This window comes from Simochromis diagramma, unplaced genomic scaffold, assembly GCF_900408965.1.
Source record: "Simochromis diagramma unplaced genomic scaffold, fSimDia1.1 OVJJ01000753.1, whole genome shotgun sequence".
Classification (NCBI taxonomy): Eukaryota; Metazoa; Chordata; class Actinopteri; order Cichliformes; family Cichlidae; genus Simochromis; species Simochromis diagramma.
In genome coordinates, this window is record NW_024387523.1 from 11,364,719 (window position 1) to 11,436,807 (window position 72,089).

At 40.1% G+C, this 72,089-nt stretch overlaps 1 protein-coding gene across 1 annotated transcript; it reads left to right on the forward strand.

The window, feature by feature from the left end:
- The first annotated feature begins 6,394 nt into the window (after positions 1–6,394).
- On the forward strand, positions 6,395–31,921 carry triqk (triple QxxK/R motif containing). The gene is made up of 4 exons (XM_040021105.1): positions 6,395–6,563; positions 12,034–12,108; positions 22,503–22,588; positions 30,119–31,921. Exons 2-4 carry the CDS (start codon positions 12,048–12,050, stop codon positions 30,224–30,226), a joined length of 255 nt encoding a protein of 84 aa, XP_039877039.1. The 5' UTR covers positions 6,395–6,563; positions 12,034–12,047; the 3' UTR covers positions 30,227–31,921.
- The last annotated feature ends 40,168 nt before the right edge of the window (positions 31,922–72,089 follow it).

Consider the following 72,089-nt stretch of genomic DNA (forward strand, 5'->3'; position numbering starts at 1 on the left):
CTTCCCCACTGTCTTTGTTAAATATGCTCAGTTGCAGTGCGACTGGCACGGCACCAATGATCCATGCCTGTTCCACATTCATCTTTGCTGCTCACTCTGTGTACAGAACGCCGCAAATTACAGCCCTGGTGGATTCACGCTGCTCTAATCCTCAGCAAAACTGCGAGGGGTTATGAGGGGAACCCTGCCAGTTACCTTGGGGGGCGAATGATCTCTCTGACCTACCCCTACTAACCCCAGTGGCCGTACTGCAATGGGAAAAGATCTATCTCTCCTTATTATTACTCGCACCTCCCACCAGTGGCACAGAAGATGAATCATACCTGTCAATCCTTATCCCTGGTGCAGGGAGGCCATGTTTGTTTATATTGATCGGCAGCATATGTGGCACAGCTGTTGCTGGAGGAGGCTGATGCTGGCAGAGGTTTGTTCACGCTTTCCCTTGGCAACAGTACAGTTGGCAGGCAAGAGAGCAAACAGTGCGCACTCGACTAATCAATACAAACAATGAAGCAGCAAATCAAGAATGATGTTGGAGCAGACAGAACTGAGGGAGCGAATATAGCTTTTAATTATTTGAGGCTCAGAGATTATTTTGTGTTGGGATCTGTTAAGATTTATTTTCCTAATGCGTAATGCCTTCATGTTATTATTGCCATTAAAGATAGGCCCTGGGGGCCAGTTCAAAAGGTTCACTGTGCCGTTCTCAGCTGAATCCTACTGATACACAACTACTACTAAAATTAAGTCATACAGTTTGTTGATAATACAAGCTCAACACCAACACACCGGTAAGTTACCGCAGGTCAAGCTGCAATCCTGGCAACTATGATGTCAGTGAGGGTGTAGGGCACTAATTTTTGAAGCACACAGGCTCCACCCCTGCAATTCTTTAGCCCAATTTAACTTTGCAAAAAAAACGCAAAAACAAAAAGAAGTGAAAAGCTATTTTGAGCTCCAAGACTCCACCTGTCCTATAACTGTTCTCTCCTGCTTTGTTTGTATACTTATGTAATTGTTGAGCATCTGTCTATGCGTGTCATTGTACATATGCCTTCGTTGTAAATGGTAGATTGACTGGTTCCTATATAGAGCCTTTCTTCTCCATTTTGAGCACTCAAAGCAGTGCGAGTACAAGCACATCTGTGCCAACAGGAATGTACCCTGTCTTCTTTTTCATGAAATAGCAAAATCCACTATTTTGCTAAAAGTGTCTGCCCAGTTCACATGTTCTGGGATCAACCTTGTCCCTCTCTGCATGTAGGATTTTAACAATGCATGCATTTCAACATTAGGTGTATTTGGATAGATGCTGCACATTGCAAGTTGGACCTGGTTTATGTTTATGAGCTTCCATTCTGAAGAAACACTCCAGAATATATATAATATGACTATTGTGATGTTACTGGAGACATTTAAGCTTTATCATTATGGGATTTTATCCCTGTGTAGATTTGTCTATATATAATAGTAAGCATGCAAGAAATAGTGGCGCACAAAATGTGGTTCATTGTCAGTGTGTGGGACATTTAGAATCATATGAATGTGTGAAATTGTAAGTGCAAGTGTAGGCAAATTACTCAAGGTGCAGCATCTGGCAATGATTAGTGACCATTAATTGGTGTTAACTGGTGCTACTAGTGTTTATAGAGTTGAAGGATAATTAGCTGGAGGTCAACTCACGGCTGAAATTAACATGTCAGAACTCTGCAGCTGTCTTACGACAACTAGGCAAGGTAGTATTAGAGTCCACCACATTTTATTGAGAGGGCAGTGTAGGATTGTGAGGATGGATGAGTTAGTGTTTTTCTTTTCCTTTTTTTGCAGTTAATTTCTTAAGCGAATCATTTACTCCGTGTTTCTGGATGTGTGTGTTTTTGGACCGAATTGTTAAAAAAAAAAAAAAAAAGACGAAAGAAAAAACCAGAGTATTTATGCATCTTCGCTGGTGGTGGACCCAAAGTGACAAAAATTATGTACCTCAAGAATAGCTCTCAGCAGGACCTTGACTTGACTTGCCAGAGTAAACAGTGAAAAGAAACAAGCCGAGTCAGCCAGTCTGCAGTGGGACCACTGGGAGACCTCGCAGAGATCCAACTGCAGCACCTGTACAAACACCAGAGCTAAAACTCAGTGCAGGCAGTTACCACACACACACAAGCATTGTATATTACACAACGCTCTCCAATCTGCATTTGTTGTGAATATTTGATGCCTCATCTATACCCTAAAGAGCATTTGTTTACCATAACATTCACTACGTCACATGTGTCGCCCTTGACAACCACTTGAATTGAAAACAAAAATTCAAATTGTTGAATTCATGAATAAAGCTAATTGTTAACATCAATGTCAAAGTGATTTACTGAAATCCAGATATTACACTGATACATAGAAACCATGGAGAAACCACCAAAGAGCACCTGCCAGACCAACCATCAGATCCATGCAGAACCACCTTCCCTCTTTCTAAGCTGAAGAAGAAACTCCTTTCATGAAAAAGGAGGTCCCATTTTTGCTTTGTATAATGAAAAGCTCATATCCCTTCTACTAATGAGCAATCTAAATTTCCCAACTATCTCGCTTTGCATGGTACATAGTGGATTTAGCCTGCTGTTTGATTCATTTATTTGTTAAGAAATTTTTAAACAATGGCCTATGATGAACTTGCAGCCCCTCCATGTTTCATTCAGCCTCTGGCCCAGGATAGGGTCAGGTTCAGGAAGAAAATGAACTGGTAATTGGATTAACATTGACTTTAGCTTGTACTAAAACATCTGATAACTGGAAGGAGAGCGTTCTTAGCATATATAGTTAGCGTAACTTGTTCTGTACCTCATCCAGTTCCTTATGGAAATCTTACTGATGATCCATGAGGTTAATCTGGCAAAGATATTTTGCTGAATGCCCTTCCTGGTTGCAAAAGGACAACAAGGGCTCGTAGAGCAATGTGGCTGGGTTATCTAGTTAGCATAGCTATGAGCTACGTGTCATAAATGTTAATTTTATATTGATTGTTACTGACACAGTTTACAATGAGAATTCATTTGCATGCATGTGTGCCCAGTCGCGACATACCCAGACCCTCCTCACACAAGTGGATAACTCCCAGTCATCAGACTCCGATACCGGATAATGACTGGAGCAAAACGGAGCTAAATCCACCTCACGATAACTTATCTTTCTAGGTCTGTTAGTTTTTTTTTTCTTATACCAGGCCTTGCATTTCATAAACCCAAAATTCATTTTGCTCTGTATCGGTGCTGATACAGTTTTCCCGTCAATGAGAGGGAACTCTGTGGCTGAGAGATAGAGAGGGGAGAGAATTCACCGCACACTGCAGACATTGCGGGAAAACTGAGATAAGAATATTAAACAGGGGAAAGAATTGTGTCTTCTCCGAACCAATAACGTGACTGAAGATGGAAATGAAAGGCGAACACTAAACTTCAATCTATAAGAATTCATGTGACATATTTTAGAGGGCACCGTGTGTTTCTGAATATTTCTGGATTGAATTATTAAAACACTGTTTTGTGGAAATCTCTTTCAGTTCAATTTTGCATCCTCTTGAGTTAATCTGATAAAACAAAACCCTGAGCATTACATTGGTCTCATGTTGCAGTTAAAATATGACCAAATTCTGACAGCACGACTGTAGCTGCTGCCACCACCCACATCTATAAACTAAGAAAGCTCATTACAGCATTAAATGTTGCCAAATGCATTTTTTAAACATCTGAGAGACACTGATAAATAACAGGAATTGTTGGTGTGTCTGCAGATTCACAAGGAATTAATTTCTTAATCTCACATGCCTCAGAATTGATAGTGTACATTCTGAAAGAGATTGTGGCTAATATTCAAAGAATCTGCTTCACACGGTGTGACATTTTTATTATTATACAGTGTGTAGGGGCCCTAAGCCCTTTTTGATAAGAGGTCTAATATCTCCAATTAACAGCATTTTACAGGTGGATTATTTTCCATGTCAATACGAATGCCTTTTTGTTGACTGCTAACCATTAAATTTGCTTTAAAACATTTAAAGTAAGACCTTAAAATATAGACAGACCACTCTACTGTTTACGACTGACAGTCAGAAATTAATCAGTCCCCCTGATGATGACTGCAAATTGCCTAAGATTATGTTGACACGTCTTCATTGCTGCATGTAAAAGAGGCGATGGCAGCAGATCTGCCATTTAGCCTGCCAGTAGCCCCAGGGGATTCTTCTTCTCTTGCATTCTTTTTAATGTCTGGCAATTAAAGGCCGTATAACTGCCGGAGAGGAGGAGAGATGAAGAGGGAGGAATCGAGGGTGGGGTGTAAAAGAGTGAGGTTCAAAGAGAGACAGGCAGCGAGAGGCAAAAAAGAGAAACGAGAAACAGAGGCAGGTGCACATAAATAGATCTAAGTGCAAACAAACAAACTACAAAGCAGATGATCATATTAGGAAAACGGCCGAGGCTTAACTCTATTTCATGCCGCCTCTGCAGCGCGGTCACTTTGCAGACATTTGTACAGCTGAAACTCAATTTCATTTAACAAGTCTTCAATCACTGGTGAAATATTTCACCTCTCTGTAACAGATCCTGAGGGAAATCCTCTCATCTCCTTTCAAGAGTTATCCATACATTTCCGTGTACAGGCCACACGCTGAAGCTGTTCATCAGGCAAATCCATCCTACCTAGTTTTCATTCTCAGCAGCAGTAGATGCTAATGCTTTCCATATCTATCAGAGTGACAGGCACAGCACGTTGGTTTGTTTCACTCAACGGGAGAAATTAATCACACACATTTAGAATAACAAGAGAACATTTGAGCTCTGCATTAACTGCACTCATGCTGCTTTTGATGGCCATATTAAAACAATAGTTTCAGGCTTCTTATTGAGGCTATTTGTTAACAGGTCTAACATTTTTGGCAAATATGCATGACTTTATGTATTTACAGCATATGGTCTGAAATCAAAGTACTTGCCTTAGATAGTTCACATAACTTCAGTTTTATTTTTAGAAAAGCATTTTCCATGAACATACATGGAAAATATCCTGTTTCCTCAGCAATATTGCTCCTCATAAAAAGAAAATACCATCACTGACAAATGCCACTCAAACGATTGTTTCTCAATCAAGGGGCAGTGTTTAAGTGCTCCCTATGAATGGCAGCTTCATGTGAAGTAAAGCGTAATACAGACACATTATAGACAGATTACATCTATTAGTTACTGCTGTGCTGCATGCAAATGGCATGCCCATGGGAGAGCAGAAAATCATTTTAAACTTCAATAAGTTACAAGCGGTGGCAAGTCTACCCATAATCTGCACTAAGCCCCAGGCAGCAATGAGGCTGAATGCAATTAGGGGGAAATAAAACTCTACACAGTAAACAAGGAAAAACTGTTAAAAACAAAGACTGATAAAAGAGAAGTGAACATGGTGGAGTAAGATTGCCTCATCTTTGATGAGGTTGGCTGTTGCTTCCTTTAATTGTGACAGAACAGAGCTATTGTTTTCCACAATGATCACAATGGCATTGGTAATATTCTGCAAGAATAACTTAAGGACAACAAATTAAATGAACATGACTATTTAATTAACACAGCACATGTCTTTGTTACTTTAAATAACATTTAACTGTTTGGGATAACCAAGGGTGAACGCATCCTTGCATGTGATGTGCAGACAGGTCTGTGTGATCATCTTATTTTGCAGTGATGGAAGATTCTGAACCCTGGCTCCTATTTCTCAGTGTACGTCTTATCAAAACTGATTAGAGCATTCTCAGTGACCTTTTTGGTTTTAAAGTAAAAGAAACAATATTGTGAAGTTGTCCGCATTTCTTGTATGTAATAATCTGAGTATTTTATGTGGCTCCATAGTGTAGTGGTTTACACACATGTCTAACAGGCAAAAGCTCCCCAGTTCTGTCCCAGAAGGAGAGATAAATCTCTTTGGGAGTATCATAAAAATCTGCTCGTTTTTCATTTAATGTAAAACATTAAAAAAATCGTTATATTTGTACATTATTACTCATGTTTTAATTAGCAAATAGTTCTCGTAGTTTTTGCTACCTGATATTATTGACAGTTTAGTCCATAATGATGTAGCACTGTTATAAAGTCATATGCCTGATGGGCTATTTTTGTGTTTTGTGCATAGCAGCAACATCTAAAACTGTTTTTTTCTGAAACACTGAAGAAATAAATACCATTTTGGTGACCCTGGTTAAAAAGTTTTGAGGAGAAAAGGATCCGCTTGGGAGTGTCCGGCTATCAACCCGTCACATGCTACTCCAGTGTTTTTGTCTTAGCGTCCCACCCGGCGCCCCACTATTGGTCAAAACGAAAGATACTCTTGTTTCATTGGATGAAAAGGCTGCCTGTCATCGACGTTGCCGAGCAAAACAGGAACTGTCCGCGGAAGAAGTGATGTGTTGGCATTTCGGAGAAATTTAGATCAAAGTCCAATAAATAAAATTGGTGAAATCGGTCGTCCTGCGGGTTCACGTAAAGCAGCCGTGCATATCGTAAACTTCTTCTCGTCGACGCGTTCACAGTGTAAGTATCGCCGTCAGTGCAATGAATGAACACTGCTTCTTGCACGTCTCTACTTACTGCGGTGTTTTGGAGTCTTTACACACACATTAAAGGGCTTTCAGAAACATTAAATGGGTGTTCTGTTAATAGTCAAGACTTACTGGGGATTTTGACGTTGTTGAGAAATAGAAGGATATAATAAATGTCAACAAGCATCAAGCATTGTTGCGCAAGCATATCATAAATCTGCCTTTTTACATTTGACCTTATTTTTGTTTACGCTGTTGATGTCAGTGAGGGGAGAATAAACTGAAGAAACAAAGTTGACCTATCAGTTCCAGCAAACATAAAAACATTCAGACTAAATAATCATGGTTTTGCTTTGTCTGAATGGATACTGGTGGTAAAGACTTTCAATGATTTCTTTCCAAACACATACAGCTTAGAAAATAGCTGCTAATCTGTGAAAATATTTAACTTTGAAGTGCTGAATTTTATCAACATTTATTTATTTGTTTTTGTGAGGCACTGGGGCCCTATTTAGCATGACCCTTTGCTAACACTATTTGTACATTCACGTGCATTTAGACTGGTCACATTTTCCAGATTGGGAAGTTGTTCTTCTGACTTTGCTTCGTTCATGTGCTTGGGAGTCAGACTGTGGCACCAGCATGAATGGTACAAAGAAAAGATGTTAATTTGAAGTTTACCGAGAATACATAATTTTTCAGACTAATCTGGGTCACCTGGAGCAACTTGAGCTTAATATGCAATGCTATACTCCGGTATGCTTTGCTAATATGAGGTTTTTCTTTTGCCTTCAGAGTTGCCTAAATCATCTGAAGCATAGATTCAACAAGTTACTGAAAACATTCCTCAGAGGTTTTGTCATCTTCCTGTTCCACCACATTGCAAAGGCACTTTTTGGAATTGAGATAATTGGAGCACAGTGAAGTCATTATTATATTCAAGGAACCAGTTTGAGATGATGTGAGCTTTGTGACATGGTGTGTTATTCTGCTGGAAGCAGCCATCAGAAGACTGGTGCACTGTAGTCATAAAGGAACGGACAGCAGCAACAACTTAGGAAAGTTTGTGGTGTTTAATTGAGGCTCAGTTGGTATTAAGGCACCGAAAGTGTGCCAAGAAAATATCCTCCACATCATTTCACCACCACTATCAAAGCCTGAGCAAATTGTAGCCTCACTTTCTTAGCTGACACCTAGGGGCACCTGGTGTGGTCCTCTGCGGACGATCTGATATCCTCGTGTTGGTGTTGTTGCAATGTTGAACCTGGAACAACATTTATTATGATGATGTGGGAACAACACCGACACGAGGATATCAGATCATCTGTCTTCTGCTGCTGTTGCCCTTCTGCTTTCACTACATGTTGCGTGTCTGGAGACGCTCTTCTGCATCTATTGCTTGCAATAAGTAGCTATTTGAATTACGTTGCCTTCCTATCAGCTCACTGGAGTCTAGCCATTCTCCTGTCACCAGAGAGCTGGATATTTCCTTTTTCAGACCTTTATCTGTAAACCCTAAAGAAACCCTTTTTCTTCACATTTGCTGTACTTTTGCACTTGGAAACAATTTCTCCAGATTGACATCACCATATAATTACTCAATGAATCCTACAGCACATTGACATTAATGATTTTCTGGCTCTTTCACAAATTCCTTCACCTGCTAGAGCCTACGGTTGTGAATCATCTTAAATGCTAAATTTACAGACAGGCTGGTATACTTATTTAAACATTATGAGGGCAATGTGAGCAAGATAAAGACAAATCTTTTGTACAGATACTTAATACAACCGTTTGTTTCTTTTGGTTCAGTTCATATGTACTCATTTGTAAGCATTTTCTTGAATGACACTCGTCTAACCTGTGCATGGCAAGTAAAACCTTGACTTGTAGTTTTTACTCTACTGGGGTTGAAGACTGTCTTTCAGGGAAATGGCTGTTGTAAAATGCTTTAGTTTCAAAAAAATAAAAAAAATTATAAAAAATCCAGATTTACTTCAGGTTTCTAGTAAAGTGAGATTACAGTTAACACTGTTAATGACAGGAATGTATTATTCGCCTTGTCATCTATGACTATAAGGTGAAAAAATGGACAGGGATGTATTATAGTATCAACTCCAACAATGCACCTGTCACTAGCTGCAGCATGCTGCTTTGCTATGTTCCACTGATGCAGATGCAAAATATACTCAAATGTATCTGTTCAAACGTTGATGACTCCAATTTAGGTATATTATTGTGATGCTAATGAATAATACTGCATAGCAGTAGCTCTGAGAGCCTCCAACTGTTAACATTTTATTTTCATTTGGACAGGTTCCTCTCCTCCTTTTGTCTTTCTCTGACTTGCTTTTATTTGCTGACTCTGGTTTCCAGCTGCTGGAGAACAATAGCTGTGCATACATCCTTGTTCTATGCTGCCACTAAGAGTGTTTGAAATGTAGCTGAAAACAGTGTTTTTAATGTAAGGTAAAATTCTGGTTTCCCAAGGCAGCTGCAGTCTCCCCTGAGAAGGTATCAGTCAGCACAGGCAGCCAGCCACGCTCCTTGAACATGCTAATTCAGTCTCTCTCCTCTATTCCCCAGCTGCAGCTCTAGATTCTCCACCACTCTTGTTCCTCTTGGATACACATAGATACTTTTTCCTATTCACCTAACTCTTCCTCTTATGTGCACACCTGCATACAAATGTTTCTTTTTACCACACTTGAACATTTTCTTTCTTTCTCTTTTTTTTTTTTTTTTATTATTATAATCATTTATTGTTAGAGTAGCAGGATTTGGTAGCTGGTATTATGTGTCTAATGTGGGTAGTTGTAAATCTTTTCACCTCAAATCTTTTGCCCAGAGAACAGGACGGACATTTCTGTATCATCAGCAACCACACGTACGTGTCCCTAGATTCACTCTTACTTTTCCCACTATTTTAAACAAAGGGCTACAATATTGATTGATGCAGTGTGTTGTGAGAGAGTCTGTCTGGAATTTAGAGCAGGAGAAACAAGCGTTTTGGATTGATGCAACAAACAGGCAGTCCTAAGTTTTGTAAAGAAAAGCATTACGTGGGCTTAGATGCTGGCTTCATATTCATTTCTCTTATTTAGATTATCTTTTGGCCATAAGGCATTTTTTAAAAAAAAATCAACAGTTATAGTAGATCAAAGACATTATAATGGTATTTTTATATAGGATAAAACCCCAGTAACACATCTAATGGCATCTGTAATCTTCCAACTTTGTATTGTAATATTCCAACTTTATATAGCCAATTAAATTAATTTAATTTGATTGTAGTGTAGTTCTTGTCACTTGAATGTATACCATTTAAATTTATATGCCAGTAGTGTACTTTTTGTAATTGACACACATTTGTATTCATTTGATTATTTATTTATTTATTAGTTATTTGTGTTAAACATCATAAAATCTTTCAAGTATTGTTTTATTGTTTTTATTATAGGTGCACAGAAAAACAACCTTGCCATCTCCAAATACCATAACCAGTGAATGGTTACGGTTAAAATACTTGATATACTTAAACTAGCTTCTATAATCAACTAAATTGGGTTTAAAATTAATTAATCAAAATCAAGACTCAGTTTTTTTCAGGCTTAAACATTATGGGACAAGCAAACATAATTATAAAGAGAATCCTTTGTGTGGTACCCATGAGGGTCACCTGTCTTGAGAAGCTTTGCGAGGCAAGCCTTTACCCCAGCCACCATTAGTTTCTGCTTCTTTGTGGGTGTTTCTGCCTTTAGTTTTGTCTTTATTAAGTACCTTAATCTGTTTCACAGACTAAGCCGACAAAATTCAAGTCAGGTAACTTACTCTGCCGTTTTAAAGCTCTGACTTCAAACGCATCACAAAAGCAACATTCTCCAGCTGGACTGTAAAATGCTATCCCACCAGGTTTGGAGCAAGAAATCTCATATCATTGAATTTAAGTGTTTTCCTTTGCATGTCTGGCCTGTGGATCTCAGATATCATCACTTCCGTCAACGTTTCCTCATCCACAGCCATTTTTCTTTCTGTTTTCACGTTTATCTGAACTTTCTTCCTCCTGAGTTGCACCAGTGGTCTTGAGTTCATTTACATTCATGAATGAGTCCCTTGATTGCAGATGCTGACAATGATACACTTACCTCTATGAGAGTGCTCTTGACTTGGTTAGATGTTGTGAAGTGGTTCTTTTTCCACCAAAGAAAGGAATCTCATATCATCACATCATCATGTCTGGCCCTTTAGTGTTGCTTTGTTGTTGTGTTGATTTGCCTTGTCCTAAAGTTTCTAGTTCCGCTGACACATCTGGTTTTCTGATCAATATTTTTGGACGTCATATTGAGACCTACAGCTACAGAATGCCAATTCAACACTTTCATTTGTCATGAAATAACATAACACACCTGACCATGAAACTGCTTATTGATTAGATTTTTTCATTTCACTGCAAAATAAAAGGACTCTGTTAAAAATGGCTGATTATACCTAAATGGTTAATGGGGAATTTTTCTTCATTAAACTTCTTGATTGGCAGCTATTCTTCACTCACATCTTGTTTGCTTTATTTTAGTCCATTGAGGTGACGTACAGAACCAAAAGAGTCTCACAATAGTTCAGGAATTCTCTAGTGATGGGAGTGATATTTAGCCTTTTGTTCAGCACGCCACTTCCTGTATGGACGCCTCTTTACACAGGTGAAACGGAAAATGACTTACTTATTATGACTCTATATGTTTATAGGGATGTCTTTTACTGTGTAATCTGCAAGTGCAATTTACTGACTACAACAGCCAACTGTCTAATCATTATCTGGCATGTTACCAGTGCCCCTTGTTCTATTATATTTCTTAAACTTGAAGAAGGTTCATTTATTGAAACAAGCCAAATAGAAGAGAGAACCATATCAAATCAAACCGTGCAGCACTTTTGTTTTCTTATTCATAAGTCTTCTTCCTTTGACCAGTACGTCTTTGCTATCCCTGCTGTGCAGTGCTTTTATGTTCATATTTATTCCATACCCCAAGTGTAGTCACTCACTTGTACAATTACATCCTAAGGATACTATTTATATTATTCATAGCTCTCTGTCTTTATATCTTACCTCTGAGCTGTCAATGTAATCAAAGAGAACTCATGGTGTGAAGGAAAATGGTGCTAGGCTAAATGAGATGGGTAGGAAGTGCACATACCGAGAGCGTAACACCCATGGTAGGTGGTGAGAATTAATTTAATTACGTGTAGCAGATGTATGTGAAAGATAAACCATCTGCCTGATCAAAATTGACTACTTTGTGCGGTATATGTGATTGTGTATTAACTTGAATCCTTCCTGCAGATTTCATAAATTATCCCCAGCTACAGAAGGAGTGGAGCTGCAGTATAGTTGCAAACAATCGTGAGTAATGTGGAGACTTAACTGTGAAATTGTCTCAATGTTTTTTATTCTCATTTTCTGTCAGGTTGAGGACGGAGGATGGGGAAGAAAGATGCCAGTGCAACCAAATTACCGGTTGATCAATACAGAAAGCAGATTGGTGAGTCATCTGTACTGCTGCTCGGCAACAGCAAATCAATCAAATGTAATTAAATGAAATAACGCACAAGGTGTATTTGGGGAAAAAAAATAAAAATAAAAACTGGTCCATAAAAAGCTTTATGTTCGAAGTTCGTCTCATCTCTTATTTTAAGGTAGTGTTCTCAGGCAGTCATTTTTTGTTTTTTCAACATTCATCTGATTGCGTGTTGTGAATTGGTCCCCTAGTGAGATAGTCAAAGCAGACTTGTATAGTAACAAAGAAATTTTAGAGAAACCAATCTTAAACAGCTTAAAGCCCATAAGTTTTAGGCTTGAACCCACTGGCATCAACACAACCTGCAACTTTGTCTGCTTCCTGAAAATTAAAATCTAGCCCCTTTGAGAAATGCATTCAACATTCCACTGATCACTGAAAACTATCCATAGTTGTACAAGAAGAGGAACTTGAGTGGTTTTTGAATTTTGTGGACCTGTTCTGAAAACTTTTAGTTATTGCTAGTTGACCTGACATGTTTGAACTGTGTGGAAATCATACACAGTGCAAAACATAGATCTAGCATCTAGGTCTAAAAAGAGAAGCAAATGCAACAGTGCTTTATACATGCGCTACTTCTACTGGGGGCCAAAAAGACTTCTAATCCAATAGAAATCTATTGGAAAACTGCTCTCAGACCTGATCTCATAAACATTTTACAGGTGATTTTATGCAGTTGTGATTGACAAGAGTGCTTTGTAGCCCAATCCACCCCTTGGTCATCACATTCGTTTTTAAAATGCCAAGACTATAGCAGCTAAAAAGCTTCATAATAAGACTTCATTAACCGATGGGTGATGTTATGATCGCTGTATCTATCTTCATACTGTCTATGGTGAAAACTCATCCAACAAACTGTTTTTCTCCATTGTCATAAATTCTCTATAGCAGCGTATATAACATATGGCTGATAGTTTCAGCAAAATTCTACCAATATATTAACTAATAATTAAAACAAGGCTACTGGTAATTATTTTGTGATGCTTTTTTGGTAGTTTGTATTTATCTACTTGTGGTCGAATTCCATTTGAGACATAATCCTCACTGATTGGTTGATTGTGCCAGTGTAGGAATGCACACGTAATTAATGCTGCATTATAAAAAATCAAGCTGACATTCCACATTTAAGAAATCACATATAATAATAATAATAATAATATGTTACTGGGAAGTATTTGGTGGCCGTTCTCACATTTGTCAGTGTAGGATTATGCATCATCTCTTTGCACAGCGTTGGAAGTGTGTCTGGTTTGCACTAGAGTAAAAAGAAAATTCAACCAAATTCACAGCCATTATGCAAACTGTGCAAATAATTCCACTTGGTCATGAAAAAGCAGCGTCTCAGGTGACAGTGAATATGTTGCTTAAAGACCATCTTGTCAGAAGCTGTTTTGTCAGGTTTATTGGCTTTCTAATCATGTAGTATTTACTTCCCCCTTCATTCCCCTGTCTTCACAAAGGGCCAACTAAGGCAATATGATTGGAATCAATCAAAGGCTCAGCCAACTTTAGCGTGCCAGCTGTGGTTTCTTAAAGATCAGTGCACCTATCATATCTTTTTGTTTTTGTTTTTCTCGTGTAGAGCAAAGCCAAAAGGTCGCCAGTGGCAAAGCTGGATAATTGTGGGCAGCTGACAGACTTGGATACAAAGGGAAGCTCTGTTGGCTTTGCAGGCTTAAAGGTTTTACTTTAAATCCCGGGACTCCCATTTTGTTAACATGAAATGTGACACAGTAGTCTTGTAAGACACAAAAGTCATGCAAATGAACTTTTCATGAAAGATCTGGTTTTAGCCTTGAAGAATTGACATCTAATGACTGATGATTTGTCCTTTTACAAGGTGGTAGAGTGATGGCACAGTGCAGTTACAAAACTAACACGATGTCTGAGATTTATTTGGATCTCCATGACTGTGGGAATCTAAAAATCTGATGCTACAGTACATTCAAGGAAAGAATATTTAACTTGGTGACTTGAATCCCAGTCCAAGAGATGTGGCAACAACATCTGGCTACACAAATGTGCATGTCCTTTTCTTGCGTTCTTTTGTTTAGTTAGTAGTTAAATACGATTACTTCAATAGATACACATTGATAGTACCAGGTTGGACCCCTTTTGTCTTCAGATTTTGGCATGATTGTATCACACAATTACTGCGGATCTGTTACACAGTTGCTGTAGAGCTGCACATCCAAGATGGTATTCTGGGGTTCCCCCCCAAACTCAAAGGTACTCTGTTGGCTTGAGATCTGGTGACTACGGAGGCTGTTTGAGTACCATTTTTGTTATGTTCTGAGCTTTGTCACATTGAGTGTTATACTGCTGGATGTAGCCACCAGAAGATAGGGGCACTGTGGTCACAAAGGGATAAATGTGGTAACCAACAGTAGGCAGGCTGTGGTGTTTAAATTCTGCCAAATTGGTGCTAAAGTGACCAGAATGAGCCAGAAGTATTCCCACACCATTAAACCACCACCCTCAGCCTAGACCAGTGGTGTCAAACTCAAATACACAGTGGGCCAAAATTCAAATTTGGAACAAAGTCGCGGGCTAACATTAATATTTATTGAAAAAAAAAATCTTCCTCCAGATGTGAGAATGAATCTTTTCTTATGGACTCAAACAAGTTTTTCTTAAAAAACTGAATATGGAACAAGCAAAGCTTGATACTAAACAATATATATATATATATATATATAATAAATAAGCTGTATAATACCAGTAGGTCAGCTCTAATAGTAATTTGGTATGGCTTCGCGGGCCAAATGTATTTAGGCTACGGGCCAAATTTGGCCCGCGGGCCAGAGTTTGACACCTATGGCCTAGACCATTACTAGAAGCCAGGATAAATCTCTTTTATGTTGTTTGTACCAAATTTTGATCCTACCATTCAAAGTGGCAGCAGACTCATCAGACCAGGCAATGTTTTTACAGTTTTTGTTGTTGTCCAATGTTTGTGAGCCTGTGTGAATAATACCCTCACTTTCCTGTTCTAAGCTGGGAGGATGCTGGATCCCGTGCCAGCTGTCTTAAGGCGAGACACAGGTTACACCCTGGACAGATCGTCAGTCTGTCGCAGGGCTAACGCATAGACATAGACAACCATTCGCACTCACATTCATACCCGCATTCACACTTATGGGCAATTTCAAGTTTCCAGTGGACCTATCCCCACTAACTGCATGTCTTTGGACTGTGGGAGGAAGTCAGAGTACATGGAGATGCTATATATTTATTTAAAAAGCTGTAAACTACGGTGACGTTACTGTGACAGTAATGGCATTGTTCTAAACACCTTCATTCCAGCTTTAAGTACAGGTTATTTCTTTTGCCTGTGGTGATTCACATCCTCACATTTTTTCCACGTTTTGTATTTTCTGGCGTTAATTTTGTGTTAACAGGACTCGTGGTGCTCTCATGAGTTTTAAAGCAAAATGTTTGGTCGGTTCATATTTCCATTTCTAAAGTTATGTCACGTTTATCCTTCTTTCTTTTTGTTATTATTGTTAAAGAAAAAAGATGGCACTGTAAGTCCAATTGTGTTTTTTATTTTATTTTATTTTCCTCAGGCATGTGAAAGCTTTTTACACCACCAGCTTATAAAGGAGAGGGATTGCTGTTGTATATGTTTTCATACTGGGACAGAAGAATAGAATTATTTAGCCTGAAGATATCCCTTAACTGTCTGCCATTATGCAAAACCTGATAGGTTCAACAAATGAGAGACAGACATAACATAACAAGCTCATCTCCCGCCGTCACATCCTCTCCCACGAGTCCATTTTTTTTTTTTCCTTTCCCCCATTTAGTGTTTTCTTTCTGAGCACATCTTATCACTTCAGAAATGTGTAACACACTTTGGTCCCATCTCTCCCGCCGCCTTCCTCCAACCCCTCAATTTCTACCATTTTCCTTCTGTTTGAAAAGGACGGCCATCAGGCAATTTCACTGAACCACTGTTTAACAGCAAAGGTGAAAAACAGAGCGTGGGGGGAAAAGATGGAGAAAAATGAAGTCTTGAAATGGAGCATGGGGCTTGTTCTCCTCAGAGCTGGAATGGGCCACACATGGTAATTTGAAATCGTAATAGGTAGCTTATTCATGGCACATCGGCGGTAGTCCAGGCTGGTTGTTGAGCTGTACCATCATCTCTGCTGGAGTGCTTTTGTCATGGCAGATGGCCATCAAATAGCTACTGTTGACACTCTCTTTTTTAATAACATTATTAAACCTGTTGTAATTGAATGCCCTTAGGATAGATAAAGCTGTAGCATTCTTACATGTAAGTACAAGTGTTCAGTCACAATGATCCTTAATGCTTGTTGAAAACTAGGGAAAATTGTCCACATAGATAAAGACACCCACAATTTTAAATACAAAATGTCAAGCTGGAAGCCAATAGCTTTACAAGTTACCATTTTACATGCAAATAAAAGATAACACCCATGATATACTGCTTCTTACAGGTGAAATACTTCACTCCTATCTGTAGATAGGACAGCGCAGTAGATCGACAAGGTGTACCAGTTATCTCTTGGCGTTATATCATGGATAATCTCCCTTTATTATTTATTATTTATTATTTCGCTTCCTTTCTCTTCCAGTAAGCGAAAAAGGGCTCAGTATACCCCAAGAGTCTGGCATCAGTTCTCAGGTTCTACCACTCATCCTGGCAGATGTCAGCGATCCGCACCATGTGGTCACTGACTATATGGCTGCAATGCCAGATAGACGCGGAAGCAAAGCATGAAAACTGTCAAACACGCTGTCGGTGTGTTTCCCGAATTGTCCCAGGGCACTCAGAAACTACTAGACAGGGCTGTCTGTCAAAATTACTCTGCCTGTGTTGGATGCAGTATGTGGGACGGTTAGTCCCCATAAACACAAACAGTCACCCACAGAAATCTCCAGGCATTTTAGTTTATTTTAGTTTTTTCCTCTGAACATACTCATGTCCCTGTTTGTGGTCATTTTGGCTTAGCGATAGCTGTGTGCTGTAGGCAGTAAATGATTTTACATATATTGGCTTTAAAGCAACCTGGTGTTATATCATCTATCAGTTTAATAATGAATTGGTGGTTACTTCAGAGCTGCCCTTGTTTTGGGTCATATAGCTACATCCATTAAAGTCATGCTCACATTCACACCAGTGGCCAGTTTCAGGATTGAAAGTTGGACTGTGAGATGAAGCTGGGATATGCTGAGACCTGAACACCCACACAACACAGGGAGAACATGCAAAATCCTCAGAAAAACACCCAGCCAGTGCATTCAAACCCAGGACCTTCTTATTGTGAAGCAGCAACATTAACCACTGTACCACTGTGCTCAGTTTCCTGTTCTCAGCTGACAAGAGTGACTATTGCTGTCTGCTGCTATAGCCCATCTGCTTCAAGGTTTGGCATGTTGTCCGGTCAGAGATTCTCTTCTGCAAATCATTGTTTTAGTGAGTGGTAATTTAAATTAATATTGCCCTCCTATCAGCTTAAAGCACTCTTTCCATTCTCCTCTCACCTCTGGCATCTACAGGGCATTTTTACCCAGAGAGCTGCTGCTTAGTGCATATTTTCTCTTTTTTGGACCATTCTTTGTAATCCTTAGGGATGGTTGACTAGGAAAACCCCAGTAGATCAGCAGTTTCTGAAACACTCTGACCCGCCCATCTGGCACTAATGACCATGCCAAAGTCACTTACATCACATTTCTTCCCCATTCTGATGCTCAGTTTGAACTTCAGCAGGTTGTTTTGACCATGTCTACATGTCTAAACTTGTTGCCATGCTACTGACCGATGGGTAATTCGTGTTAACAAGCAGGTGAACAGGTGTACCTAGTCGTGCTTGCAATTAAACTGAATATTGCTGCAAGTTTTTCAGTAGTCATCCTCATGCCTGTCTACTAAATGAGTACAGTGGTACTGTAAGTCCATATGTGTGCTCTGAACCATATTCTTATACTTTAAGTCTGTTTTTTCCTTTGCGTTGGCTTTTTTGCTGTGCTCTGTCTGACACAGGCAGAAGTTTGGAGCTGCTGCCGCTTTGCTAATGTGCTTCTTGCTCATGGTTTATCCTCCTAGGACCTGCCGTCCACATATGTGGACATCACATTTTGGGTTATTTAGACCAAAATACTCACTTTTGCTCTACATGGGCCTGATATCCACTTACGAGGACTTTATACTGCTACTGTTCTATCAAAATTTTAAATGAATATCCTCATTTGTGGCTCTCATTTTTCTTAAAAAAAAATTAGGTAAAAAAAAAAATCTGGTAATTCTTTGTTTTTACATTCATCGGGCCCCAATATGGCCAAATATCAAAAAGAAATTAAACATCCATGTCGTGGAAGAGTTTGGGTCTTAGGAGGTTAAATGAAGACATGGCATTAGATGAACTGTGGGGTATACTGGGTTCATAATGGAGCTCGTTGCAATGGTATAGTACTTGATTTTTAATACTTTCTGACACTGGAATAAATTTAGATATGACTGAGAATAATATATATTTTGTTTTTTGTTTTTATATATAGGAGGATGCATGACTCGAATAAAAGCAGCTGAACTATACTAGTTCATGATAGGCTTTCATTTCTCAGTTGCTCCAAAGTAGGAAATAATTTATTCACAAAATGATCCCCATGTTTCTCATTCTATTCCATTTCTAAATAACAAAGGAGGTAAGGGGAAGTTGAACAGAGCAAGAGACTTTTTTTTTTTATAAAGGTCACGTAGATAGTTGGGGACCACCTATTGCAGTGTGCTCCAATAGTGGCTCAAGGTTTGCTTACATAGGCTTAGAATGTCTCCCCCCCCCCAACACCCATATACAATACTTAAATAAATGGAGTATGTACTTAGTTAATTATATGAAAGACTTAAGGTGGTCTCACCAGTTGTGAACAATTCAGTCTTGAACTTGCAACCAGAAATCTAAAAGTAGACATGGTTGTCTAAGGGTTTGTTGCATATAAAAGGAGATGAATTGAATCTACTCACTAGAGGCTTGACGTAAATGAACATCCTGCCGTTGCACACCTGTTACAAATGTGGCTGTGCAGTTTCGATTTGGTTACTACCTTCATTGTGATAGTGGGGAAAAATGATCTCCTTGCAAAGAGAAAGTGTCAGCAATCAAATTGCTATTCTAAGCAAAGAGGGGTATTATTAGCATCACATCATGACTGGAGTGAAGGTTTCAAATGGCTCTCAAATGCTTTGCGAAAACTCAGTCAGCCCTATTCCGAACATTACCAGGGAGACTGAAAGAAAAACCATATGATCACGAGGTTCAGGGCATCGAGCTTTGTTAGAAACAGCTGCATTTTCTAAATAAAGAACACGTTATTTCAGTCTGTAGCAGGAAGACTATCTCATCAGAGGATGGGTAGTGTCTCCAAACCGCTTCACAGAAAGGAGGAAACAAAAGCAAACACTTGGCATGGCTTAAGACATCAAAATGTTTGTGTGGACAACTGAAGAATTTAACGATGACTTAAACTTTAAGATTCACAGCAGTAACAGAAAGGTGTGAGACGATAATCAGCCTAGAGACTGTCAGTGCAGCGTGTCAACACAGTGTAATGGCAGATAGCTTGAACTAAACACCTACACCAAAACAAGTAGCAACCCACTGTTCAGAGGCACGTAACATCCTTTGAGCTACATCCTTGCGATGATGCTCGAAGACCAAGGAGTGCTGAATATCGTAGTAAACTATTCGGGGCATTGTCTCCATTTTTGATAACATGTCTCATCTTTATGCAGACTTGTGGAGTTCAGCTTGAGCGCTGTCATTAATGCAAACGGCGATTACTGAATAAGATATTCATGAAATTAAATTTTTTTTTATCACAACTAAAAATTTCACCAAAATTGTTAAGCTCATTTTGCCAGCTGTAATACAGGATGTTCGAATTGGATCTGTATTTGTTTTCTAAAATAGAAGCATTTAGGAGGCTCAGGCTGTTGGATTCCATTGTATGCATTAGAAACTTAAAATAAATAGTAAAGTTTCTTATCATCACTCACCACTCTTCTATCTTCATTTTAATGGCCAATTTGTATGACACAAATCACATACCTCCCCTCTCTTTCCCTTGAGTGCACAATCACATGTGACTAATTTTAGCTAATACCCCCTACCTGTCTCATTATGCTAAACAGAATAATGGCTCAAGATAAAAACTAATTTCACAGCCGTCTTCATCAGACTCCATTTATAGGTAACCTGATGACAAACAAGCAAGAAGAATCTGAACTTTGCTTTAAGCGGTGGGGGGGAGAAGGCCACTTTCACTTTTCCTCTCTGTCTCTTCGGCGATGACTTCAGTGAAAGGCACGATCAGGGAAGCCATCCCAGCAGGTGCCCTAGGCCATTTTACAGGGGTTAATGTTCCTCTGAGACGTGTCATTGTTGTTGCTGTACAGGAGAACAGTGATGGCTTTTCAGGGTGGCAGGCTGAGGCAGGGAGGGATGGGAGGATTGCTTGTAGCTCAATGCAGGTAGATAATTGGTGACAGAAAATGTCTCCGGCGCTGGTGAAGCAGTGGAAACGGTGATGACAAATAGGAGTACTCATAAGCCTAGTGCAATATCATCAGGCACGCGCGTGTAGATTGTGCAGGCTCCAAACCCACACAAACAAACCACAAGAGAAAGCTGCTGGTGTACCTCCTGTAGCTACAGGAGGTATACCAGTGTAACACAGCAGCATTAGAATACCATATACACACACTGAGGTGATTCTCTAGCATATACACTACTCTACATATTACCTTGCTTGGTGGATTTGGCCTCAGTTAAGTACTAATTGTTACCAGATGGTTATGTCTTCAACCAATATATATATCTAGCATTGAAATTTAAACCCCGTCCATGCTCACATCATGCCATTTACAGTGTGAAAATCTTTGCAACGGTTATGTGAATAGTGAGCAACCTGAGGTGCCCTCCAATCAAATTTTCCCCTCTCCACTTTCTGACAAGTGGAGGAGACATTCAGTGCCCCCCGTAATGAATTCCCACTAGCTCGCTGTTTGCTCCTGGCAACACACTCCCCATTTCTATTAGCCCTCCACAGAGTCAGTGGGAGGTGAACGAAGGGTTCAGGACCAGGAGGAATGGAGGAGGGGGGGGATAAAAGAGAGCGCGGAGAGATGGGAAGTGAATATCAGATCTTGGAAAAAAGATGCAGGGGGAGCAAGATTATTGAAAAGCAGGTGAAATGCTTAACATAAGGCTAATGGTCATTTCCTCTTTTCCTCTGTGACTGGGCCGTAAGAGTGACACCTTATTGAGTGGAAATCAGCTCTACACACACACGCACACGCACCTACACCTGTTTTCCCACTAGCTTATTTCAGCTTTTCCCTCTCAAACCCTCTCCAAAATACATCTTCCAGTCTCTCTTCCTATTCGCTATTGTAAACAAGGATTAATTGGAAGAGGAAAAACCACCAGGCTGACTTGGTCTCAGTCTGTACTATGTAACATCCCTGTTTTTCTAATGAAGTACAATCAAGTTTAAATCATGAAAACTTCATAGTTAACTTCAAGCACCACACTCATCTTACCATTAATCAAATCTAGATTTAACCATAAGTTTGAAGAAAGAATAGTTTTTTTTTAAAAAAAAAAAGAGGAAATTGCACAACTTGAACACACACACACACACACACACACACACACACACACACACACTGTTCAGCAAGCTGTTGCCTTTCCACCCTATTGTTAGCAAAGTTCCTTTTCCTGCTGTGTGTTGTTTCTAATTAGACCAAGACAACCAGCTGACACACACACACACACACACACACACACACACACACACACACACACACACACACATACTTTTTGCCGGGTGGCCAGTTTGCCCACAGGACTCACCCTTGAGAATTTAGCCTACGGGAAGTCAAGTAAGCACAGGTGAACCGCGTGTTTTGTAGACTGCGTGAGGCGTGTATATGTTTATTTGAGAAATTTCAGTAGTGCACAATTTATTTCTCACTTTCTCACCACCCATTTTTGAGCACATGAATACATAGAGAGAAACTCACATTTAACTGTTATATTTCCATTCAGCAACCTCCCTATTCTGTAGAATAAAGACCAGAGTACAACCAGCATTTATGAATTATATAAAAACCATTTGGTCACTACAAATACAAAATGGTGAGTGCAGTCACCTTAAGCCAGATTCCTCACAATGTTCCCAGAGTAATACACTTCTACACAAAAACTCTCTGGTCTCTTTGGTTGTTTGGCAACAGTAAATGAAACCTGTCACTCAATATCAGTCAATCTTGGTCATTTATTTGTGTACTTCATTTAATTTCTTTTTATCTATTTCATGTGTTTTAGGTAAGCAAGACTACAAAAAGACAAAGTCGGTTTTGAAAGCAACACGGCTGAAAGCTGAAGCGAAGAAGAATTCCTCTGGATTCAGGGTGAGACTTGGTTTCTGTTTAGGACTACTGCAGCCTTTATCTATATGTATTCTACAGTTTGTATATATGTATATCCACACTTAAATGTCTGTCCTGGTACAATTGTGGTTCTGCTTATCTATGTACAAGATCTGCTAGCCAACTTTTCCCATGCTCCTTTTTGTATTAAGTTTTTATATTTATATTATTTATTCCAGACTCTTCACACTGTCTTATTGAAAGAAGTTACTCTAGGTCTTCAGGGAATATAATGATCCATACTAGATCTTCACATAATTATGTGCTGTTCTATTCTTTTAAGATCCCTGCTGCTTTGCTAAAGAAGGTATGCTAGTGTCCTTCATAGATTGTGTGTAAAATAGTGCTTTTCTTTAACAAAAAGAGGAGATATAAAACACAAAGGTGGTCTTATCCTTTCAATGGCAAAGGAGGGGCAACAGGAAGGTGGGTGAAAAGAGGAAAATACAGTATGCAGATGAAAGAAGATGAAATGGATAGAGCAGGTAATGCTAAAGTAAAAGGAGGTCAAGAGATTTGGAGCCAATGACGGGCAAGGCTGAGACGTGTAGAGAGGAGGGAACATGGATCTATTGGCCAAAGGATGCTGAAGATGGAACAAGAAGAAAAGAGGAAGACCAAAAAGAACATTTTGGGATATGAGTGGCCCTGCAGAGGGTTGGTGTGACAGAAGAGGATGCTAGCATCAGGGCGAGATGGAGGCAGATGATCTGCTGTGGCGCCCCCTAAAGGGAGCAGCCAAGAGAAGAAGATGATTGAAATCACAGATTCCCTGAGAGGAACTTTTATAACTTTATTTTTTAGTGAAACTCAATTGAAAGACGTCATTACAGTAACATTCAGTATTAGTCCTTGAACACTTATTGTCCTTTGTTACACTGACAAGTTCTGCTTACAGGACATTAAAAGCCAAAATGTTTCACTTCCTGATTAAGCCTCAGTTGCTACGAAGTGAGCAGAGATGAACAAATCACAATGAGGATTAAACACTGGGTGAAATGGTCAGGTTTTAAAATATGCATCTCTTAGACATGCAGGGCCTCATTAAACACGTCTTTAATCCAATTAGATTAGTCCATATCTTGAAATATTGATATTGGTCATGAATAATTCATGTTTTTCATGCCCAAGATGAGTGGAATTTTCAGAGGTTGGATTAAAAATACCTCTGGGACGAGGATATTAAACTGTCTTAGACCTCTTGGCCCCGAGTTCGATTGAAATTCAGCCCAAATGTAATGGATATTTGGTCACGCTTGCTTTCCCATCAGGTCCTTTTAGCGTGATATGAAGTTGAAGAAGTGATTTTTACACAGCTCTCTGATGACAGTAGAAAGCCTCCCTCACTCTCTCTCTCTCTCTCTCTGAACCTTTGGTTGACAGCAAAGATTTGGCTGGAATTTTTAGGGCTGGTTTGGATGTTGGGGCATGTTGTCTGCTTCTCTTCTCTTCTCTTCTCTTCTCTTCTCTTCTCCATATTCCTGGTTGAGATGCTGCTCTCAGATGCAGCTGGCACCTCAGAAGGGCCAACAGACATGCGGGCACAGAGAATCTGACAGCTGCCAGGGCAGGCTGTCTCGGGGCTGTCCTGGTAACGGGGCAGTCTGGATGAGTTGGCAGAGAGAAAGGATGGAGACACTGTGGAGGAGAAAGTGAGAGAAGGAGAACTTCTGTTCCCACCATAGTGCTGAGTTGTCTGGGTTGCTTTTTAAAAAAAAAAAAAAAAAAAAAAAAGGAAAAACAACCCAAAAACCAGCCACCTGCTGTATCCATGCAGGTCCTTATACACAGGTTGAGTCACAGTGTGTTTACGGAAGTAACGACTTGTTGCCAGAACACAAGTCTTTGGCTCTTCCAAAGAGTGGATGGTATGTGGTAATGACAGCAGAGAGGGAGAAACTGGCAGGAAGTGCGGTCTGCAGCCTCTCCTCAGGTTGCCTAGAGAAGAAGCAGCGCCTTCAAAGTAGCTCCAGCACATTATCTTGCAGCAGAGGAAACGAGCCTGCTGCCTTGTCTAATTGGCACACTAGCCTTCTGTTCAGTTCTGCACTGTTTTCCCTCAGTCTTATTTAGCCGCTGAGCCTAGGAAGTTGTGGTAGAGTGGGTGGGGTGGGGTTTCTTATGGAATTGGCAGAGGATGGAGACGACAGATAATGATGGGTATCTTCCATCTGTCATTTGTGAATGTGTGCTGTGTGGCGAGCGAGATCCTATAGATCCACAAGTATTAGTTTTTTGGACATTTTTGCCTCTTTGTGACAGGAGCAGGTGGGTCAGGACGCAGGTGAGGATTTGAACCATGGATACAGCTTCATATCTTGAGTTGTTTTAGAGTGTTTTTGAAATTACATCCTATTTTTCTATACAGTATTTGGCATTTCTTATGTTCGTACAACTATAACTCACGTCAAGAAGCTCCAACTTTTGTTTTAACGGGGCAGATTCGAGTAACTGAAGCAGTAATTAGTGAAATGCCCGAATCAGTGCTGTTAGAGAAAAGCTCAAGGTTGTGTTGGGAGCTTTGTGGCCTTTTGTTCTATTTAATGGTGCTGCTGTTTATTTCTAACATGACAGTGGCATATTCGAGCTTTTAAACTTTAAACTTGTTTCCATTTCAGCATGGGGATGTAATAGCAGAGATGTTGTAATCAATTTACTCTTTGGCCAAATTAAAGTGAAATTTATTCATAGTTACCATATCTGCCTTTTTTTTTTTTTTTTTTTTTTTTAAAGCAAATAAGCACCAAGTATAAAACATCATTATTTTCCTGCATCGCTGAATTGAATGCATGTGATGTAGTCTGCTGCAACGTCACTGCACGGCTTCGTTCAGTCATGTTAGCAACTTGTGGCTCACCATTTTACATAAATAAAACATATTCCCTCTGCTGAACATCTGCATCACACTCAGAGCACATTGTCAGAAAAAGGATGGGTGAAAGTGTGACGCTTGCAGCCCTTTTTTAAACCACAGCTCTGAACTACATCCAGAGCAGCTTATGTGTGCAACACCATGAGTTACCATGGCAATCTGGAAGAGAGAGCTACCTTTGTGACCTTTAAAACTGGCTTTAGGCTCAGCATCCTTCACTAACCTTAACTCTGTAGCTTTCCACCCCTCTGGACCCTTGGACGCTGTGGTAAGCATCTATTTTTATTTATTTTTTTTTGTTTGTTTTGTTTTGTTTTTACTCTAATAGATGACGTGATTAAATTCAGCAAAATTATCAATAGATTTGCAGCTTTGCAACAGAGTGAATGTGGTCTGAAGGCAGGAGAATCTATTCTGGTAGTGATGGAGAATCGATTGCTCAACAAAGGAAACTAATATATTTACAAAAATTAACTAGAAATTTCAATGTAATCGGTCAGAAAACGTAACACTTTAATGGTTGATTGTTTGTTGCTGTGGCTGGTATGGATGAGACCTGCTTACTAACTGTGCTCCAAATGCACCGACGGTTGTGTGGCTCTCACAAGCTGCCACCCACATACAGCCCCAGACACACCGACTCTAACCTGCTTAGCACATGGGAACATACAAACAGACGTACACACACGTGTACGTGCACAAACAAACCCAGGAGGAGAATAAAAGTCGGACCAGATGAGGGGATGTCTGCTGAGCTATGGCTTGTCGCCAGGGTGACGGGGACTAGGCTCCCAGCATGCCGAGTGTGCTGCAGCTGCCGCCAGTGCTGAGAGAACCACACGATGAAGATGATGATGTGTTTGGGCCCCATCCAGAGGTCTCCATCAAAATGTGGGCAGAGAGGCTGAGTGTTAGTGTCTGAGTGTGTGTGTGTGTGTGTGTGTGTGTGTGTGTGTATGGAGGGGAGCACATAAATGTATTTGTGAAACAAGGCAAGAGTCAACGCAGTGGGCTACTCTTCTCGAAAACAATGATCTCAATCAAATGCAGGTGCTTTCTCCAACTCGAGTGTTTTCACTGAAACCCCTCCAGCTTGTTTTTATAGACAAGTCACTGTAACCAGCTGTTCTCTTTATCTCTGAAACCTGATGCAAAGAAGGGGGAGAAACCTGAATTGTAATTTTTTTTGTGTGTGTCTCCAGCAATTCAATAAAATGCTTACCTATGTCAGAAACACAATGTTTTCTTTGTGATATTCTCGACAGAATTACAAACGCTTCTCTTTGTTGTGCTTCTTTTTCTTTTTTTTTCAAACTGCCACAGAACACACGAAAAAGCAGAAAACAATCAAGCCTCGGTGATTTGATAACAGTTCTCTTTTCTCCGAGGCCTAAGCAAAATAGAAAAGTAAATCAAGCGGTGGAAGCCTGGCGGTTAATATATGAAACTAAAGTGCATGAAATTTAAAAGTTTTCCAATTAAGCTAGGACTTTAAGCTGTTTGGAGGCTGCTGGGATTCAGATAAATGTGGGCTGAGGCTAATGAAGACCAATGCTGCTGATGACTAGGCACTACAACATGTACACAGATAGCTGTGGATGCTGTGACGCCTTTTAATTGTCACCCCCATCGCCTTCGTCAGAGAGGAATTATTATTAGCCCCCCACCACCCCTCATTTGTGCCGAGCTTTATCTCTCACTTGTTTTCTATTTCATTCTCACTCCCTTTTTTTTATTATTTATTTATTTTTCTATCATTTTCTCTCTGCAGTTTGGCTCATTGACTGATTTTTGTAGTCTGCCATGTGTGTATGTGCAGTATAAGGGAATCGTTGAACTGATGTTTTATCAGATTGTCATATAGTTTTGTTGTTTCAATTTTTTAAAAGTGTCTTTTAGGATGACTAAGCTTATCTTATTTTCTTTTTTAGTGCTTTATGCCCGTCTCTAACCTTGCATCAGCCTCTTTCATGAACAGGTGGATTTTGTTAAATTTAGTTTTCCCTGAAGTCTTTTTATAAATCTATAAATGGAAAACTGAATTTATTAACATTTGCAAAGATTTAAGGGTTTTTTTGTAACACTTGCCACGTCACCTTTGTTGTTGTGGCCCAGTTTGTAATTTAAAACTCATTTCCACACTCAAATATTTCTTTTTGAATAACCTCCAATCAGACTGTACTCTGTGCTCTTTTAAAGCTCTCCAAGCTCTCCAGTGTTGATTAGAAAGTTTGCTGCTAATGAGTTCTCTTGATAAAGAATAACTGGCATTGTTCAATACTCTGAGTGCCCCTAATGAAACTCCAGCTGATGAAGATTGTAATCGTGTGAGCACCACATAATGAACAAGCGCTCCTAATTCCCATTTTCAAGTTGAATACCACTCCTTTGGAAAGCCTCAATTTGTTTGACAATTAACCAATAGAAAATCTAAAAAAAAAAAAAAAAAAATAGGCCATTTTGTAGAAGAAAGTTTAACTTATCAGTAAAAATGGAGGGAGGAAAAAAGTGAAAGTGGAGCCTGACTGCAAATAGATTTTTATTTATTTATTTTTTTTAAATACTGCAGCCACTTGGTACCCGGCTTCTGAAATGTGATGCTGCAATGTGGTTTTTTTTTGTTGTTTTTTTTTTCTTTTTTTCCATAGATGTTGCTTCAATTTTACCTACCAGCACCTAATTATTACATATTGTGCCTGGTACTCTTTGCACCTCCATAAGTGTGAGTGAGTGAGTGAGAGAGAGAGAGAGAGAGGCAAAATGTGATCTTTGGTGGAAGAAATGGTAAAGGGGCTGTATTTGTATAGCGCTTTACTAGTCCCTAAGGACCCCAAAGCGCTTTACGCATTCAGTCATCCACCCATTCACACACTGGTGATGGCAAGCTACATTGTAGCCACAGCTGCCCTGGGGCGCACTGACAGAGGCGAGGCTGCCGGACACTGGCGCCACCGGGCCCTCTGACCACCACCAGTAGGCAACGGGTGAAATGTCTTGCCCAAGGACACAACGACCGAGACTGTCGGAGCCGGGGCTTGAACCGGCAACCTTCTGATTACAAAACGAACTGCCAACTCTTGAGCCACGGTCGCCCCAGTAGGGCGATAAGTAATTTAGTTTGAGTTTGTTTAACAGAAAAAAAATTTGTACTTATGAGTATATATCCCATTGGTATGTTATTGGGTCTTTCATCAATTGATGCAGTCTCATAAACTTACAGTTAATCCATTGAAAATTCATAGGAGTGAGTGGCACAGTGTTGCCCAGTTATCTTGAATACAGTGGCTGAGATGGATGGACACCGCAGTTCTGCCTAATCGTGTTTTATGTATGTGGCTAGAAACTGGCCACAAGCATAGTACACTTTATATGGTACTTTAAAAATCACATATAAGCTTCTTTTTTTTTTTTTTTTTTTTTTTTTTTAAAAAACTGTATATGACCATTCAACTCTTTCTCATTATCTCTTTCTCCTCCTCCATCAGTCCTTTCTCTCCTCCCTCATTTCTAACTCCTCTCCTGAATTGAAGTCAGGTCTTTAACCCATGCAAAAGTGAATAAACATGCGTATTTAGTCCTGATATTGACAGTGACAGTTACTGTCAGCAGATTAGACATGAGACCCTCCCGTCACAGGACAGCTGACGAGCTGTCAACAACGACAACAACTGATTACAAGCTAATAGTTTGATTAGTTGAGGTAAAGAGTTTGTCCTAAAAAAATGTGGTTTTTTTCCATATTGTCCAGCCCTAATCATCAGTCCCCTAAACCAAGTTTTGTTTTAAGTTGTGATCATATATAAAATAGTTACTTATTATTTTACGAGTTATTATGTATTCTTAAGTTTTTCTAGCTCGATTGCTTAAATACTGGAGTAAAATGTACATTGTAATAAAAATACATAGTGGATTGGATTTTTTATTTTTTTTTATAAAGTAAGTAGTGTTTCACATTAGTGGTATTACCTAATTATGAGAAGTGATTTCTATTGGTACAGTTCTTTTACGATTTCAAATGTTTTTATAGAAATATTTTGTTAGCATATTTTCTGCAGGGCTAGCGTGTCCACACCGTGTATAACAACACAAAATTCAAATTTAAAAAATAAAAGAAGAAGCTGTTTGACACTGTTAATGTGAAGCTGTGGAGGATTTTCAACTGCTTCCAGTTTACGTTTCTGGTTTAAATATGAAAACAGATACAAATTCATATATTATTATGACATACACAGATGATGATAATAGCTTTGTTTGCTCCTCTGTAGCAATTTTTTTCCCTCCCAGTTTAATATCTGAAACTAAAATGTAATTGCTGTAGTTAGATTTGCCCTTTTATGCACATCAGTAGAACTGTGAGCGAGAGTTTAAATATTTATTTTGTGGTTTTCAAAACAAGCAAAGAAAACAACAAATCTTTATTCACATGCGGTGAATTTAGATGAAAAGAAAGGCATTAGAGACTTGGCAAATACAGACATAACACAAATAAATAAGCACAACAATTATGAAACACTGCAATGACATTCAAACAAAGCAGACATTCATGAGTGTAAAGACAGACTCGGGATTTGGGCAGAAAAATAAATAAATGCTCACAAGAACATTTTGAATATATTTTTAAACCTTTGCTTTCTCCTCAGGATGCGTTCCTGGTCATCGCGGCAATCCTGTTCTTCGTGCTCTGCGTGTACGCCTTCTTCTACCTTAACCTGAGCACCGAGATTAACCTGGACGTGGACGTGGATTAATAGGAGGTGGACAGTGGACCGAATACTTGGCTTCTCTGCTTTATGCACATGGGCGAATTGGTTAACGCAAACTACCGTTTAGTTTCGTAGTTTTTTGGGGGCTTTTGTTCGGGTTTTTTCCCCACATTTCGTTGGTGACGTGCAGACTGTGAACACACTATGAAAAGACACATTACTGCATATCACACAAGTTTCAGGGGTTTTTTTTAAGATAAAGGTTTTGGAATTGATCAAACACAGAAATATTTCTCTTAATCTTTCTTTCTGCAATGAATTTTTTCAATCTAATGAATCCCCAATGTAAAACTTTTTTTTTTTTTTTTTTAAATGTGGTGAATTTAAGCCAACTAGAGTAAAGTATTTAAACGACGGTGACCTCCTGCTTGACATCTACCTTCTGTAAAGAAAGTTAGCATCCTTTTACACAACTGATCCGACCCACAGTGGAGACTAAGCTTCGTTAGTCATATTCAGCAGAGTCACGTCCCACTGTTTTCACCGCTAATAGAAAAATGTAAATCTCCCGCCGAAGCTCTCGTCACATCGAGACAAACACTCGCCTCACATTCCAGTGCACAAACCTCTCCTCCTGGATATCTGGAGATCACAAAGTGTGAGATTAGAATCCACAAAGCCCTTGTCCTGATTGAACTTGTGTGCAGAATACAGAATAACACGTTGCCCGACTTACGTTGTGGAGGCAGACATCCTCAGGGTAAGCACACAAATATGATTGGGTTCATCAGATTGAATGTAAATTGTGGAGATAATTAATGGCTGACGTGACACGAGCCTGCGTCTTTTTTCCTTATAAAAAACAACAACACTATTTTCATTCCATCTTGTGTGCATTGTATTCTGTAAAATGTGATATGTCTGTATAGAAAGGGGTATGAAGGACTGTCAATGCTTCTTTTTTCTACTGCTTCACTCTTTGTGCCCGAGGCCTGCACGCTGCAATCATTTCAGTTCAAGTGCTTCCACTGTTTGAGAGATCATTTGTTAGCAGAAGCACAGAGTCAGTAGCTTTTTATTATCTTCATATAAGTTTAATGGAATTCTTTTGGTTTAAAATTGTATTTTTCTGATTTTTTTGCGCAGAAAGAGCAATACTGTCATCTATAAGGTTTTTATAGAAAATGAAGTTTTGCATAATGCATACAAGACCAATACCAAATACATATCAGTGCTTTAAGTTTATTCCAGCATGTTTGTATTTCAGAAACCCTCTGGGGAGGGACGAGTCATGTCTGCTGCTGATATGATTCCTGAAATGTGAGATAGATTTTGAGCTTTCAGTTTTTGCCTTTTCTCCCATGACCTTCTGACCTCTAGTAAAAGACCACATGTCAAAGAAACCATTATGATGAGCATGCACCCGCGCCCTCACTCGGAGGCTTTTATCTCGCCTTGATACGTCCGAGCTCCCTCCCCCAACACCATGAGCCTCCCACATGTGTAACAATAGATAGCCGGGTCTAATAGACCTTCATACATGACACCTGTTATCTGAAAGGTCACCATTACCAACTACAAGAGCCTTGACATCAGCACAATAGAAAGGATCTCGCTGCCCAACCCGTGTATTCAGACCTGTGTTTGGAAAGATCTTTTTTCATAACAGTATGGTGGTTTGTTCTGTTGTCGAGTACATCTGTTAAATAAACATCTTAAAGTGTGCTTTTTTTAAATGAATCAATCGTGTGATTCTTTGTGACATGAATTATCTTTCTGCTTTTGTTGGAGTTTTTCGTATGTAATTTTAGGGTGTAATATGTTTATCGACGATATCCGTGATATATTAACCACAATCTTTAAAAAACAAATGATATCATGTGGAAATACAAGAGCTATTACCATAGCATGAATGATCACTATCCTTTGTTATCTTATTGTATGCATTTGTACATTTACGGTTACAGACTATTTCATAAATAAAATTTCACATTTCTACCTACCATCAATGTCACCTCCTACCTACACAACAAAAAGCGGTGGTATATAAGGTTAAGTACAGACCACCCCAGAGGCTTTTATTGCTGTAGGAAGGTGATTGTAATTGCATTTATTAATTTAAATAAGATCAAAATAACAGCTGATCAGACAGTGTGTACTTTAGATGAATCATATGCATTAGAACCAGTGATGTTTTATATTTCTTATCTCCAGAGGTTTATATTCAGCTGTTAAATGTATGTGTAGTCATTACTTTGAGTCTTAAAAGTTAATGAATAAAAAAATCCTAGCGTCGATTTACTTTTATGGAGTAAAAGCTGCCATTATTTCTTTTTAGATTGGTTTAATTCCCAGCTATAAACAACAGTGTTCTCTCCGTAATGGGTTATTAAATTGTATTGACTATGTGTGGAGTGCTCTTCTGGTCATGTCAAGGCTATTTGCATGCCACTGGATTGAACCGCGGAGGCAGTGAGAGATGCTACAGTATAATGGCGAGAGAACAGCAGCAAAAGGACATGACTGTGACATCCGTGTCATGTGACGTGTCACTCCTAATCGAGGGTGTTCACTGAGTTGTGCTTGCACAGGAAATTAATCAGGCATTAGGGCTTTATGAGCATTTAACATGACCTTTCCAGCTTTCCACGGGAGTTGAAACCACTGAAATTTTTACCTACCATCCTGTGACAAATGAGCTCGACGCTTCGTGCCCAAACTCTGCTCATTAGTCATGTACGGTATGTCACCAAGAGTAATTATACTTAGCCTGAAACTCACATTTGCACCAACACACACATGCGTACTTGCACATGTAATTTGCTGTGCTTTCCCACACTTGAGGCAATGCAAACCTTATCATACATGCATGGCTGTTTACTGAGACATGAATCATAATTATGACTACTGGTGAACCAGACACCCCGCATTCGCAGCACGCTAGATTTGGCGTGCACGGTATTTGCTTTTGACATAAACAAACACGTGCATTTTGTCACATTTTCTGACGTCGTGTGAACATAAATGCACCTTGACCTCCATGTATTTTCTGTTTAGTCTCTAAAATACCTCTGTTTTAATGCGTTTTGTGTGTATGTGAATATGGCCATACAGAGAGCTTCTGCAGCTGCCTTTCCCCAGAGTTTGTGTATGTGTGTGTAACATTTTCAGTATTCAGCACCCTGCCTGTGGCCATGCTCCAGTGGAGCGCTCAGTTTCTCTGACGGACCAGTGAGAAGTGAGAAGGGTCAGTCCCACCAGAAGCTCATTTAGTCCCTATCTCTTTCACACACAGACACACGGTCTCTCTACAAGTCACTCTGACAGAGAGGCTCATCACTCTCACTCTCTCTCTCACACATGCGTTTGCGTGCAAACACACACACACACTGCTGCGCTCCCATTAGGGAGATGTAGTGAGAAGACAGGACTGATGATGCATGTCACAAAGTACTACTGCTAATCTTTCCCTTCTTTCTCTCTTCCCACTTTTCCCCCTTCCCTCCCCCTGTCATTGTTTTGCTTTAATACTTCACATGTCCCTCTGCTTCTGCACTTCTGCTAAAAAGACAAATATTTGTAGGTCATGCAATGACAGAAACTTTACTGTGTGCATCCAAGGTCACTGTGACAGAATATATAAAAGTGTATGCAGTGAATCTTTTCATTTTTGACTCATTTAGTAGCTTTTCTGCATTAGTCCTTGAGAAATGGTATGATGCAATACATATTATATGTAAGTTTGTTATTCAGAGATATACATTGTTCTTCATGCAAGTATTTGTCCTATAAATCATCATCCTACATCGCTAACACCCAGCTGAAATGCAGGTGTCTGCCTCAGTTCAGACTTTAATGTAAAAACAAACATGCCCATGCTGAACTTGACAGTAATACTTTTGGTGTTTAATTCTCAGTCGACCTCAATTGTCTGCGTGTCTGATATGAATGCATTAGCAGGATTGTGCTGTGCGGTGGATTAGAACCTCCCCCATGCTTTGTGAGGTGTGTGGTAATGCCAGACTTAGGGGATTCTGCTGCAAATCACATCCTCCCATCGTCCTCTTAATCCCTGATTCGCTGCCTAATGACACAGAGACTGAAGAACTCAGCGGGAGATCAGAGAAAGGCAGGGAGGGCAGGGAGAAAGTGAAAAGTTGCAAAGACTCAAAAGTAGTTTGATGTCTGAGTGAGGCTGTGCACAGAGCGCCGTGGTTGATTCTTACTGACTGATATGTGTGTGTACAAGTTTTGGCTTTTGGAGCGCATGTGTTTACAACTGCTCCATCTATAATCAGTGTGTCATAAGCGGATAGGACAGGTGCTCAACAGGTGTGCTCTCTGATACCAATCCCTCTCCATTTGCTTGTCGGTCCCTCCATGTTTGCACGCACTCATTGTGTTGTTCGTAGAGGAACACCTGGGCTCTGCTGCACCTGGGCTTGTTGCCCAGTCCTCTGTCTGACAGCACACACACACACACACACACACACTGGAACACAGCCAGTTCCTGTTACTGGCTTAAGCAGGAAGCAGCAGCTGACATCCTATCCTTCAGTTCCTAAGAGACTCAACACCCTGAGTAAACCATCCAACTCGGACCCACTTGAGACTGATTTACCTGAGAATCAGGCCTCTTGTACACACCAGTTAAAATGGGAAAGGAGCACACTGAGGACTCTGTTAGCACATTAAGCTAATAACTAGTGGGTACTTCTACTGAATTCTCTACAGCTGATTGCTTTGGGCATCTATTTGTTTTGCATTTCAAGTGTCGTTTATCTTTCCAACAAAAGCTGCAGTATGCATCACAGCTGCCTGAGCTTTCAGTGAATAAAAATTCACAGCCAAGTGCCACTTTTTGCTGTGATTTGTCTGTTCAGATCACATGCATATATATATTTTAAATGAGCAAAGAACATGAGCAACCTGTTTCTTAAAATCTGTTGTTTTCATTTTTATTTATTTATTTTTATCTTTTAGCCAGAGCAAAGTTACTATGTTTCTCACATTTGTGCTGTTGGCTATGCACTAGTGAGCGTTGAATTACCCGAGGGAATAATATCTACATGTTGTCTTTTAGATCGCTGTGTTGTTTACTGGAATAAGTAAGGCGATCTCAGCTCCCTCCTTCGCTCTCTGCGAATCACTGTTCCAGAAAGTAGACAGCAGTGATGGGCGCGTTTAAGGAGTAAAGTGGCTAACGTGATTGTTTCTGCACTACGAGGCTCTCCAGTCACTTCCTAGTTTACAAAACATTCAGCAATTGATTTGTTTTACTGATAGACTGATAGACAAAGATGAAGTCTAGATCACCTAAATGCACTAGAAAAATTCACAGAACTAAGACGAGCACACTTTAGCAGCATAACCAGCACGATTAGTATTTTAATAGGCAGAAGCATCATCACTATGTTTTGGCAGGTGAAACAAGTGAACATGATCGATGCGCCAATAAAAAAGTGGCTATCAATCTTTCTGTTAGCCTCCCAAGCAAATCTAAACAGATATCATATTACACAAGGGTAAAAGGTCAAATCACAGGATCAGGGACCATATGCCCATTAGCTGTGTGTACCAATTGTCTTGCTGTCTTTATGTAATGGTCTTTTCTGTTTTCTCAGTGCTTTGGAAAGTCCACCTGCTCAATACATCCTTTTCATGTTACATCTGTAGTTTTGTGAGTTACTTAGGGAATATTTACACTTTTAAGCACTGAGCACTGAGAAGATAGAGCGATTGCAAGGTAGTGAAAGGATCCTCATTCTCTTAAGAAGGTTATGGCTGTGCCTTGTCTTTGATTTAGAAGACACAGAGTCACAGGTCTCCTAACCCTGGGGCAAAAGGCAAGAAGGCACTCACACTCGTATTCCTTCTTTCCCGCTTTTCCCCTCTTTTCTCACTTTGTCCCACAAATACATACACTGCTTTCTCTATTTGCCCACCAGTGACCAGTCTCTCTATTTCTTGTCCCCTTGAGCCAGGGGGTCGTAGGAGGTTAGGGGAGATATCATTCAGTCATAGAAAACTTAGAGGAACAAAGACCACCATTCAGCAAAAACTTTTATGTTGTTTCATTTTTTTTTTTTTATCGCTGCATCTCAGCTCAGCCTGATGTTTTATACTAGAAAATTATTTCACTAAGAGTAGCTGCGCAAAGGCCAGGGTTAAATATGTCATGAAAACCAAATGCTGTGTATAAAACAGTGTATAAAAAAGAACTGGGGTCTTTGTTCTCTCCATGAGCTGAATATTTATTCACTTCTATTTTCTTTTAAATAAGTTAGACTGATTATATAGATGTTGGAGTTACATCATGTTTTTATCATAGTAGATCGTGGCTTTGGGGATTAAAGCAGTTAGTTAATCCTAATTAAAACATGTGCACTACTGGAGGATCACAAGATTTCCAAAGAATTTTCCTTTCCTTTTGGAATATCTTCTAATGACTTTAGTGGTCTTCACCTTCTCCCACTGACCTGAACATTTGTGGATTTAACTAAAATGACTCAATACCTACTAAAATTAATGGCTTCCCTGGCAATTTAATAGAAACATTAGAAGTGTTAAATTGACTTTTTAAAAAATGGCATGCCCTGCAGAGGAAAGGCCTATTGATGATAAACTCAGGCCCGTAGTTTGGTTACATCATACAAAACTGCTTTTATCATGAAGATTTGTCTTGAAGTCCTTGTGTATAAAAAGCTTAAATTTATCACAGAATCAGCATCACCTGACAGGTAGCTGTCTGGGCTGTCTGCACACTTAGTGGCAGGTTGCGTGACATGGCAGTGTACACAGGAGTCTATGCTACAAAGTGGGAAAAACTTTATCTGATATTTGCATTTGACTTCTAAATATCCTCTTGTAAAATACACACACTGTGGGTGAATGAGAGGCTGCGAACTAACAGGCCTTGGGGCTAAAGTGACATTTACACAGACACTCCTAATATCAATACTTTGCTGAAGGACAATTTTTACACCACAGAGGCATTCTGTCATAAGTTTAATACACATCAGAGGGACCTGTGAAGGTCTATGTGGATGACACCTATCTGTACCAGACCTGTTTTTAATGATGAGATTAGAGAGTGCACACCTGTGGCCCTCTCATTTTTAACACAACACTATGGCAGGCTGTTGAGTTGATTGTGTGTTTGTCTCCACTCTGTCAGTCTTCTTGTTTCAAGATTGCACCCTGTAGAGTACTGGCCAAAGCCTTGAGCAACCCCTCATTTCTTTATATTTTACTGGCAAAACGGGAAATAGGTAGAGCATTTTATTGAAATATGTGCAAACATGAAAGTAGAGTATATGATGCAAAAATACAAATGAGCTTGAAATTCACCACGTTTATTCTTCAACAATGGCTGAACTCTCTTAGGCCCCCTTTATTATCATTTCTTTCAGTAGTCTTCAGCAATAGTTCACGAGACTTGTTGAAGGAAATTCAAAGATTGTTTTTCGGATGTTGTTGGCTGCCCATCTCTCTCAAGATCATCCGTCATTGCTTCACTGGCTCTGAGGAAGCCAATCCAGGACTGAGAGTGTAACTTTGTTTGTTTTTCTATCCTTGTATCCTCTCATTGCATCGGCAGTGTGTTTGTCATGATGAAAAGTGACACTGTTGCCATTCTAATGCTTTCTAGAAGATATTGCATTGTGTGAAATCTGATGACACTTTTCTGTGTTAATAATTTCATGAATTTTGACAAGATCCCCAACACCACTGGCTGCAGTGCATCTCTGGCCCTTTAGTTGATCCTACAGGATCTCTCAGGTCCTTGCTGGATTTTTCCCCGACCCCTTAAGGACGCACCTTTCAGATTAGGTTCATCTGCTGTTGATTTGGTATTTCAGGCCTCACACTTGTCCACCACTTTTCCAGTTTCCTCTGAGTTTTTAGGGAAACACTGTGCATCATGCTGAGATATGCCAGAATTTCAGCTAATAGTTGCTTGGGAATCACCAATCTTGTTCCTGTCAAACTGTGTTATCTTCAGCATTTTTAGCACATTAAACTAAATAAAAGGGGGAAATTATATGTTTTGTAGCAGGTTGTTATTAATAAGGCACCTCAAGATCCAATTCAAAACTGGTTCTTCTATAAGTCCTCTGTTATGTGTCGACACGACGCAGGTTCATCCCTTTAATTAGGCCCCTTTTTGTTTAAATTATTTAATGAACCAAATAATGAATCTGAAAATGGTCAGGTAGAAGGACTGGACTGAGTGAAGGGTGAGTTGAGTCTTTTGCACAGTAGTGTATCGCTTCAGTTTTTCTCTCTCCATAGATTTGTTGATCAAAATTACACATGTAATATCATATGCTCTATGTTTAGGTGTTTCCCTTTCATCAAGTACAATTTCACAAACTGCCTTCTTACTCAGTTCAATCTGCTCCCCGAAACTTTGTGTCATATTTGTATCAAGAATAAGGCAACTGGATTCCGTAACAAGCTGACAAAAGAAGAATGTTGCCAGTAAGAAGCCAAAAAACATAATGTGCTGTAAATATTAGTTCTTTCCAATAATTACTTGTTCCTTAAAGCCTCAGAGGAAAGTCTATACAGTTCACTGCAAATTATATTTGGCAGACATAACCCATAGTTTTGTGACAGCCAGTGATTTCTCGTATATATGAAAATCCTCTGGGAGAAGACACTAAACTACCTTGAACAAAATAATAAATATAAAAAGTCTTTTTTTTTGTTCATGCCAAATCCCTAAACAAGAAAATCAATTCCAGATGGCAAACGATAAACACCGAATTTCAATAAGAGAAAAATGTGGTTTTGACAGCTCCCTAATAGAAAAAGAGATTTCTGTTTGACTATAATTGTTGGTTATTCTTATTATTGCATTAGGTGATACTGAATAAGATCAAGAAGAAGGGCAATCACAAAAGGGAATAACTCTTCAAATTTTAAAGAAATGAAAAGATGTACACAGTTTCTTGTCTCTTGTGTGCAGGCCGTTTATTTCAAAAGAGAACCTGATAGTGCTTAACCTTCTCATGACATGCTTCTTTAAATCAAAGAACATTTTGCAGTCATGAATATATATGCATTTTCTCCACTAATCTCTTGTTTTCACTTAAAAGTACAAAGTAAATTACTTATCCACAGACTGCAGCGAAATAAGCGTGGATTGGCATTCTTTTTCAAATTAATGTGATAAAAGTTTTCATTGTGGGTTTGCAGGCTGGAGCTGAGAATTCATGTTTCCCTTCAACCACCCAAAGGTTAGTTTCATTTTCAACTTTCCACTTTCCTTTTAAAAATAAACCAAGCTGCTCGGACTTTGATAAATAACTGTGCTCAAGGTAACACCGATCAGTGTTTTCTTAATCTTTAATGTGAAATGCAGCCCAAACTAAACTTGTACTCGCTATATTCTGTGACTCATCTTTCTTACCTTCACTTCATCATTTTACCACCTTGACCCAAGAAAGAAAAATGAGGGAAGAGGTCGCTGCAAATCATTTACAGTTTTCAAATAGTTGTAGTACATGTAGCTACTCCTCTGTGTGTGCACTTATATGTTTCTGCCTAATGTGACTTAATAATCAAGACTCTCGTGGTGCTTTTCTTTCTGGATGTCTGTTGCTATCCCTTTCCTGTCCCTTTAACCTTAATGTGCACAGAAAGCATAAACTAGAGTTTACTGCCTTTAAAAAAAAATTCACTTTAACCTACCCCCACCCTTTTTATGTCTGATACTAAAACTGCCCTAACATACACAAAGATATGCCATACCTCCAACCACACACACCTAACCCTGACCCAACCTCTCCTCCTTCAACAGCAGATAGTGTAACATGGGGGGTGAGCCAGACGGATCCCAGACCTCGACACAAGACAGTACCAGGGTGAATCAGGGAGCATCCTCGGCATACTTGCCCCCTGACTCACCCACAAGCCTGGGGTGAGTGCATACAGCTCTCCCATCTCCCACGCACCATGTCCCTCCTCACTCACTCATTCGCCTCACCTTTGAGAACCTCAAATTTTATTTGGCTTTCATTTTGACTCTTTTTGTCAGTTTGTCAGTTTATAACTACAATCTCTTTGTTTAACAGTTTTAATAAGCAGATTTGATACAACTTTTATTTGTTTTAGTGGCAATAAAATCTCTATTAAAGATATTTTGTTGTTGCAGTGTCATGATAATGACACAGGAAGCTCCAAACACCTACAAATACCTGAAAAAACTGAGCAATTGTGTACTGAGCATGCACCGCTGATTTGCAGGTTTTGCAGGCTTACTTAAACACAATGTAAGATATTTACAGTTATTCTGAACTGTGATTTTTAAATAATTAAAGGCACGAGTGCATTTAAAATAATTTTTAAAAAAAAAGACAAGCTGCACATAAAAAAGCAATTTTTGTTTTTCCCTTACAGACACAATGCTGTTAAAACATATTTCTTATGTCTTTGCATATTTGTCACACTTCATGTTTCAGATCATCAAACAAATTCTAGTATTAGAAAAAGATAACCCGACTAAACACATTTATTAAAGGAAAAAGTTATCTAAACGTACTGAGTGAAAAAGTATATCCCTGAACCTAATAACTGGTTGTGCCACCCTTGGTAGCAAGAACTGCAATCTAGTGTATGTGATGACTGGTAATTAGTCTTTCACATGGCTGTGAAGGAATCTTGGCCCTGGATCAGTCGTCACTCTTCTAGTAATTTTGGTAGGCTGGACACTCATGGGAAGATTCACCACTGCTCCAAGTATTCTCCATTTGTGGATAATGGCTCATACTGTGGTTCACTGGAGTCTAAAAGTCTTAGAAATGGCTTTGTAACCCTTTCCAGGCTGACAAATGTCAGTGACTTTGTTTCACAGCTGTTGGTGTCTTCACTTTACTTTGTCAGAGGGGTTCTATTTAGGTGATTTCTTGATTCAACAGATCCGATAGTAATCAGGCCTGGGTGTGGCTCGTGAAACTAAAGCCAACTTTCCAAAAATTCAGAGATTCATGATATTAAGGAGGAAAATTACTTTTTCCACTGAGTCAGATTGATTTTAATATGAAATAATCAATTGAAAAAAATGCATTCTGTATTCTCTAATATTAAAATTCATTTGTTGATCTCAAACATGAAAATGAGACAAATGTGCAAAAATAAATAAATCAGGAAAATACTTTTTCATGTACCCAGGCAATACAAATCTGATCAACACTGGATATCAATTAGCTTTACCCTTTTTTGGCTGAATAATGCAAACTGACAAACATGGCAAGTGATGAAGGAAAATCAGGCAAATAGTTGGCTGGCTGGCTCAGGGAATTCAACCAATCATTACTGAAATCTGAACATTTTCATTGTTATTTATATCTCAGTCTAATACTCTCTATATAAGACAGTGCTGGTTATACAATTCATAATAGTTTCCATTTTAATCCATAAAGCACACTGTGGTAATGATGGCCACTTATACTTGCTTTTTTTCCCTGTGCCATGACCTGCTACAGAAATGTAGAAAGTGCAAGAAACAAATAAATTAAGCTGGCTTGTTCATGTTAACTCAGACTTTAGAGGAAGATGTTGCTATGATAACAAAATCTGAGAATCACTCACAGATAAAAGGGTTTCCTGCGGTGCTCCAATAGTTTCTTGGCAGAGCTATGATCCAATTCATCCTCCACCCATAGGTATTGTGTCGTGAAAACATCAGCTGAATATGAAAGGATTCTCTGCATTTGTTGCCTCTACTATTTTACCTACCGTGGTTTAACATTAACCATAGCGCCTTTGTTAAAAAATACAAGTGCAAATGAAGGAAAGAAAGATATAAAGGGAGAATATAAAGTAGTTCTTCCCATGTGCAGTTGAGTACAATTTTCAGCTGGGGCTGTGTACGGCACTCTGTTACAAATGTTCTGAGGCGCAAGTGATGGCCTATTCATCTCATTTAACGTTGTTACTCTGAAAGGCTGAATTGCAGTTGTGAAAGTAATGGATTATGGCGTATTCACACATGTTGCACAGACACAAAAAGCACTTAAAAGGACCCCTGGAACTGCTGCTGGAGGAACAGGCAAAATGATTTCACCCACTGTTCCCATTTTTGCCGTGACCCTCATTTAAGAATCTGACACCCAAAGTACTTCTTCTTACAAATCAGTTTAATCTGCAGCCGCAGTAACATGGATTCAGTGGGAACACACAGGCCCAGCCGTCAATAGCCACATTATTGGTTGTAATAACTGTACTTACTTATACATTGTTGCCACCCAAAAATGATCAACTCTTAGGCGTAGTATGGAAAGAGCATCTTGAAATTACTCCGAGTAAAACTTTCTTCCCTGTGCTGAAGTAGTGTTACACTGCACAACAGCTGCAACATGTGGGCTACAGATACGATAGAAGTGGACAGGAATTTACAGCTGACTGTGGACCGGGAGGCACGGGTGCAAGTCTTAACATGCTATTTATTTAGAGTTGCACTTGTTTGGGTTAACTAAGGCAAAATCATAGTGTGGGCTGGAATAATCATTTTTTATAAATTAAAACATGACGCTCTGTTTTCCTGGATGTCAGTTACCAATTTCCCTTCCATGAAAAAGGAACAAATCCAATCTATAGTTTTTCATGCAGACACTAAATGTTGCCTATTTTAAAATGCAATCAGCAGCTTTATTAGGTACACCTTGCTGATAGTGGGTTCGACACATTTTACTTTCAGAGCTTTTTTAATTCTTCATGCCACAGATTCAACAAGGTCACGGACATATTCCTCCAATCATGCTCCACTGCCCAAAGAAGATCTATCTGGTGACTGTGAAGTTTATAGTGTACAGAGAACTCATTGTTAAGTTCAGGAAACCAGTTTGTGATTTTAACTTTGTGGCATGGCTTGCTATCCTGCTTGAAGGAGCCATTAGAAATTGTTAGACTGTGGTCAAAAAGGGATGGACATGGTGAGCAACAATATTCTGACAGACTGATGTCTGGTACTAAGTGACCCAAAGTGTCTGAAGAAAATATTCCTCACATCATTAGACCACCAGGAGCTTGAACCATTGATACAAGGCAAGATGGGTCCATTCTTTCATGTTGTTTGCACCAAATTCTGACCCTGACATCCAAATGTCTCAGCAGAAATTAAGACTAATGAGAACTGTAGCCACAGTTTCTTATTCGTAGCTGATAGAAGTGACAGTGCGTGTGGTCTTCTGCTGCTGTAGTCCATTTGCTTTAAAGATTGATATGTTGCATGCACAGAAATGCCCTTCTGCATACCTTGATTGCAATAAATGGTTTCTGTTGCCGTCCTATCAGCTTGTGGTAGGGCCACCTTTGACCCTTGGCATCAGCAAAGCATTTTCACCCAGCAAACTGTCTCTCGCTGGATATTTTCTCGGTTTTTGGACCATTCTCTGTCAACTCCAGGGATGATTGGGTCAGCATTTTCTGAAATACTCAGAAACCTATACTGCATGTTCAGAATCACTTAAATCACCAATCTTAATCCATTCTGATGCTCAGGTTGAACTTCAGCAAATGACTAAAAGTGGCTGGTGAGTGTGGGTTTCAATAGCAGCTGGGACAAAAAACTTAGGGTTGTTCTGCGAGTAAGATGACTTTAACTGAATGAAAGCCAAATTCATTGTACTTTGGTATGTAATTCATAATCACTGTTTCACATGCAACAAATGTAATCAAATATGTATTTCACTTAAATTTAACATTGACAAACTAACTCTCTGTAATTGCTTTTCTTGTGCTATGTGAAGCATATTGGTTTATACAAAGGAAACAAGCCAAATCAGGCAATACATATGCAGTCATCATACACTAAATGATCGTTCACTGTCCCCTCATGTCTGAGAGAGTCAGCCAAATGAGCCAGAGTACTTGTTAAACATATGTTTCAGGCAGAGAGGGAGGTGAGTTCAAGCGCCGCTCTAACTCTGCGGAGGTGTCTCAGGTCTTTTATGGATGCGCATGCTGGCTTTTCTGTGAGGGCAGGAATGGCGCTGCGTTTGCTGTGTCCCATATGTGTTGATGTGTATCTGTAGACAAGCACACACCACCTTGTTTTTTTGTTTTTTTTACAGGGATTTTTATATAAGCGTGAGCGATGACGTTTAAACACTTTTCTATCTTCTTAGTGTGTGTGTGTGTGTGTATGTGTGTGAGCGCGTGTGGTTCTGCACACATTGCCAAATATAATTATGACTTCCCAGGGCTACTTCCCACTGTCTGGGCTGGCTCTCCCAGCAGGGGTAGATTGGGAGAAAATAAGGGCTTATTCACTGGACTATAAAAAGAGCTGTAAACAATCCCACATTGTAGCTACTGGGGAAAAAAACAGACAGCTGGCAGCATGAAGGAGACGCTCGGCTGCACTGGCTGGCTGACTGGCTGAGGTCGGTTACTTAACTGACTATCTGGTTAGTAAGGTTGTTGACTTACATTTTGGCACTCCACAACTCTCTGCTTGTTTCTGGCTGTCTCCACCAGGAATAAGAGTGCGGTCTGATCAGGCCATCGTAACCTCAAACCCACCAGTTCACCGCAGTGACAGCTTTTCCCAGCATGCCAGTGCTCTGACATACTGAAGTGACTGATAATCTCAGAGCGAGGCTCATTTCTAGTTGTTTTTGTTCTTTTCAGACTTATAAGGTTGCTGCACAACATGTTTGCAGCATTTGTTTGAATAGTTTATTCAGTACACACAAGTTTACTCCTGTGATTAGTCCTTAAGGAGTTGTTATTGTTTGTTGATGAGTGTAAGACATTGTTAAAGAAACAATGAGCTAAAGAAGTAGTTATGAAACTGTATTTGACACTTAGACATGGAAGATATGTTAATGCATACTGTAAGCAAGTAAGTCAACAATCAAGGAGACTCATCTGAGTGGAAACAAGTCTGTCAAATAGGAAGTGCAAAGTGTGCAAAAGCTTGGCACTAAGACTTTACCATGGGCATATATGGTGATTACAAATATGAAAGGAGAGCTAAATGAGATACTCAGTCAAAGGAAATGGATAGCTGCCAGACGGATCAATTATTTTCCATAAGATTAAAAAAAAAAAAAAAAAATTACATAATTTAATTCAAGTTCTTGTCTCTGACTCTATTTTAATGGCCATTTTGGCTAAGTACATACTGCTCCATTTACTGTATTTTGCAAAAACGTATTTTAAAAATAAGGCTTTGACTGTGAAGACATAAGAATTGGCATATTTCCATATTTTGATTTAATAATGATTTTGTAAAGGCAACCTTATCCAGTGACAGTTTTACAGAGTCCGGCTGATGTCAACAGCTTTTGCTGTTGACATCAGCTTTTGCTGTTCTCCGGAAGGAGACGAAACTGAATGTTTATTTCCTTTAAAAGGGCCAAAGCACATTAATCAACATGAACACTTTTCATCTGTGGTCCCTCGCAGGTTGATGGCATTTATAGACAATAATGGAAAACCAAAGATGCAGAGACATCTACACTTAGGCAAGAAATAATAGCATTTAAGCAGTAAAACAAAAACATAAACCCTACAACATCAGCCCACATCAAACATCAAAAAGCGCTCATGTAATCTCATACACAGAAAATAAAACACATTAGCACAATTACTAAAGTGAAAATGTGAAGCTCTCCTAGTTTGTCAAAGAGAAGATAAACCTGGTTGCTTACAGTCCTATTAACCATTCTCAATAATATTCATCTTGACATTATTTTAGTTCTTGTTTGTTTTGTTTTGTGTTGTTTTGTTTTGATTTGTTAGTTTGGAGATATTTTTTTTAATTTACATTCCATACAACAGAAGGTGAGACCATTTTTCCCAATCTAAAATCTACACAAAAAGCAAGTACAGGGCTTGTTTGGAATAAACTCAATCCATTTATTCATTTCTATTCACTGCGGACACTCACCAACACAACAAAAACACCAAAAACAACCAATTAATGAAAAGTACTAATTCCTCAAATATACTTAAAAAAAAAAGAGCTATATACTGTACATGCATGTGCCTGTATTTACTAGGCACAAACACGCACACACAAGGCACCCAAACAATAATAAGCAGCTCATTAAAACAACCTGGGTTTTTTATTTCGTTTTATTGTTTTTTTTTTTCCAAGTCTTCTCAGCTTTGGGGACATTATTCTGAGATACACACCTCTATCTGGGAGCAGGGGGATATCATTTACCGCTGCACAGCTCTGAGGAGCCACTTATGCGTGAAAGGCAGATGTGTTTGTGCAGTAAACAAGAGAGGGGAGTCGGAGAGTGCTGAAGAGCCATGCCAAGAGATCTTCCCTGGCTGCCAGGGGGCTGTAATGCTAGACTTCATGAAAAAATATGTCCAGTAACAATACCCGGCATGAAATCACAACAATACATGCATTTTGGGGGGGTTTTAGAGACACTGAAACTGTAAGACATCGGCACGTTTCCTCTTGGAAAAAGCATGAAATCATTATCTGAGTATGTTCCACACTTTGTCTAGTCGCAAATGATTTGAAAGAGGCAAACAGATGTTTTTATTTATTTTTTATTTATTTAATGTTGGATAAATGTCATTCAGTTTTCTGAAGGAACTCAACATCCACGCAAAGTATTCACACCATTGCGCACAAAACAAATTATTTCAATCATAAATCATTTTAAAGGATCCATGTTCCTGTGAGATCACTGCAGAGATATTTCTGTCTGACACATGACCTTTGTCCTCTTCCTCATTGTATGGTTATTTTGGTGATATGCTGTTTATCAGACTCTCTAAATAGTGTAGACCTAGTTATTGCTTTCCACACTTCAAAATGTAGTTAATCACTACGCTTCTGTAGCTATTTCCCTCTGGCTTGGCCTATATTATTCCAAGTATTTCCAGATCCATCATTTTCCTTTTGGATAATTTGTTAAGCACTTTGCTTCTTCAGCATGCATCTGGTGAGTGAGTCTATCCCTTTTTTCCCCCTGACATCTTTTTCTTTAGAAATGAGTATCAGCTACACTACCCAATAATTTTCTTTAATGTAGAATATCCCCGCAGTTACTTCTGTAGTTGCTACTTGAAAGGATTTCAGTATAAGCGTAGGCTCTGTAGTGTTTTTGCTGGACAGCGCTGAAGCACCTGATGGCTGCAAAGAGGAGACAAAGTGCTGCTTACAAAGTGGGCGAATCACCTGAGAGTAACTCCACAAGGAACATGAACCATAATTATTGCCTGCTCTTTGTTTCACACACTCATAGAGAGAAAAGTCAGTCTCCGAAATATTTCAGATAAGGAGTGGACTCAATGGACCAATTATTCAGGAGCAAGAAAGCAGCTGTGCTTCATGAGATCTTCTGGCTCATTCTTAGACAAAATATACCAGAACCAAAGAATTTCCAAGTGAACTTAAGTTTGGAAGTCAATTTAGCAAAGTAGGAAGGAAGGAATCAGATGTTGTAGTTTTACTGTAATTGTCAGATTAAAAGTGAACCTCAAATAGTACTTTTAAATACCAATCATGAAGCTAAAACAATCAAAGAAGCTCAAGTCTATCTATTGTAAATTATCTGGTTGTTGTCATGACATAACCCAGGGATTTATTTTGAAATACAGGAGTGCCAAAACCTTTTTAGAATATATATGTATGTGTATATGTATATGTGTGTATTTATACACACACACACACACACACACGCACGCACACACACCTGTTTCTCTGTCTAGACTGAAACTTAAATCTTCTGTGCACAGTCTTTATATTTTCTACATGTGTCAAGTCAGATAATTGTTTTGTGCAACAGTCAGCACGGTTTTCATCTGCTTGTTCTACGAGGGTGTGCAGTCGTGTTCACTATGAACACCTGAGCATGCGTTTAACTGCCAATGTGAAATATATGCCTTCCTCAAATGACAAATATTTGATCACATTTCATACCTGTGTTTAGATTTGCATCATATTTAAAATAATATCCATGCTCTGAAGAAAATTCTATGAATGGAAGTTGCTGCAGATTTGATTAGGCCTTTGAAATCATCATAAAATATTTGGATTAAGCAGGGTGCTTATGCATTAGGTCCAATGCCAATTTCTTGGCAGGGTTTCAATTTAGCTTTCTTTATTAATAAAGCAATCATTTCCCTTCTTGTAATGAAGTGTTTGAAATACCCATGAATTTTAATTAAAAAGTGCTGCTCAGTAGCCATGAACGTCACAGCGTGGTTCTGACAGGTAGTTGTTGTCATTATGGATAATTTGGTTTGATATCTGACCCCACAAATCTGCTCGGCAATATTGTGTGCTTGCGTTTGTCCTAATTGCTCTTACTTGGCACAAAAGCCCCAGTAATTAATGAAAAGCTCAAATTTACTTTTTTAGAGTCTCTTTAATCCTTGTTGGATGTAACTCCATTGTTTTCTTCACTTTTCTAATTGAATACCCCACTGGTCTTTCTAAAGGAGGCTCGTATTCTATAATAGAGATGGATAACTTGGCTCAGTAGGTGCAAACTTAATTGATGGTATCATCATAATGTTCCAATGCGTTCTCTGTGATTCGGATACTGTTTGTTTACGTGTGTGCTGTGTGTGTTTGTGTGTGTGCTTTTTTGTGGGGCACTGCATGATCATGAGGTGTGTGTTTGTGTGAGGGGGGAATGTATAAATGGCTGGCAACATGCATTAAGAGAGAAGCGTGGTGTGAATAGTGATTGTGTGTGTGTGTGTGTGTGTGTGTACACAAGAATGTGTGTGTGGGAGTAAGCACAGTGCGTGCATGTAGTGTTAATGAGGCTGCATGCTTGCTTGTGTTTGTATGTGTGTGTCTGTATACGTGTATACGTGTGTGTACACACATCTCATCTGCATGGCGCCATGCCCCATCGCTTCCATTGGGGTGTGCGAGAACAAAGACTTTCCATTTCCAGCACTGCTGTGCCTGCAGGGAAAAGCCTGATCATAATTAGCTGAATGATGAGTCTCCGCCATGCACCACACAGCAGGCCTGTGGCTGCCTCTCTGCAGCACCCCTCTCTCTCTTTCTCACTCTTCGTTCCATTTTCTCTACTTCTTCCTCTTCTTCTATTTCTGGAAATTTTCTTTCTATTCATTATCTTTCACATGCGCCGCACGCTGCTTATCATCCATCTTCTGCTCCCTCCGTCCGACTCTGACTCCCCCTCTCTCACTTTGCCTTTATCATTCTTTCACTTCATTTAACTCAAAGGAATTAAATGAAGACATTCACTCTGTTTTTCTCTCGTTTCCACTCTCTGCTACTCTGGCACAATCACTTTTTAAATTTTCTTTTTATCTCCCGTTCCCTCTTTAGTTGTGAAAAGTGGGAATGGCACACAACTGAATTCAAATGGTTTCAGATTAAAACAAGTATCAGTCACCATATAATATTGGCTAACAATATGTGCTGCACGTAATAAAGAGAGTAGTATTGTGAAGAGGCATGTGTAAGTAATGTTAATGTCGAGAATTTGTAAAATCTAATCTCTAAGTTACATTTTATGTCATTTTATTTTACCCAGTAATATTTTAGATATTCATTTTGGTTATACTTTATAATAACTATATGCTTTCAGGCATTACTGAGGTATTAGGGAATACGTCATACATCATTTATAAAGCACTGCGCCTACATTAGTATACATTAGTATGTGACTTATAAACAGAGTTGTAAATGCTTTGTTCTCAATTAATAAGTTTTCATACTTAATAAATGAGACTTTAACCATTTCTGAATAAAGTATTACATCATTATTTAGGAGCTGCTAATGGTTCAACTAGGTAAATTGTCTCTAAAATATATAGATGCACATTTGTATGTAGTATAATGACTTATGCACATTAGGTATGCACTAATTATCAGTTGTGTATTTTTGTAGTGATTACTGTTGGTTTTATAAATACTTGCCCCATCCATCCATTTTTTTCTGAGAATCCAGTTCAGGGTTGCAGGGCGTGGGATGGCAGAAAACTCACAATCACATCCACATCTATGGGTGATTTAGAATCACCAGTTAAACTAACCCCACTAACTGCATGTCTTTGGACTGTGGGAGGAAGCTGGAGTACCAGGAGGGAACTCAGGACTTGTTGTTAATTATTATGACCACATCTAAAATGTGGACAAGTTGTGGCGTATGAAGCAATTATAATTGAAATTGGAACCACCTCAAGACTCAAAAATTAAAGTCTCCTCTATCCTTACAGCAGAAAAGGGAAACACACAAAGAACAACGTGACACAAACATACAAATATTTATTGCAAGACGCAAACACAACCTATGTGAGGTTTACAGAATACAGGAATGTAAGTAGGACCAGAGTCTCGAGTCTCGAGGCATTGATGAGAGAAAGAGACGCAGTGAGAACGCAATTTTAATATTCTGATATTTCGCTGAAATATCGAAATCAATTAAAATAACATCAGTAAGGTTATCACAAAACAATAGCTATTATTTCACAGGGATTCACAAACAGTTGTTAACATCATAAACAGCATTTGCAATGTCTTTAGTTGATTCTTTAAGTTTAACTTTTCTCTGGTGTGTTTAAAAGTGCTCAAGTATTAAATGAATGACTTGCAAAGCTTTTTAACCCTTTAAGACCTACCATAGAACCAAGTCCGCCAGAGCTTATATCATATTTTTTCATGCTGTAGTGCCATTTTTGGGAGCATTTCAAGTTGCTATAAATCGATACAACCATTATAGCCCAAATTTTAATAATATGTATGCATTAAGTGCATAGTAATTACATAAATTGCAAAAAAGTGCAATAAACTACGTTTTTGTTTTTTTAACATATATTTCTAGTTAGAGAAATTTAAGAGACTTATCCCTTAAAACTGTAAATACAAAAAAGTTGCACAAAATAGTTTCCAACCACAGGAAATTTATTTTGAGTGTCTTCATAGTTTTATTTTTGAAATACAGTAATTTTTATATACTGCAGAAAAAAACGAAAAAAAACAATCCTATAATGCAAATCTGCAAAGAAAACAGCATGTGCATCAAAATAAACTATCTCCAGCAGTGCAATTTGACTTCTAAGCATCCCAGAAATGACACAGAAAGTCATAAAGTCAAACATAATTTTTAAAAACACCAGTATAGGCTTATAAGGCCTTGATATGTGGAAGGAAACCGTGACCTAGGACAAGCTGATGGCATAAGATGTAAGTACAACTCCTCCGGTTTCATATGCAAAAACAATAATTGCGCTAGTTTACGTGGTTACAGTGCTACCGGGATTTAAAAATAGTTAAGCAAAACGGAGCATGCGCTCCAACCGGTTTTAAAGGGTTAATAGTGCTCCTCCAGCATAATAAAAACTCAGAGCTGCTCTTCGTGGTGATCAGGTTCAGGGTGCGCTCCTTCGTCATGGAGAATCCCAAAACAAACAGCACTGCCATGGAATCTGAAAAACTTCTTCCTATTTTAAACTCGAGTCTTTCAGACTGCTTGATAGAGTTCTTCATTTTCTATATTTTAATTTTCAGCATTTTAATACACGTTCTCTTTCAACCACAGGAAAAGCAACCCCCTATCATGTCATGTGAAAACATAAAACAGCAAGTGAGACTTACCCCCACAACTTAAGATAAAGACACATTCAAACTGCTTCTCCAAACTTCCAAAGATCTTATCAGTTCACTCAGTCTGGCAATAATTCCCAACATTGTAATATGACTGTTCCTGGCATGTATGATCCGAGGGATGTGGTTCTTCTGCTCACCTCCTCAGTGACTGTCACCATGTTTGTTGACTGTATCATGACTTACGGGTCAGCTGGGTTTCATTATGCTCAGGATTATCAATGACATCTGTTCTAAGTCACACAGCTCTGCCCTTCCTCCATGACAGAAAGCACTGAAAAGCAATATGTCTGTTAGCAAACAGATGAAAGCGGATACTGTAAATAATCAGAGTTGCCTTTGGATCAAGTAGAAATCGCTGCATCTGGTGAGCATCTGTGCAAGGTGTTGACGTTTGACAGAACACCCCGCTAAGTCTTTATTAGGACGTAGTTTAAACTGTTCACATTTAGTCGGGAAACTGCTTTGTGTGTCAGCATGTGCGATCTTGATTAAACATAAGCATTAGTAAGCACTGAGTAAGGAGGATTTTATGAACGCACTCTAACTCTGTGATTTTATGTGTGTATATGTGTGTGTGGGTCTGCTGATGGACCACCAGAACAGTATCCTGTGAGGTGGCTCCTGGGCAGCTCAGTCATCCAGTGTGCCACCGCAACTCTCATACAAACAGATACACTTCCACTCTCCCTCCTCCTCTCATTTCCTCTCACTCTCTCTCTCTCTTCACACCACAACAGGCCAGGCAGATGGCAGCCCCTCAGCCCACCGTGCCAGGAAAAGCATGTGAATTAAAGGTTATACCCAGCAGGTCTGAAGAGCTGCCAGCATCATCGCGGTGCGGCAGAGGGGGGGGGCCCCAGCCCACCTGCCTTCCAGGCTCTGGGACATCTGGCTGGGGTTTTGTGGAATGATGAGCGTGCTGCCGCCAACCCCTGCTACTGCCACCACGGCCGGCACCGTGCCGAAAGGAGAAGCCGGCGTCTGTTCAGTTTTTCTGCTCTCAAATGAAACAAATGAGCGGGTGTTCGTCTGTCTGGTGGACTGCGCGGCTTTGCCCGTGTGCATTTGTGTGCTATTTTGAAGTAAGAGGACTGGGTAGTGGTGATGTCTTGTATTTGAATGTGGTGGTTGGTGTGAGCCACACTTGCTGTACGCAAAGTAAAAGTTAAGTCTCAAAATGTTGCTATGTAGTTTTATTTAAAATTTCAATAATTTCTCATTTTTTTAAAAAAAATTCCTGTATTAGTTTTCTGGACAAAAGTTTCCATTTTTAATGTGCATAACCTTGCCAATCCATGCTTCACAAATTTTGGCTGAGACATAAGTTCATAAAGCCGTTGCCAGGTCAGGCAGTCTGTAGACGTTGACCGAAACAGACATGTCACTGTTGAAGGCTTAACAATACAGCCTGTCTCAAATCTGTCCCTAATTCCTTCCCAATATGTTTCCCCTTGTTTGCTTTAGCTGGGAGCGGAGTGAAACACTAGGACCTCGAGTAGCTTCACAGATGTTGCGGAGTATTTCTAGACGTCCCAGCGTACAGAAGCTTTATCAGCCAGTGAGACACATTACATTCACCTCAGGGAGTCTCTGACAATGATGATTAGAGGTAGTTTGATTGGAATAGGCTTTAATTTTTGAGGTTACAGAACATTCTCCTTAGTTTTTCTTTTTTTAACAAAGTCAGTGTTAATTGGACCAGCTGTTCTCTGCAAATTGGTTTACAATGAAAATAGTTGTGCAATACAGTTTTATCCCTTTTTAAAGTATTTACAACAATTCTCATTTCAGCAACACAGCCACCCTATACTGTATGGTAAAGAAACCATGATATTATAGCTAGAAACTCCGTGATCCAACAATCCCCTGAGACTAAGCATTTGGCAATAGTAAGGAGAGAAAAAACACAGTCTCCCTTTTAACAGGAAGAAACCTCAAGCCAAATCAGGCTCTGAGAGGGTGGCTGTTTGCCACGACCGGTTGGAGCTGTGGTTTGCTTTCACAGCTTTGACAAACTGTTTCTTACTAAGCGTCGGGTCCTTAATGGGATAGTTAAATTCCAAGTTGTTCCAGCTTGTATTCACAACTTGTATTCACAGTGTTAGCCGTTACTCTTATCTGTAATGATAATATTTTACTAATCAAAATCTTTGCAGAGACCTGGAAACATCTGTACGGACAGACTTGAACAAGAAAAACACAAGCAGTGAGAAAATGAGTCTTTATTTGAAACCTTTTTTTTTAAAGGCAGATAAGAAAAATAAACTACCAAAGTTTACCCACATTTCTAACCAAACTTGGAAATACTTTTAACAGTTTTCCTGGTTCCTCCGTGCCTTTTCACTAGAAGCAAAAAAATTACAGGGCCTAGCATTTCTGGCTACGCAGTTGAATTGAATTGTTCAGACACTCGTTCTTTCAGTTATAACAATAAATTCTTTATTTTTGGTGCTTCTGTGACTGTTCATTTTACCATAGCCAAAAACTACACGAATGTAATCACAGCACACAATAAACCTATATTATCCCTTAAATAATCTAAATCGGTGAGCATCACATCAGAATAGCTTAGTCTGATATTCCTCTGTGAGTTGCGGTGATGTTTTTTGGTCCCTGGAAGCAACGCACGCGACTTTTGTGTGACCTCTCCACTCCAGAGGTCAAAACCATCAGCGGTGTCAGAGGAAAACCAGACACCCAGCGAAGGTGTTAATGACTCCCTTAGCCGCAAACTCAGCACAGTGTGTGCATGCTGGGTGTCTGCACTGACTCTGGAGGACAGCCCTCAACAGAGAGGGTTTCTTATGAGGTGGCAGTGTGTGTGTGTGTGTGTGTTTTCCTCGGTGTTAATGTGTTAACGCGCTTATCTGATTTAATAAACACTTGCACCGCCACAGCCCCGCTCATTTTCATGCTAAAACTTTTTTCTGACACACATGTACACACACACACACAACTCTGAGCAGTGCGTAGTGCAGCTCCTAATGTCTGGGCCTCTAGGCACAGCACCGGACTCCCTTCCTCCCTGCCAGCTGCCAGCGCGTGACCCCCTGATACATCCTCCTCCACATGGCCCACACAGCTGGTGCAGAGCCTACACAATGTAGGCTGCTCCCTTGCTTTCCCACATACACACAAGCATGCGCGTGGGCAGAAACAAACACATATGTTGGTATATTCAGATAGACACAAACACACTTTCAAACACACAAAAATGCACTCGCAGATTGAAAGAAACAACATTTAAACATGAATTTTTCTCAACCCAAAATCCACTAGCTTTCTCTCCCACCCACACACACACACACACAGATATATACTCTTTTTACGATTTACCAGGCACATCTTAAACCACTTACTGTCTCCCTCTCTATTTTGCGTTTGCCAAATAAAGGTGTAGAGGGTAAAGAGCGGTGCGCTGGACACCACGCTATTGTTCCATCGGCTCTGTTTAAATACTCACACAACTCTCCTGTGTATGTCCCCCTGTCTTCTACTCAGTTCTGTCTGTCGTGTTATAAGGTGTAGGGTTTTCCATGAGAGAATGACAAATAGTTGGCCACGAAGTTGATGTGAAAAACATTGGAGGGTGATTTGAGGCAGATGATTGATTTTAAAGAGAAGCTGGGTTTTGGAAAGTGCTTTGAGTGTATTATGCTGTCAGTGGCTTTTTGAGGTTTGTTCATCACTACTGCAGAATTCAAGTAGAGTGACAACATAAAGGAGAACAAAAAGATGTGGGAAAATTCAACAATATACGCTATATGGACAAAACACATTCTGCCTACAGGACCATTGAAACCCAGGCTGTGAAGCTCCCGCCACACAGTTTTTGTGTTGATGTTAATGCCAGAGGAGCTTTGGAGCTCTGCAGTTATTGAGCCAGCAGAGCGATGACATCTCCTCAGCACTTGGAGACTGTAACTTTACGTGGCCTGAAAATTCATGGTTGAGTTGCTGTGGTTCCTAAATGCTTCCACTTTGCAATAATCCCATAAACAGCTGATTGTGGACTATCGTGGAGGGAAGAAATTTCACAAGCTGACTTCTTACAACTGTGCCATCCTGTTACAGTAAGATGCTTGAATACAGTGAGCTTATTAGAACAATCTATTATTTCCAAAATGTCTCTAAAGGGTGGACTGCATGCCTAGTTGTATGACTTTAAACTTCTGTGGCAATGAGACTGAAAACACCTGAATTCAAAGATTAAATGGTGTGTCCCGATACCTTTGTCCGTACATTGTTCTTTATTTAAAGGCACACATTTTACTGTTGTCATTTTGTTATTTGCAGCATCAGTCTGTGGCCAGTTTAAAGCAAATGCCTGAATTTCTTTCTCAGAAGGGCTATTTTTCTTCGTGCAAATACACATACACACACACACACACACACACACACACACACACACACACACACACACACACACACACACACACACACACACACACATACACACACACATGCAATCCATCCCTGCCTCTTCTCTTGACACTATACAGAGTGGAAATTGGACGATCTGTTGGCATCATCAGCGGTACTTGTCTCTTTGTCTCACTTGGTCTCCAGGCTGAGCACTGAGCAGGTACAATTTTGGATGAAACTTGAATGATAACAGCTAAAAAAGAAACTTAGTGTAAGAAACTGCTGTAGTGCCACTTCACTGAGCCTTTTTTTATCATACTGTGTCCTTGCCTCAAACCAGCTGTGGCACAGTACCTTCTCTATTATAGAGCAGGTAGGATTCAGATTTCTAAACAAAGGACATTTGCTGGTCTTGACCTCATTTTGTTTGAGTTAAGGGCAATGCTGCTACTCTTTCTCACTTAAAGCATAAAATGAAATATGTGTTTGTGTTTCAAAGCAATTTTTATGTTTCTTTTTTTTTTTTTCATTCAGAGAAATGTTATTTGTGCACTGCAGCGTAGTCTAGTCTGTTCTTTTCAGTCGGGGCTAAAAAGTAAGGGATGTTTGCTTATGGAACAGGGCGGCCTCAGGGCAGGTTATCACAGTCCTGACTTGCAGCACGCCTGGTGGGCGTCAAAATGGTACCAGCAGGCTGAGCTGATGAAAACCAGACAGTCTGGAGCTGAAAAGTACAGCGCTAGTGGAATGAAGGGATGGAGAGAAAAGATATACAATGCAGTGCATCACAGAAAGGAGTGTTGGAATAGATAAGACCAATGGGTTTGGTAAAAGGAAATATGAGAAGCTGTGTGATAAGCATGTGGTGACTCGGAGTGAGGTAGACGAGTTGAATGGTGTTGGGAAGCAAGGCACAGTAGATCTAACAGGAAAAGAGTGTATATTTCACGGATTACCTCTGAGCTTTTAAAACGTCATAACAATTTACACACAAATTAAACAGAAAGAGTCATCAAACTTTTTTTTATTTCTTACTTATTTGAACTCCAAATGAAGAAAAGCAGCTTGAGCTTTACGAAAAAAAATCATTTTCCTGTTTCCCTCATCACAATCAAGTATCAGCAAGAAGAGCGAAACATGCAGCTATGCTTAATTGTCCAATTTGTTGCTGCAGTATGCTGCTATTTGTGCAAACACTCTTAGCTAATGACTGGCTATGTTTACATCTCGATTCATTTGAGTGAAGCAATGTTTTCTGGGGAAAAAAATAAATCTCGCGATTAGACTTTGGAGCCACAGCATCCTTCTCTACTAGTTTCAGTGAATAGATTTCATGCACAATGAGCTGTAATGTTTATAAAGTTTAGAAAATTCTGACAGGTAAATTAAATACAGCAGAACTCCTCCTTAAGAAGTCTTTCAGCAGTGTATGCAAATATGAACAAAAATGCACATGGTTATCGCTGGTCCTGAAACAAGGGTGTGCTTCATCTGTGAGCAAAGGGGGAAGCAGCTGCAGTGTGATAAAATGCAGGTGTATTTAGGCGGCTGCTGGCTATCAGGCAGAGAGGTGGTGCAGACACACAGCACTGACAGGAAGGCAGGGACGACAAAGTGCTGTTGATAAGGAATGGAGACAGAGGATCATATGAGGGGTGTCTGGATTCAAGCCTGCTTGACTCTGTAAATACACACATGCAGATATTCTGTATATACACATGGAGGTGTTTCCATCACTTCAAAGGATGTTGAACTGATTTACATTCATATCCTGGAGACCAAATACTTACCTAAATCTAACTTTAAACCAACCATGAACTTAGACTGCACTACAAAATTCAATTATTTCTTCTCTGTGGGCTTGCTTTTTGTGTAAAACACTCATAAAAATATATTTTTTGTAAGAAAAGAAGACATGCATTTAAAAAAATGCATGTCTTCTTTTCTTACAGACACTGTGCATTCAGAAAGCTCCACTTGTTCCACAATTTGTCAGCCAGTTACAGCCTTAATCCAAAATGTGTTTAATCCTTTTTTCACCTTGGAATACTCCACATAATTCCTTATAATAACAAAATGAAAAAAGTTTGCTTGAAATTCTTTTACATTTATTATAACACACACACACACACACACACACACATATATATATATACACCCAGCACGCCCCTGCGGGCGGTTTATCCTTCAAGCTCGGGTCCTCTACCAGAGGCCTGGGAGCTTGAGGGTCCTGCGCAGTATCTTAGCTGTTCCCAGGACTGCGCTCTTCTGGACAGAGATCTCCGATGTTATTCCCGGGATCTGCTGGAGCCACTCGCCTAGCTTGGGAGTCACCGCACCTAGTGCTCCGATTACCACGGGGACCACCGTTACCTTCACCCTCCACATCCTCTCGAGCTCTTCTCTGAGCCCTTGGTATTTCTCCAGCTTCTCGTGTTCCTTCTTCCTGATATTGCTGTCATTCGGAACCGCTACATCGATCACTACGGCCGTCTTCTTCTGTTTGTCTACCACCACTATGTCCGGTTGGTTAGCCACCACCATTTTGTCCGTCTGTATCTGGAAGTCCCACAGGATCTTAGCTCGGTCATTCTCCACCACCCTTGGGGGCATCTCCCATTTTGACCTCGGGACTTCCAGGTTATACTCGGCACAGATGTTCCTGTACACTATGCCGGCCACTTGGTTGTGGCGTTCCATGTATGCCTTGCCTGCTAGCATCTTGCACCCTGCTGTTATGTGCTGGATTGTCTCTGGGGCATCTTTACACAGCCTGCACCTGGGGTCTTGCCTGGTGTGATAGACCCCAGCCTCTATGGATCTTGTACTCAGAGCTTGTTCTTGTGCTGCCATGATTAGTGCCTCTGTGCTGTCTTTCAGTCCAGCTTTGTCCAGCCACTGGTAGGATTTCTGGATATCAGCCACCTCCTCTATCTGCCGGTGGTACATACCGTGCAGGGGCCTGTCCTTCCATGATGGTTCCTCGTCTCCCTCCTCTTTCTTGGGTTTCTGCTGCCTGAGGTATTCACTGAGCACTAGGTCAGTTGGGGCCATCTTCCCAATGTATTCTTGGATGTTCGTTGTCTCATCCTGGACTGTGGTGCTGACACTCACCAGTCCCCGGCCCCCTTCCTTCCGCTTAGCGTACAGCCTCAGGGTGCTGGACTTGGGGTGAAACCCTCCATGCATGGTAAGGAGCTTTCTTGTCTTTATGTCAGTGGCTTCTATCTCCTCCTTTGGCCAGCCTATTACCCCAGCAGGGTACCTGATCACGGGCAGGGCGTACGTGTTGATGGCCCGGATCTTGTTCTTACCATTCAGCTGACTCCTCAGGACTTGCCTGACCCTCTGCAGGTACTTGGTGGTTGCAGCCTTTCTAGCGGCCTCTTCATGGTTCCCATTTGCCTGCGGGATCCCCAGGTACTTGTAACTGTCCTCTATGTCTGCAATGTTGCCTTCTGGTAGTTCAATCCCCTCAGTTCTGACTACCTTCCCTCTCTTTGTTACCATCCGACTACACTTCTCCAGTCCGAACGACATTCCAATGTCATTGCTGTATAGCCTGGTAGTGTGGATCAGTGAATCGATGTCTCGTTCACTCTTGGCATACAGCTTGATGTCATCCATGTACAGGAGGTGGCTGACAACTGCTCCGTTCCGTAGTCGGTATCCGTAGCCAGTCTTGTTAATGATCTCACTGAGGGGGTTCAGGCCTATGCAGAACAGCAGTGGGGACAGAGCATCTCCTTGGTAGATCCCGCACTTGATGGTGACTTGTGCTATGGGCTTGGAGTTGGCCTCTAGTGTTGTACGCCACATCCCCATTGAGTTCCTGATGAAGGCTCTTAGGGTCCCATTGATCTTGTACAATTCTAGGCATTCCAGTATCCAGCTGTGGGGCATTGAGTCATAGGCCTTCTTGTAATCAATCCAGGCAGTGCACAGGTTGGTCAGTCTGGTCTTGCAGTCTCGGCTGACTGTTCTGTCTACCAGTAGTTGGTGTTTTGCGCCTCTGGTATTCTTGCCAATTCCTTTCTGTGTCCCACTCATGTATTGACCCATGTGCCTGTTCATCTTAGCCGATATGATGCCTGACAGGAGCTTCCATGTAGTACTGAGGCAGGTTATTGGTCGGTAGTTGGAGGGGACCGGTCCCTTCTTGGGGTCCTTGGGGATCAGGACCGTCCGACCTTCGGTTAGCCATTCCGGGTGTCTCTCGTTAACTAGCAGCTGGTTCATTTGTGCTGCCAGACGCTCGTGGAGTGCAGTCAGCTTCTTTAGCCAGTAGGCGTGAACCATGTCGGGCCCTGGTGCTGTCCAACTCTTCATACTGGAGACCCTTTCTTGGATATCTGCCACTGTGATGGTTACTGGACCCTGTTCAGGGAGGTCCTATTTTTCAGGTCAGTTCCTCTCGCACTCAACGATCCTTCTCCTATCGCACTTGGGGCTATGTACCCAATCTCGGGTGGGGGTGATGATATCTCCCCCCTGACCTGGCGTCCTGACTCCTCCTTGCCATAGCATTTGTGTTGTACCTCGTCAATCTCTAGCTGTGAGAGCAGTCCCTTCTTTCGAATGTTAGAACACTGAGCTACTAGTTGTTTCGCCGTCATTGTGGATGTTGGGTATCGAAGAATCCATAGGTCCATCATCCTATTCATGTAGCCCCTTCTGCCGGGGTTACTTGCGTAGTAGCATTCCAACAACGCCCTGTTTTCGTCTCTTGCCCACCGATGCCTTCTTGTTCCAGTAGCCCACTTTTCGTCAGGGTGCCCTGGTTCCTCAACACCTGACGCGGACCTTGTTGATCCGGGCGACGTCCGAGCCGGCATGCCTTCATATTTATCTGTCTCGCTCATGTCTGCGGTAGGCTCGCTTAGCATAGGGGGTCTAGCCTTAGGACCCTTACTGGATACAGACGCCCCAGGCAGGAATCGAACTTGCGATCCTCTGCTCCAAAGGCGTGTAGTCTAACCACTACGCTATCCAGCTGCTTGGTGGCAGCAGTGGGGATATATATATATATATATATATATATATACATATATATATATATATATATATATATATATATATATATATCTATATATATCTATATATATATATATATATATATGTATCTATATAATATATATATATATATCTATATATATATATATATATATATATATATATATATATATATATCACATACATAAGTCTTCACAGCCTTTGTTGAATACTTGGTTGAAGCAGCTTTTGCAGCTTTTGAGTTTGACACTACACACAACCTTTGCCCCAGTCCAGAGCACAATGCAGCAGGTTATCATCAAGGATGTCTCTGTACAGAGATACATTCATCTTTTCCTAAATCCTGACTGGTCTCCCAGTTCCTGCTACTGAAAAACATTCCCACAGCCTGATGCCATCACCACCATGCTTCACTGTAGGAACGACACTGTCCAGGTGCATTCCTTCAGAAATGACGCTTGGCATTTAGGCGGATGTCTTCAGTCATTGTTTCATTAGAGTATTTACTTTCTTAAGGTCTAAGAGTCCGTCAGATGCCTTTTGGCAAACTCCATGTGGGCTGTCATTTGACTTTAACTTTGACTGAGGAGTGTTTTCCATCTGGCCACTCTACCATACAGGCCTGATTGGCAGAGAGCTGCAGAACATTTTGTCCTTCTGAAAGGTTCAGGTTCTTGGTCACCTCTCTTAGTAAAGCCCTTATGAATGATGGAGCCCACTGTTCTCACACCTTGGCACCTTCAATGCTGCAGAAATTTTTCTATACCTTTCCCCAACTCGGTGTGTTGACTATCCTTTCTTGGAATACTACAAACAATTCCTTGGACTTCGTGGCTTGGTTTGTACTCTGATATGCACTGTCAGCTATGAAAACCTTTATAAACAGGTGTGTGCCTTTCTAAATCATGCCCAATCAACCAAATTTACCACAGGTGGACTCCAATCCAGTTGTAGAAACATCTGACAGATGATCAGCGGAAGTAGGATGCACCTGAGCTCAATTTTGAGTGCCTTGAATTTGAATTTGTGGACTTATGTACATCCTACATATTTTTGCTTTTTTATTAAATAAATTTGCAAGAATTTCAAGCAAACTTTTTCCACTCTGTCATTATGGAGTGTGTAGAATTTTTAGGTGAAAACTCTATTTAATCTATTTTGGAATAAGGCTGTAACATGGAACAAGTGAAGCACTGTGAATACTTTCTGGGTGCACTGTAAATGGTCATCCACACAAAAAAAGGGCCATGCTAAAAAACCATAGTGGCAACATACCAAAGTCTTCAGTCTGGGTGTTTTAGGTCTTTACCAGATGAATTATGTCTTGTAATGTGACACAAAATGAACTAATAACTCAGGTGTCTTTCTACTTAATACATAATATGGTATGTCCATCAGAGTGTGAAAGAAGTACAAGAAAATAAAAGTAACCTGAGAGTGTAGGTACTACCAGGAAAAATGGTTTTCAGTGGGTGGTCAGACTGTCATGGCTAGAATGTAAAATCAAATATACTGGAAGCAGCAGAGCTTTTGTGTCTGTACATATAGCATCTAAATACTGTTTATTCTTTAACTCTCAGATTAGGTGTGTGCAACAGTCAGTATTACCCTCATAGCTTCTTTGGTGGGGAACTCAAGCTTTCAGCTGCAGTTTGTTACAAATCACAGAGAGATGTGTGATGTCGAGTTTAACTTGAAATCCACATAACCGCAGCAGAATATGAGTTTGTTTAAACTGTTAATAATATTTGCAAACATATTACATATTAATGTTTTTTCTATTATATTTACATTTACATTACATTTTCACTGTGAAGTACAATTACAATTAACAAAATTACTTTTGTTCAAATCAGCAAGCTCCCACAGAAAAAAAGCACCCATGAACGTGTGAGCAGTTATCTATAATAAATACATTGAATTTCCTGGCTGAAAAGCAATGGTTTCCTTATTCAGTGCATAACAGTGGCACTGAATACAACTGGCAGGAAATATTTTTCCCACTTACTTTCACAAACCACTAAAGTGCATATCACATATTTTGTCTTTTTTTTCTTCTTTCTTCTCTTTTCTTTTTTTTTTACATTTTGTATCACTTGCCAGGCCATAATGCAAACTGATGCAACAGATGGCTGTTAAATGAGTTTCCTACATTAATGAAGCATCCTATTGTTAAAGTTGTGTACATACACAGAACTTCTCTGATGTGCAGCAAACACACCCACATGAGCTTTCATTCCTTTACTACTTATTCTGGCTATACATGGGGAGCATTCCAGTCGTATCGTGGCCCATGCGAGCTGTGAAGCAGCCCAGCTCGCCTGCTCTCCATCACGTCTCTGTCACAAGTGCAGTCGGCAGCTCCCAGCTCCTAATTTGCTGCCTGGAGTTGGCGAGTTGAGGTCTGGCTAGTGTTAAACCACTGAATGATAAGATCCAGGTCGTCTCCTCTTTAAGTCCTTGTTTTTCCATATGAACCAATGCTCCCATGTTTGAAACATGGGGATGACTGTTTGCAGACATATAAAGACATCTATTTACATACACATTAAGCAGGGAAAATGTGTCTGAGCAAGCATACATGCACATACAAACACCAACACAGGAGCACACACTCTCTTCATTGCCCCAATGCTTCCTCAAAGCAAAACAGAAGACGTTTGACTTGTCTGGAGCTTAACGCCTGCTGTTGCCTCATTTGACAATTCCTCGTTGTGCAACAGATGATCTATATATTGTGACAGAGAACACACTTGGATTGGCTCACGACTGTGGGTTGCTAGGGGTTGCCTAGATCAGACAGACGGTTCTCCAAAAAAGATCAAGTTGGTTTGCATTGTAACTACTTTTCAGCCAACCTGTGACAGCAGTGCAGCATCCAAGGCCATATCTGCATCTCTAGATTTACGTGTTCTGCTCTAGCGTTGCATTAAAATCTTTTCAGCGTGGACCTTTCACAGTTCCGCTGTGTTTTGATTTGTGTAAATTAAATTCAATTTGATCAGACAAATCAAAGATTCATCTTAAAGTCTGAAGATTTGCACATCCCCTAAGACTGGTGCAACCTTTCTGGCCTCTGCTGAGATACTGTAACCTCATACAATCATTTTAAATTGCACTAACATATTGATTTACAACTCACAAGGGAAAAAAGCTCAGGCTAAAGCCAATCAGCTGTGTATTTGCTAATCAGAACCCAGAGGGGGAAAAAAAAAATCATGTTAGAAAAGTGAGATGGAGATGTGGAGAAAGTTGCCTGCGGCAGCACCGCCACTCGCTCACCATCTACTGACTGCATAATGCTAGGCTATAGATCTGTTTTTGCTGGCTCTGACTGACAGCTTACCAACGTTGTCAGCAACCTTGCAGGAGCTCACCACTCCTACATCTTTCACAGACCTATCAATGACCTTCAATTTCACACGCCAGACAAAAGTATCAACTGAAAACTTCCTTTTATCAGGTGTCAGTCTCAGAGTGTTTCCCCTTGGAAAAGGATAATACAGAAAGCATAACAGGTCAGGCTAGTCACTCGCTCCCATGACTCATTCTCTGCAGAGAGGACCATCTTTCAACCCTTGTGATGTTTCTGATGAAGTAGTCAAATCCTGTTAAGTGTGGGATCTTGCCTAGCTTGGCCGAGTCTCCCTGACCTCGAGAATTCATGACTGCCACATGTAAAACGTTTTCGTATACTCCAAATCCACACAGAGCCATCATTTGTGCCATATTCTCTTCACACTACAACATAGAAGAGAAAAAATATTACACATATAGTGTTTTGCTCTTGATTTTGTTTTGGATTTTGAATGATGAAGAAATATCTGCATAAAAATAAATCTTAGTGTGAAAGGATTAAAGTCTATCTTACCCCTGAATGAGAAGTCCAGGTCCTCAGAGGAGTTTCTTCACTCTCTGATGGACATCAAAGCAGATGAATGAAGGTCATCATTGTGCGCCTAGAAAATATAGAGCTCAGAAAATCTGTCTCAAAATGCATACAGATAACTCCATCACTGTCCACCTGCATGTTGTTTTGCCCACATACTTTGTTGAATCATATCTGTCACTCCCGGTCCTTTTCCTCATCAGTGTTCAAATCCACCTATTGTCCTTTTTAGAAACCGGATATCGCTTTCACTCTCTTTGTCTGCCCTCTACCTGACTTTTCTCCCATCTTCTTCTTCTGTCCTCTCCTCTCTTCCCGATCCAAATACGTCCATCCTCCTCAATAAGTGTCCAGAGGTCTCCAATGAGGGAACACTCCCATTGTCTGTTTCATCTCCAAGCATGTCTCAGCTTGCTTGAAATCACATGAATGGCCTTAAAATTGCTCCAAAATAAAGGCAGCTACAAAAGTACAGATTGTAGTAATATCAACGATTCAAACAGGGCTCACACATCCAAGGCTGCCAGAGAATTTATTTTAGTAATGAGATGGAGAGATGCCCTGCACATATCACAGCTTGGGCTTTGATTTATGCCGCTGAATGAGGTGATGCTGTAATTTGTGCACGAGGGGAAAACACACACAGCCATTTAGTGATGGGATCCAGCACTGTTCAGTGGCACTCTCCCAGCCCATCTGGCTTCATTTACAATCCAGTTGGAGTCACACACGAACATTATACTTGGCTGTCTTCGTTTTTATTGGTCAGCCTTGATTTATGACCATCAAAGTCCAACATAATTGGCTGACACTAGATGTCTTTTATAAGTCATGTTCAAGGGGCAAAGCATTGGCGGCAAAAAAAAAAAAAAATGCTGGAAAATGAGTGAAAACAGAAGGAATGCATGACGTGATGCCTTGAGAAGGAGCAGCAGAGTCTCTGCAGTCGAGGTTCCACTTGTGTATTTTTATAACAGGCGCCTCCTTGCCCAGCTATGTATGGCTGTGCCAAGCACTTGTGTACACAGCAATGGCCAAGTCATGTAACTTGTAGACGAAAAACATCTTTGTAGGATAGGTTCAGTAAGTAGGGAAAACACAGAATATATGTACAGGAAATATGAACACTGGGGGAAAACATATTACCTAATGTCTAATTTATTAGTTTAACAGCAATTTGAAATCACCTTATAACCTCTTGTTTATGTAAGGCGACATAAGTTATGACACCCCAGATAATATTAATATTATAGATAGATAGAGATTGATTGATTGGTAAATGGCCTGTATTTGTATACTGCTTCACTTAGTCCCTAAGGACCCCAAAGTGCTTTACACTACGTTCAGTCATCCATCCATTCACACACTGGTGATGGCAAGCTACATTGTAGCCACAGCTGCCCTGAGGCGCACTGACAGAGGCGAGGCTGCCGGACACTGGGGCCACCGGGCCTTCTGACCACCACCAGTAGGCAACGGGTGAAGTGTCTTGCCCAAGGACACAACGACTGAGACTGTCGGAGCCAGTGTTCGAACCGGCAACCTTCCAATTACAAGGCGAACTGCCAACTCTTGAGCCACGATCGCCCCATTGTTTATGTAAGGCAACATAAGTTATGACACCCCAGATAATATTAATATTATAGATAGATCGATAGATCGATAGATAGATAGATTGATTGATTGATTGATTGATTGACTTCAAACTGTGAAGAAATGCCCCAAATGGGTTATTTGCTAGGCAATATGATGACGTCAAACCATGTGATATATTAACGAACCTTCAGAGGCCAAAGATGTACCTGTGTGATAAGTTTGGCTGATCAGCTCATGATAGTCTAGGAGGAGTTCAAAGAAACACAGACAGAAATTTTGTGTATTATGATAAGAATGTAAGAAGTATTTAATTTCCGGTGGATATTTGATTTCATGGTACAAATTACCACTAAACTTTAGTCTCAGTCATGGTATTTTACCACAGGACCAGTGCAGGTCTGTCGCACGTTATTCAAAGAATGGGAGAACCAACTATTAGCTGTGTTTCACCTATGATCCCGTAGTACTGATGGCAAATGCTCAAAACTGAAAGACAGCGCTCCAGCTACATCACTTCTGAGGAAATTAATACAATTGTACAGTATAACATACCTACTACCACTGAAAATACAAAGTGTTTACCACTGCATGCAGTATCTGTATATCTGTGTTACTAATCTTAGGTCTCTAAACTAAAAACAAAATAATACTTGGTCTATTAATATGTGGATGTTCAGGATTTTGCTCCACATTTTTACTTTCAGTTTTAGTCTTACTTGTTTACTTCATCGTTGTTGAGCCATGACTTTGCATGGATACTACAATGCAGTCCACAGTTAAAACCAAATCATCTACAGCACAACTCAAAGGTTCTTACAGAGACCCACAAGGATTCATCACAGAGACTGATTGCTTGTAGCATAAATCAGCTGTGAAGTGAACCTACAATAATTGACGGTTATACTGAGTGTGACCAATGCCCGTCACATTCGAAAGAATTAAAGGTGGCTTTCAGAGTGCATGTTTAACTTGTAATTGCAGTTTTATGGGATGGCACATTCTTCTGGTAAACTCACCGAGGGAGGAAGTGAGATTTTGTGTTTCTGAACTTGTTTTTCAAAGTCTTTCTGTTTTTCTAGTGACATGATGCAAAGTCAAGACTATCCACATGGGTGTTCCTTCTGCAAATCACAACTAAATAGAAAGCTGAATTATGTCTCTTTCAGGAATAGCAGAAGAGATTAAATGACAGAAGGAAAAAAAATATACAAAAAAAAGTAATAAGACAGCAGAATGAGAGCAGGCGAGTTCAGCCAAGCAGAGATTTTTTTTCCTTCTTTTGCCTCCGTCTTTTTTTAGTTTTTGGAAGGCAGCCTAAAAATGTGCCTGTCGCAGATGTTTGGACAGAAGGTGTTTGCATGCTGTTCGTTTATACGCTGCCATACGGGACACAGTATGACCACCACAATAACCAGTAAGTAACACTCTCCATGTGCACAATTCCTCGCCAACTTCTACCTTCTGTTTTTGGAGGAATCACATACCCCCATGGATTGAGATGTACCTTGAAGCTCCTGACTTGCCCCATAACCACAGTTAATGATGCTGCACCCAGTAAATGATTTTTTGTGTTAGCTTGGCTTCGGGAAGGAAAACAAACTGTTTCATTGAGATTTCACTGAATCGCTTCTTGTGAATATGAGCACAGGTGTAAACTTCAGTGCGAGCACAGATTGCTGTAGATCGGGGCTTGTCAGAACTCCCACTCATGTAAACTTCTTCTTCATGACGTGGTAGCTTTGCTCAGCTATGCTCTACTGCAGAAAGCTACCCGGGCCATCTGTCATTCTGCCCGTGAAGGTGAACAGACTGTGTTCCTGAACCAGTTCCAAGTTTCTCATGCTACCACTCCCACTACATATTGCAGGGGTACAGTATCACTGTCACCAGCTTTGTGCTGCATATTCATCAGTTTCAGCACTTTGTCAAAGTTCTAGCGTCAACATCGCTGATGTTGACTTCCTCTCAAAAAGACACCCCAAAATACAATCCTGTTATAAAAGGAAGAAAACTGAAGGATCCCGATATGCTTTGTGAAAATGTGTTGATTAATGGTGCAGACAAGTATCAGAAATTTGCAATGTGGGGAAACTACTTAATGAGAGTAGCAGCGTGTAAAGTGACAACTGTGCCGTACAAATCAGCTCGTATGTGTCCAGCTATCAGAACCATTTGTCTTGTGTTTGTTTAAATCATCTCCGCCATCACATGCGAGGAGAAAAAAAAAAACTTCACTCATTAATGCAGCTCACTGGTACGATGGAGATGAGGCAGACTGATGCAGCTCCAACCATATGCTGTTCATTTTTTATCCTTGAGCCACAGCTTCCTGCTTTTTTTTTTTCTTTTAGCAGAGAGGGGAAGAGAGCTGGTTTAGTCATAAATGTGTTATTAAATCTATACAGTCGCCAACAAATTCTGCATGTGGGTCCCACAATTCCCTGGACACATAGCCTCATTTTGAGGCTGAGAAAACACACAAGTCTGCTAGCAAACATTTAAAAAATAATTTTTCTTTGCTTGCCACCAGTTATTTGCTCTTACTGCTCTGCCCGACCGCTTTCAACGAGCTGAAACGTTAGCGATTTGCACAGCTCTCAAGTCTTACCCTGGCATTACTGAGTTGTGGATTCCTGGCTCAGTTGTTGCTCTAACAGTTAGAAATAAGAAGACGTGAGATGGTTAAAGCAGCTGCTTCTGCTAGCACAAAAGTTCAGAGTCCTGCTCCATTGCACGTGTCCTACTTCATCTATTCATTGTACATTGTACAAACATAGAGAGTGGATACAAGCTACAGTAACAAACAGCTGGCTGGAGTTTCATATTCGCAGAAAAACCCAAGATCATAGCACAGAACACCTCATCTTACTATCTAAAAATTGCATTGAAATATTATTGTTGTTTTTTTTTTTAAATGTTCCTTTAACTTGTTGGATTTAAGTAATGGGAGATTAAATTTACTGGGAGTCTTTGGACATTTGCCAAGAGATACAAATTTGCTGTACAGTACACAGCACAATATGCACTACTTCCTAAAAATGAAAAATCTACTGTATAATTCATATTACCAATTTTTTTTTATCATCTACAAATACTGTTAGGACATATCCCCATTGAATGAAAAGGGAAATTAAAGAAGAGGGGACAACTTTTTTCACTCGTCTTAATCAGATGGGTAATTTTTCTCATTTGTTGGTTGGCTTTCAAAGCACTCAAGGCCAAGTTGCAACATAAAATTTGGAACAACATTAAAAGAGATTTAAAACCCAGGAATAACATGAATATTAGCTGGTTGAAACAAATGAGTTTTGGTTTGTGTCAAAGAGCCTATTTGATGAAGGTGAAGTGGTAATAAGTTCTAAAGACGAGGCTCTGGCCTCCGCGGTGTTACGTCTGAAGAGAGGGGCTGTGAGGAGAGAGCAGCTGAAGCTGAGCAGGGAACGTGGGAAGGGATGTTAGGACGAAGGAGGTCTGAAAGATAGATATGGGGGTACCAAATCATTGAGGGCTTTGAACGTGAGAGTAAAATCTTGATTTAGCTTTAAGGTGACTTTACTGGATGATTTAATATCACTGCAGTTTTTCTTTCTTCGCAGTCTTACTGAGCTCAGCATAGAGAAAAACCTACTATATGTAACTGAATAGACTCTGCCCTTGAACAACCACTGTGTCAGGATAGCATAATTCATAATACCGTAGGTCTCTGAATATGCATGGCTCTGTTTTTGGAAGGAGCAAATAGGAGAGACAGTTACTAACATCCTTTGTCGAAGGAGCGAAAACCTCTCACAAAAACTTGTTTTCTGAATTGAATGAAAGACTTTGACTAGAAGAGTTAGCAAGTCAACATTAGCTAAGAGGTGATTTTTCAGCCTTTTAAGCAATGGAGAAAAGAGTTCATTTCAATATGCATCTATTTTATTAAGTATTCTGGGATTAAACATAAAAGCAGCATAAAGTAACATTTAGGTTTGAGCTCTGTGAATAATAACAGATGTATATGACCGCTGGGCTATTTTTTGTCAACAACACCAGTGTCATCATTTGCCCGCTTTTCCATAGGAGGAGAAGAAAAACAGCCATCAGGACTGGACACATTGCTTATTTGTTTACCACCACATATTTCATTGACATGCAAATGTGTCTCTCTACCCCCACTCTTCACAAAAAAAAAGAAAAGAGAGAGGAAAATCAGTTATTAAAATTCAGGTAATGTATTCCTGTTTCTGAATTCTATTTGAGAAACGTTATTAATTTCATATATCAAGTTTGGAGCGGCCATCTGTTCACTGCGCACCGCTGCACCTCCTTCCATCTGCCCCTGAGTTCCCCACGCGCCGTTCTGCCGCCGCCAGCTCCAAGTTTTTATGCACTCTGGCTTTTTGATTTGTCACTTATCGCCACCAAGGCCCATGTGACCACCTGAGCGCGCTCGCTCCAGGATGGCAGCGGCCTGGCGGGGGCATTCAAAAGGATCAGCGATGGTGACTGCTGAGGTTTAATAAGTGACTTTGCTGAGCCACAGCCATGGCTGCTACCTCCTGATGCTGCTAAAGCCAACTATGGCTTTTCTGTTCTCCTTCTATTCACTTCTCCATTATTCTCTGGACCCACAGCCCCATACCCTCCTCGCTGCCTGCTATGTTTTTGGTTTTTTTTAATCACGCTTCTTCTCCTTTTCTTCTCTTCTTTGTTTAACTCTCTTTCTCCTCCTCAGTGTTCTCTCCTCCAGCTACAACACCCCTTTCCTCCCTCCCTCCTTTCTGTAAGTGGAGGAAGCAGATTGTGCAGTCGGCACAGTGCGACGTGTCCCTGCCACAGTTAATTTAGCATCTGTGCCTTCATGAATATGAATACATTTACACGTCCAGGATATAATTAGGTGGTGGAGTGTGGAGAGGGTTCATGACACTCCAGGTGGGGAGAGAGAGAGCAAGGGAGAGAGAGGGAAAGAAACAGAAATGAGAAGTTAAAATAAATAAATAAAGAGGAGCAGGTAAGGCTACAACAATCTCCCAGGCAGTGTGACCTCTGTTGCCCAGCTAAGCACTCACATCAATCACACAGAAATGGCTACAACTGCATGACTGAGGCGGTTTACATGCCAGGCACAGAAAGGTAGATGCAGATGCAGGCTGTGGGGCCAGTAGTGATATAAGCTGATGATTACCATCAGTCTCCACGTCTTTGTGTCGCCACACTCGTATGTTTATGTGTATCTTCAGAAGCCTAATGACATATTTTAGACTTTAGTTGCAGCAATCAGACTTTATGTTAGCACTACTGTGACATTTAAATACCCATGAGGACTCAGGGATGCTCCTTTGTTTTTTGAAGATGATATAGTCCTTTCTTTGTCCGACTGTGGCAGTCGGAGTGCACTGGCATGGGCTGCATTGTTAAATGGTTGTAATGAAGTCTGAAGCCAAAGGCAATTTGTTCTCACTGGACTGAAAAAGAAATTA

Coding starts and splice junctions, on each gene's coding strand:
- triqk (XM_040021105.1), top strand. CDS start 12,048: ATGGGGAAGAAAGATGCCAGTGCAACCAAATTACCGGTTGATCAATAC. Junction 12,109..22,502: donor TCAATACAGAAAGCAGATTG/GTGAGTCATCTG, acceptor CATGTGTTTTAG/GTAAGCAAGACTACAAAAAG. Junction 22,589..30,118: donor AGAATTCCTCTGGATTCAGG/GTGAGACTTGGT, acceptor CTTTCTCCTCAG/GATGCGTTCCTGGTCATCGC.